Genomic DNA, 72,089 nt, shown 5'->3' with positions numbered 1-72,089 from the left:
ATTGTAATTCAGTCTATGAAGTGTGTGTGTGTGTGTGTGTGTGTGTGTGTGTGTGAAATATGAATGTGTGTGAGCACAGGCACCAAGTTTCTGATTTCCCTGGGGGTGCTCTACCCCCATTCCACCCCAGGCTCTGCCCCCACTACACCCCTTTCCCCCAAGGCCCCGTCCTTACTCCACCTCTTCCTGCCCTGTTCCCCCGCCCCGCTCCTCCCCCTTACCCCCAGTGCCTCCTGCCTGCTGAGGAGATGATTGGCAGGGCCCACTGGTGGGTGCTGAGCACCCACAATTTTTTTTCCATGGATGCTCCAGTCCTGGAGAACCCATGGAGTAGGTACCTATATCTGTGAGTAAAACCCATGCAGTTTCTTGGTCATGGATCTATTTATCTCTGGAAGCAAAACGAGCCCTTGTGGATACCAGAATCTCCTCACCACATAAATGCCTTGGTGTTTGGTGGAGGCATCAGGAGACATAAACTGGCCTGTTAGGTCATGTCGTCATCTCCTGTGGACCGGAACATATTGCAATATTTTCCAGGACTTTGCCCAAACCACCTTACTATGACTCAGACATGGGCCACTTCCTTTGGGAGACTGTTCCATAGTCTAGCAGATCTCACAGTTAGGATTCTGCTTTGTATTCAGGTAATATTTATTCATTTCATCACATCACTCCTGATGACACATTCCATTTTATCACCCTCCTCTTTGTATGATCCATCAGATATTTGTAAGTCAAAATATTAAAAAATAGGTGCTTAAAGTTTGGAGTCTAAATCCATGTTTAGGCACCTAGAAAAAGTGCCTACACTTTTAAAAGCACCAAGCTCTTTTGAAATCGGGCCATGTTTTTAAACTCCTAAACATGGATTTAAGTGGCAATGTCTCATTTTGAAAATCTTCACCATAGAATATGACCATAAAAGGAAACTTCTCAGCAGGCTTCACGGCATGTTTATGATATCTGTGCACTGTACCAGGTTCAATCAAGGCTGGAAGTTCATTTCTCTGGATATCATCTCACTTTGGTTCTCCCTATGTCAGGAATTAATGGATGTACTACAGTTTCTACTTCAGATTCCTTCCACAGACAGAAACACTAGGACAATTTTCTAACAAGGCTGTTCGTTCATCCCCTTCTCTATTTTCAGGCACATCATTTTAAATGTGCAAAAACCCAGACGCTTGCACAGGCAATTATTAGCACCTACAGATGTGTCTGCCGATGTTTCTGGTGCATCGGAGGACACCAGTTGAAAATCAGCTCCAGGTTGGATTACGCATCTGCAGGTTGGATTGCAGACATATCTTCTGTGTGGCACTGCCCTTGATGAGTTTCCAGAGGTATCAGCCGGGGCAGAATGTAGCCTCCTGCCTTTTGAGTGGAACGAGTCATCCATAACAGATAGCCAGTGCAGAGCACATGTGTTGGGTCTGGATGCAGCTCAACGTGCTAGGGCTCGTGGCTAAAACTCTACAAGATCTGTGACTTACTTTTTAAGAAACTGCCTCTGCCCTGTGAGTTCTATCATGGTAGTTGAGGCCCGTGTTGGGGGATCGCTAGTGGAATTCAGCTTTCTGTTCACGTTCAGTGGTCCCCAGTTCTGGCACTGGCTTTGCACACTGGTCAGAACATGGTTGTCTACAGGTCATGTTCTAAGGCTTCTCTTCAACTAGGCTCAGAGTGACCATTTATGTTGTTGATACAGTGATTAAGTGATACAGTCAATAGGTCGCTGAAGAGGGACTCCTGTAATATTCCCAGCTCTGCCACTGACCTGCTGGGTGTCCATGGGAAAGCCACTTCACCTCTGTGCCACAGTAAAATGGGAACAGTGATACTGACCTTTGTAAAGGGCTCTGAGATCTAGAGATGAAAAGAGCTACGCTGCTGTTGTACAAGGGTGGGCCAGGGGAGAATCCTTTTGGATCTTTGTTAGATCTAATGTAATGATGATAATTGTAGTATGAATGGAAAGCACCTAGTAATTCTTTTCTCTTGGGTTCAAATCCTATTCCCGCTACAGTCAGTGGGAGTTTTGCCATTGGTTTCTATGAAATCAAGATCTGGCACCATGTGAATGCATATCTGTCATATTTCTTTTGGTTTCATTATGTTACAAGGAGCTTTTTCTGAGAAGAAAATTAGTGAGTTCTCCTTTGAATTGGTGCCTCTCCAAGGTTCCCTAGCAGCCACAGTAAAACACTACATATCTACTTTAGTTTCCTTCAAAGTGCATATTATACCCTTTAGCACTGAAAAAAAGCTTTTCATATTTTAGCAGCAAAATGGTAAGGGATATGAGGATGAGGGACACTATACATATTACATTGGATCTGAGGCACTAACTGTAAATTTATACAATGTCTTTTCCAGATTGTCCCCTGAGAGATGTACCTTGGGCATAGAAAACTCTCCAAATTTACAATAACTTTTTCAATGATAGAAACTCAGAGCACACTTGCCTGTAGCAGGAAATTGAATCCATGCAGGGGTGAACAAATATTTAAAATATTCTCTTTTAGAAGGGATACCATATTTTGGATCACTTTTTAATTTAAGTATGTTGGACTTTTGGATTGAAGGAAAAGCTTGTGGGGGAGTGGAGAGGAAGAAAGGGAGGAGGAACAACAGCAATCTGCTAGGCACAATAGACTAAATCTATCTCTCTTGACATCAACGGAGTTACAGTAGGGATGGAAGAGGGATTAATTTAGCCCAGTGGGTCAAAGTTTCCAAAGAGCCTCAACCCAGGCTTCAATTTTGAACTTACAGTTTGTGAGTACATGTTTGGTAGACATGGGCTTGATCTGATTCTGGGCCGAGATTTCTTCCAGTGTTTGGGGCTGTTCAGATCTGGGGGTTTGGTTCAGTCCATTTCAGTGTTCAGGGACCAGTTGCAAAATTCCAGTTCTAATCCCAACACCTTTAAAAGTTGTGGGGTTTTCAGACACAGTGGTAGTCCGTCTATCGTATTTATTTAGGCAAAAAGCTTTGTGTGTGCAAAAGGAGGAGGTGGAAATCTACCCAAGCCGTGCATGCAATTCCCATTTAAACTTGCAAAATCAGGCTTTTGAATACATGCTTGTTTGTGTGTATAATAGTGCAAGCCCAGAGCTGGAGGCCATTTTTGAAAACTTGGCTCAGTACATACAGTAGAAGATCCCATTAGTATCTCATCACCATTTACTCTTATGAGAAACAGTGACCACTAGGTGGTGTATATAAAATTACTATTGTCTTCTAATATTTTGGCAACTTACTCATACAGAGTAGCATATCTAAATGACTGCCTTAGGCTACTCTATTCATTTCAGCCCTGATTCACCCAGACGCTAAAGCACAAACTTAACTTTGAGTAGTCTCATGTATCAGTCCATGGGACAACTTGACTGCTTGATGTACAGCCTGGATCTGGATGGCTTGCTGAATCGGAGATCTGGCTAACCATGGACACAACAGATGACAGCAAAGAAGGATTCCCTCTTGTACTGGCGCTGAAAGAACAATTTGTTTTTTACTCTGGCAATAAAAAAATGTCCTGAGCATTCAGTAGTAATAACAATTTTTGCAACTTTCAGCTCAGGGAAATTCCTTCTTGCTGATGTTGCTTTTTAAGGCAAACCACAGGGTACAAGATCTTGACTCCAACCCAGCTTTTTCACTCAAGATACATTACAGCTGTTTCATTGGGTTACATTTCAGAATGGGGTTTGAACTCATCACCCATCAGCGAGTGGTTGGTGAGTAACTTGTGAGTAAGTCTCACCAGATGTCTGTGCAAACAGGCGCATCCTCAGACTAGACTGAAACATCTACGAACTGATCCAAAGAATGCACAAGCTTCTGTGAAACAGTCTGAACAGAAACTCTAGGGATTGGCACAGCGTAGAACACTAGATCCAAGCCCAGCACAAACTTTGGGGAACCTTGCTTCTAGATGCAGATTTGGAACTTTAGCCTGACTTCTCGCTTTGGGCCCAGCTCTGTAGGTGAAAAACTCTTACAGGAAGTACAGCTCATGTCCATGAATGGAAAGGAATTTAATCACAGTGTGTCTCCTTGTTCTATAACATTTATTGGCCACACTTTATACTAAGGTTCCATTTAAAAGCAGTTTGCAAACTGTTAATAGATAACAGATCAATGTTTTAATAAATTCTTAGTTTCCAACAGGTCAGTAGGCTGCTTACCACCATCTATAGCACATAGTTCTCAGGTTGTGACATGCTTATACCATCTATTACTATTTATTAACCAGTTGTAAATGATCCAGTATTATACAATGAGACCCATAGGTGTCTATAGTGCTGGGTAAGAAGCTTAAAGACCAAGTTCTTCGCCTCGCTGAGCCTATCCTCCAAGAGCCAGCTCCTACACACACCCAGCGTCTGATTCAGCTCCCATTAAAGCCTGCTTTTGGAAGTACGGCCTTGCCTACGCTGGGGTTGTAGCTGCACTAGAGTGCATACCTCATGTGGCAATGGAGCTGGAACTCCCACGGAAAACGTTGCATTTCTGAGACCTTTTTTTGTTCTGAATTGGAACACAAAGCTGGACGTGTGAAATGTTTTGCAGGAGGGACATTTTTTTTTTAAAATCCATTTTGGAACAACCAAATAGGAACTTTTTGAAACTCTCCAGACTGAGCAGCCTGGAAACCCAGGAGTCCCTGCTTGATGGGCTGCGGAGGAGCCTGGAGAGACAGGTGCATGAGCTGGCAAGATACCGGGCAGGTCAGCCAGCATTTCTGCCTGATTTGTGTCAGAAGTTTGAAATTAACATGTTCCCGTGGAACATTTCAGTTCCCTCAAAATGGCACTTGGCAACAACTCTTCCATGAGAAACGTTTGACCAGGACTTGGGGCGTCCAAGGGGAAGGGGCGGCACTTCGGGCTCTTCGGCAGCAATTTGGCGGTGGGTCCCTCAGTCCCTCTCGGAGGAAAGGACCTGCCACTGAATTGCCGCCGAAGAAGAAAGCGGCGCCGTGGAGCTGCTGCAGATCGCAATCGTGGCTTGTTTTTCTTTTTCCCGCCGCTTGGGGTGGCAAAAAACCTGGAGCCAGCCCTACGTTTGATGAGCTCTAACAAGCACAAACCACATGTTCCAGAGGCACAGCATGTCTACACTGGGAATTTGTAGGGGTGCAACTACCTGATACCCCCTAACCTGCACTGGATATCTGTGCAAATGAACATATTTGCAGTCTTCCTGCTGACTTCAGTGGGAGCTGAATCAGGCCATAAGTACGGAGCCCAGCCTTCCTGTTCAGGAAAGCACTTGGAGCAACTTATCAAAGGTTGCGGTGGATTCTCCATCACTGGCAACTTTTATCAAGTGTGGATGTTTTTCTCTAAAAGATCTGCTCTAGGAATCATTTGGGGGCAGTTCTTTGGCCCGTGTTCTACAGGAGGGCCGACTAGATGATCACAGTGGCCCCTTCTGGCTTGGACTCTATGAACACATTAGGGATACTTTCCTAGTGCTTAGTACGGTAAGAAGCCTACTTGTGCTACTAACCACTGCGGTCCAGAAGAAGTTATTCAGGGTCCGATCCCTAGTGAGAAAAAAGGTGGGGTACAGAGGAAGAGGGATGGTGGGACTGGATCTAGTGACTTTGATGGGATGAACACCTCACACAGGACTGAAAGGGGTTTAGGCAGCCAGGCAAGCCAATTAACTCCACAGGCCGCAGCTGGAGGAGTAGATGGGGAGCAGGCTACTAATTGTGCATAGGCTCAGCTGTGCAGGAACAGGCAGGGCCAATAGGCAGCCTGGGAGCTGGCTGTTGCAAGGGCAGGGAAAAGCTGCAGGGAAGTGGGCTACAGTCCCTCCCTGAGTGGAGGGAGTTGGAGGCTGGCAAACCCAGAGAGGGGAGAAGCCAGTAAGGTGGAGAAGCCCAGGGAAACTGCAGCAAGAAGCTTTAGGCCTGGGGTGCATGTGATAGGGTGCCTGGTCTGGAACCCCATGTAGAGGACAGGCCTGGCTTCCCCAGCCACTGGGGAGTGGCACAGGGCATTGGAGGTGCCAGCCAGTCAACAGACTCTGGAAGGACATTGAATCTCCTGGAGGGGGAGGACTTTAGTGGCCTGGCCACAAGGCCAAGCCATGAAGAGGAAGCTGCAACTCGGAGTGAGCGGGGCAGGAGAGTGAGACAAGATGGGGGAAGAGACCACTGGAGGGAGAACACAGGCTGGCAAAGCTAATCCCCAGGATTGCCAGCAGGAGGCGCTGTGAGCGGTGAGTGTGAACCCCGGCATGGGGACTTGCAAGGTGAACCTCTGCAGCTTTTCTAAGATTTACCCAGGGGAGTATGGCTGACTGGAGCTCTGGCACACAAGCGAAGGGAGAAGTTTACTTAGGTGTCTTTCTGATCCGATACATTTTTCTTTTGTTTTATAATGATTGTACCAGCACTGTGAGCTCTGGGTAGGTGCTTGTCACTGACTAAATAAATGGATGCAATAAAAATATTAAAATAAAGCCTTGTCCCATGCTAAGAAGGGGGTGGCTTTAAGATCAGTTCAGAGGGAAGGACCCTGCTAGCTCCTTACTACCCTGCTCTTGGAATGACTTTGGCAGGATGGGCTCATAAGCAAAGGGCAGAGTTTCTACATAAAAAAAACCTGACTACAACATCAGAGCTACAACCCAGTGCAGCAGTTGAAGGAGAAGCAGGCACCTGCCTGGCTGCATCCCTTTCTCTTTAAAGAGGAAAGTCTAAACAACCTTCCCGATAGGAGTTTGCATACAGGAGTCCTTCCTTTCCATCCTCCACGCTCCTCCAAGGTTTCTCATTGTCAGTCAGCATAGCTGTGGATCATGCCCTGCACACAGGGTGACCAGACAGCAAATGTGAACAATCGGGACAGGGGGTGGGGAATAATAGGAGCCTATATAAGAAAAAGACCCAACAATCGGGACTGTCCCTATAAAATCAGGAAATCTGGTCACCCTACCTGCACACATGCATTAGGGGCTAGTGCTGCCCCAGCAGGAGTTGTAAATGACTTTTTAAATACTTCTGTGGTATCTTACCTCCTTTGTAAGGAGACAGGGGGATTCAGAATGGTCATATCGCATGTCGTGCTCAAAGTATCATACAAGTGCCCCAGGATGGTGGCTAAGTCTGTATTGTGGGGGTAGAGGGGCAGGGGTGTTCTCCCAGAGGCATTCTATTGGGGCAGGCAGCTTCTGGGAGCTCACGACGAAAGGCGTGGGAGGACAGATCACAGTAGTACCAGCAAGGAAAATCCTTTAGGTGTTGTCCCCATCTAGCAAATCCCCAGGGTGAGCCACAAGCCATCCTCGCAATACTCCTGCAAGGCAGATATCCTCCCTCACTTTATAGACAGACAAAGCAAGTCCTAGAGCTTCTGGCTGAGATGTTTGGCAAATGGCCAAAAGAATTTGGACTCCCAATCCTTATGACAATTAATAGAATTAGTTTGGAAATTGCTGCTTTTCTTCTCACTGCTACTAGCATAAATTGAGAGTCGCTCCACTGTAATGTGAGAGGAGAATCAGGCCTGCCAAGACCTGAAAAGAACTGGGAACTGGATTCCCTAGGTGTTTCGCGAGACCTCGGAATTGGCCCACTAGCTCACATGCAGCTTCTCTCAGGCCGAATCTGAATTTAAACGAGTATAGAAGGGACCGAGCTGCAAAGCTGGGATCTAGATTCGGATTCAGACTTCTCAAAAGTTTGGACCCGTCTTTGAAAGAGGAGTTTAGCTTACTGCTGCTTTCCCCAGGGGCTTCTGGAAGCTGATAGATGGCAAAAGTCCTGGCCTAGGTTTTCAAACAAGATTAGTGATTTGGGGGTGGGGGCAACTTTGGACTTCATTAGAAAGGGCCTGTTGTGGGTGGGTGGTTTTATCTTGTTTTTAAGAGGGTGAGTGCTTGGCACTTCCTAAAAATCAGGCACTTTTTTAGATGTCTCAGTCACCTGAAATCACCATCTGCTTCTGAAAACCTTGTCAGGATCATGACCAGAGCAGGGGCAGTCAGGCCTAGTGGTCAGAGCCATGGAGATGAGCAGGCTTGGAGGCTAGACTGGAGCCAAGCCATAGTCAAGAATCAGGACCCCATGACACCTGGGGATGTCATTGAGAGCCTAGCCAAGGGTCAGACTGGAAGCTGAAAGCCAGAGATGTGGTCAGGAGGTGGATCTGGGGCTTAGAGCCAGGGGCGTCAAGGATGAAGAAAGGCAGGAGCTGGAGCAGGAAGGAGGATCAGGCCCAGCTGCGTCATGGACAGCATTGAACAGCCTGTGAGCTCTGGTTGCTGCTGGGTCAAGTGGTAGTTTAGCTCCACCAATCAGGCAGCTTCTGCCAAAATCAGCTTTGCCCAGTGTGTGGCTAGGAGAGTGTCCCTGCAGCAGCTGGTTCCCTGACACCATGGCCCCTTCCTGAGCACCGTGTCTGTAGGACTGTTTCACAGATGGGTGAAGATCATTGGAGACTACAGATTGTCCTGGACTCTAATGCACAAAATGGTTGCAAACCCACGTTGCAGCTTCATGGGTAAATACGTAGTTTTAGAGCCTCAGCAGGTATAAACAGTCACAGATCCACAATGAAGCTTCACCAGTTTGTGCAAACTTTTCATTTCTTTTTATAACACATTGTGACTTTTTTCTTGTGCTAAAAGTCTGAGACATATAAGAATCTTCTTAAACTCTAGCCCCCACCTGCCAGTTCAAATTAACCTATGCTAGTTGGTTACACTTGGATTCTAAAAACACCACCAAGTAAATGAAATGTGCATGTACTTTGTATGACACTACTGTGATGGCTTGCAATAACAGCATGAGGTTCTACAGAAAAATATACTGACCACTCATTACACTCAAAGTACAGATGCATTTCTTAAATTAAAATTCCTTCTCCATGAGCCATGTGGATGGAGCTTGGTCTTTACTTTAAAAAAAGAAAAAATATATCTGCCAATTGGTTCTTGTACTAAAGGAGAAATTGTCTATTTTGAGTCCAGCACCGTGATTTGGCTTTGTGCTAGGGAACTATGCAATGGAAGGCATATGATCATGTTCTTCAGGCACGGATATGGGGATGCATGCTCCGTAGGATCCATATGTCTCCCCCCCCCTCCGCTTTGTACAACAAGAGGGCCCATCCCACCTTCAGCTGAGGAGGGTGGGAGGAAATTGGCATCCATAAGAGTCATTTGTACCTTTGTTGGTACACAGGGAAGAGGAGTTGAGAGAGTGACCCTTTCACCGCATGCTCAGGTAGGTCATTACCACTGAATAGCTGTTCAGTGGCTTATATGAAATGAATTCTTGGTCACAGATCAGCTTCTACTGGATGGGTGTGTCATAACTTTAGTCCCAGATTTGGACCTTAGCGTCCAAAATATGGGGGTTAGCATGAAAACCTCCAAGCTTAGTTACCAGCTTGGACCTGGTACTTGCTGCCACCACCCAAAAAATTAGAGTGTTTTGGGGCACTCTGGTCCCCCTGAAAAACCTTCCCTGGGGACCCCAAGACCCAAATCCCTTGAGTCTCACAACAAAGGGAAATAATTTTTTTTCCCTTCCCCCCTCCAGGTGCTCCTGGAGAGATACACAGACACAAGCTCTGTGAATCCAAACAGAGTGACTCCCCCTCTCCGTTCCCAGTCCTGGAAACAAAAGCACTTTCCTCTTCACCCAGAGGGAATGCAAAATCAGGCTAGCAAATCCAACACACACAGATCTCCCCCTGATTTCTTCCTCCCACCAATTCCCTGGTGAGTACAGACTTAATTTCCCTGAAATTTTCCAGTAAAGAAAACTTTAACAAGTTTTAAAAAGAAAGCTTTATATAAAAAAGAAAGAAAATACATAAAAATGGTCTTTCTGTATTAAGGTAACAAATACAGGGTCAATTGCTTAAAAGAATATTGAATAAACAGCCTTATTCAAAAAGAATACAAATCAAAGCACTCCAGCACTTATATTCATGCAAATACCAAAGAAAAGAAACCATATAACTTACTATCTGATCTCTTTGTCCTTACACTTAGAAACAGAAGATTAGAAAGCAGAAACTACTTCTCCAAAGCTCAGAGAAAACAGGCAGACAAACAAAGACCTCAGACACAAAATTCCCTCCACCCAAAGTTGAAAAAATCCGGTTTCCTGTTTGGTCCTCTGGTCAGGTGCTTCAAGTGAAAGAGACATTAACCCTTAGCTATCTGTTTATGGCAGGGTGAACTCTGTTTGTCACACTAACCTAAGTAGTCTCACTGTTACCTGGTGGTTCCCTCTGCCTTCCCTCATCTGCAAGTTGTATCCACCCGTCATCTCTGGTGGAACGGAGGTGCTCTTTGTTATATGTGCACCCAATAGAGAGGGCCAAAAATGTTTAAGCAAAACCCTTTTTAATGAAAAATGGCTTTTTAGCAAAATGGAAACTTACAAATTGGAATTTCCTCATGAATGTACATTTGGGGAGAAGAGGTTGTAGCAAAGAAGCAAAAATGTTTCGGGGAAAACCCAAACCTAGCTTTTTTGGGCTTCTCAGACACTGAGAGAAAAGGGTTATCAAGCTTGGCCATTTCCTATAAAAATGAAATTTTGAGGATTTTTAAATTTCTCACAGACAAAAAAGTTTTTCCCACCAGCTCCAGTACACCCAGTGTCTTGCACAATAGCACTGATCTTGGCCTGAAAACTCTGCATGCTACCAGAACACAACGAACAGCTCTCATGAAACCAGCCCGTTTTTGGCAGTCTTAGCAGAGAGCATGACTGGCCCTGGAGACTGAACAGCCCTCTTATCCCTAGGAACGTTCCACTCAGAGCAGGTCTAGCCAGTAGCCCTCTCTGTGAGAACTTGCAGAGCAAGTAGAGAAGTTCCAGGGTTGTAATTGTTCCTCTATCCTGAGCCCTCTGTGCCTCTTAAAAATCAGAGGCAGAGGGATGATCCACGTCAAACTGGAGTCATAAGAAATGGGGGGAGAGCGTGGAAGAAACTTTTTCATTCTTTTGGAACACTCGGAGAGTTCCCATAGGAAAAAAAATGGCATAAGCAGCTTTATTTGCTGTACATATGCTTCATATTGTGTGAAATTCTATCCAGTTCTTTTCAAGCAATATCTCGAGCCCTGCTTTAGAGACGGTTACATAACCTGATTTGGCATAGAGCCGGGACCCTCTTCCGTATTGCCCAATGCAGCTACCACAGACAATCCTACCCCCCCCCCGTCACTACCCCTTCATTTTTTTCACACAGTAAACATGTTGGAAAAGCTGGGGGTGGGGCGGGGAAGGAGGAGATAGTCGTTCTAGGATTCAGATCAAAGGCACTTCTTGGAAATAACATCCACAGAGCTTAACGATTTAATTACAAAGGATGGAAATGACCTGGAAACATCACAGGCTTTATCTGGAGGAGACCAATGGGGTTACAAGCCAGGTCCTCAGCCCCAGTCATTTGTGACACTCCTTTAAAGTGGCCATAGCTGAGGGTTCCCCGCATGCATGTGGAGTCCCTGAATGGCAAACAGCATAACCATTTTGCTGCCCCTGGCAAGAGGGTATATCGGGGACACATCAGGAGTGGGAGGGGAGCATTCCCTGGCCAGACAGCAACCCTGTGGGGAGCAGTTATTGCCCTTCAGATCATGCGCTCAGCTCAGCTCATTCACACTTGGGGGCAGGACTCCAGTATTTATGCTATATGCATTTTTGCCACCTCATGTAAGCAGTCTGTCTGTTTGCCCATCAGCTCAAACATGAGAACTGAAGCGAGATTCCCTCATGTTCTGTGTGTGTCTAAACGAGTCCAGAGAGAGAGGTTTATTGCCCCCCGGGGGTGGTAGTTATTTGTACCGTATCCCCTGTCTGGAATGCAGTATGCACACTACTTTGGCACAATGTCCGGGGAGAAGGAAGCTCCTCCCGGAGCCAGCGTGAAAGCCTCTGGCATGCAGTAATGGAAACGCGGTTCTGCAGGGGGTTGGTTTCCAGAAGATGACGGTGATCTCACTAGGCCGGTTACATTATTTCTCCCACACTATTACCCATGGAAATGTGCATCCCCAGTGGGGTTTGCAGCACATGGCAGGAGCCGAGGGGCAGCTTCCTTAGTGGAGGATGGGGCAGGGGAAAGAGTTTGGAATGTGAATCCCACAAAAACAAATCTGGTAATAATTATATCCTAGCCGTACTGAAAAGCAGCACAGCATTCCAGCCTGAACCCTTCCGACAGCTCCTTATAAAGTCAACGCTCAGACAACTCATCCTCCCCTGGATTCGTTTCTGCTGCAAGCCAGCCAGCCTTTGATCACACTAACTTTTTTTCCCTCCCTTTTGTTAAGCTTGTGGTCTCCTGAATCAGCACTTTGAAGCTCACAGGAGCCCAGTTTTTCCACCTCCCTCTCTCAAGACATGCACGCACACTCATTGTCATATTAGAGTCCAGCCAAAAAAAGGGCTAAAACTGGCTTCAAGCTTCAAAAATGACACCAACACCCAACAGCGGATAAGAGCTGGTACAGAGCAGCAATAGGCAAAAGCTTCACAGCTGTTCTGTCTGGCCACTTGACATGAGGAATTACTTGACATTGGGGAAGTAGATAAAGTTGCAGGCTGCGTGCCATCTGTAGAGCCAATCGCCATAACACAGAGAACTCATTGTCATCTAGGTAGCTGTAATGGCATGTCTAAGGCTGACCGGACCTGGACATTAGGGAGAAGTACAATGCCCAAGGCTGGCTCTGGTGCTTCTTGCGGTGGGGGTGAGATCTATTCTCACTCATAGTGTTGACAATCCCTCCAATACTAACCGAGACAGAACAGGCAGCCTGTAATAATGAGCTAGCCTGGCCTGCCTCTCTAAGGGCCAGTCAGCCCTGTTCAGTTAGCCCCAGCCTGCTACTTCTGCATGTGGGTTTGGCCTTAAGAGGAGGAAAGCCAAGCAGTTGAGGCTCACTAGGGAGGAGAGCAGACAATTGCTCTGGCAAGGGTGGGTGGGCAATAAGGCTGGTTCAGGGCTAGGAACTGCCTCAGTACTCTGCTGGCCAGAGCCCTTTGTAGCAGAATGGGCCTGCACTGGATTGTGGGGTTGACCAAAGCCCAGGTAGCTGTTGGTGGTGGTTGAAACAGGCAACTGCAGCTGGGACCCACTTACAAGGAAGTTCTCTGGAAGTTGGCTAGATCTCTGAAAACATCCACTCAATGTGCAACAGGAGTCAAAAGCAAACAGAATGTTGGGAATCATTAAGAAAAGGATAGATAATCAGACAGAAAATATCATGTTGCCTATCTATAAATCCATGGTACACCCACATCTTGAATACTATGTGCAGATGTGGTCGCCCTATCACAAAAAAGATATATTGGCATTGGAAAAGGTTCAGAAAAGGGCAACAAAAGTGACTAGGGATATGGAACTACTTCCATATGAGGAGAAATTAATATGAGTAGAACAGGAATACTGGTGGCACCTTAGAGACTAACAAATTTATTTGAGCATAAGATTTCATGGGCTACAGCCCACTTCATTGGATGCATAGACTGGAATATACAGCAAGAAGATATTTATACATACAGAGAACATGAAAAGGTAGAAGTAGCCATACCAACTGTAAGAGGCCAATCAATTGAGATGAGCTATCATCAGCAGGAGAAAAAAAACTTTTGAAGTGATAATCGAGATGACCCATAGAAGGTGTGAGGATACTTAATATGGGGAAATAGAGTCAATTAGTGTAATGACCCAACCATTCCCAGTTTCTGTTCAAACCTAAGTTAATTTTATCTAATATGACTGGAATTTTTCAGCTTGGAAAAGAGACCACTAAGGGGGGATATGACAGTCTTTAAAATCATGACTGGTGTGGAGAAAGTAAATAAGGAAGTGTTATTTACTCCTTCTCATAACACAAGAACTACGGGGCCCTAAATGAAATTAATAGGCAGCAAGTTTAAAACAAACAAAAGGAAGTTTTTTTTTCACACAACTCACAGTCAACCTGTGGAACTCCTTGCCAGAGGATGTTGTGAAGGCCAAGGCTATAACAGGGTTCAAAAGAGAACTAGATAAATTCATGGCTGATAGGTCCATAAATGACTATTAGCCGTGATGGGCAGGAATGGTGTCCCTAGCCTCTGTTTGCCAGAAGCTTGGAATGAGTGACAGGGAATGGGTCACTTGATGATTACCCGTCTGTTCATTCTCTATGGAGCACCTGGCACTAGCCACTGTCAGAGGACAGGATACTGGGCTAGATGATCTTCGGTCTGACCCAGTATGGCCATTCCTATGTTCTGATGAAGATGTCTGGATGCTGAGCCCAGCTGCACTGAAGATTCCTTTGCTTTGTACTTTCGTTGTCCTTTATCTAAAGGGCTCTGTTATCCCAGAAGGAACTGAACTCTGTAAAGTGAATTGGCCAGTGAGTCACGTCATATCTGTGGCTGGAGTAGACTGAAGAGCAGGGTGGGGAAGCTGAGGCAGAGTGGCTGCAATGGCACACTATGCCACAAGAGGGTGCTCTGGGATGATGAGTCTTATACACAGCCCTTCTCTGTTCAAGGGTCATTCTGGCTGACTCAAAAACACAACATGGTTGCTTGCATGCACATACTGAGTACAGGAATGTGCTGGGTGAAGACCTTGAATTACATGGAAATCAAGCTGCATTTATCCTATTCTCTCCACTTTCCTTTCCTTGAGTTTTCCGTGTGAGCCTTAATTTAGTGACCATTCAGTAAACACCAGAATAAATGTGTCTGGGACTGCCTTAAACGTTGTCACTGTGCCTAATGGAGAGCTCTGGCCTTTCACAAAAGATTCATGGTTGGAGGAAGAAGTGGATTTGACCAATAAGTGAGACGTTTGTACCAACTTTGGATCCCGTGCTGAAGGGTGGTAATGGTTGGCATTGAGCCACTGCCCACAGTACAATGGAGAGGGGACCTATGTGTTGACAGCTGCTTCCAGAGGTATTGTGACTGGGACAGTAAAATACGTCCGGGAGTACAAAGGGGGAGGGCAGGCCTAAGCATCACCTTACAGGGCCTGATTTGAAGTTACACCCAGGCAGCATCAACGGGCTGTAAAATGTGCAGAAATACCACTTTGTGATGTCCTTGTTCATGGACTATCGTAACTGGAAATTGGTATTCGTGGCAGTGGCCAAGGAGATTTGGGGGAGGCAGGTTACATTTTCATATAACCAGCTTCTTCCACCATGTTCCTGTTGTTTCAGTTTTCAAAAACAAAAGTTTGTCTCTACCAAAATGTCTCAGATTTTCATTTTTTAACAGTCAGGTATCTTTCACAAGTAAACTCTTTTTCTCTCCAAAGTTTCCCATGAAAAACAGCTGGTTGTTTTTGACTGACACTAGTTCATTCCCAATTTAGATAGGTTTTGCTGAAGAGAGCACTCCATCTGGACTGGGAGGCTGTGGACATTTAATGGACATGAAAGGGCTGTTGCTAGTTAAAACTCCTTATTTCTTGAAATGCATTGCCTTGGGGGTAGCTTGTGTCATGAATCAATCTGTAATCTGCCTAGATCACCTGTGGATCTGTTAGAATATTTCATGACTTTCCAAGTCTGGGGTTTGAGCCAGGTGCCAAAACATTTTTTGTTTTAAAAAATTGAAGTTTGGGTTCTTTTTATTTGCTTTCTGGTGTGGAAGCCTTTCAGGTCCAGGTCTCCTACCTTTTCTATGCAACCATGGAGATTACAAACTTCCTCCTTTAACAAAAAAATTGAAATTCTCACATAAACACTTGACTCCAGGAGCTGAGGCTTGAAGAAAAACAACAAAATGTCCTGAGGGTTATCATACTATTGCAAGAATTGGCAACAGTTTGTTACTGTGTGAGAAACGGCAAACCCCGTACATTGTCATCTTGTTCGCTGCTGTTCCAGTACTGTTGTCACAGTCTGTCTGCGTTACAGATGTTTGCACAACTATAGCTGCACTAATGCAAACTCTTAGTTGCACAGTACCAGTGCAAGTCAGTGCAACATCTAGTTTTGCATTGGTGCAAAAATCCTCAGTGCAGATAAGCCCACACGCTTTTTAACATTAAAACTTAAATGGAGTCTAATTTGGTGGCTTATGACACCATCACTAATCCAGCAGATGGTTGGGAAAGTGCCTTAGATTATATGAAAGATGCTGCATAGCTTTAGTCTATTTTAGTACCAAAATGGAGTCCTATGGGCACCAATGTAGATACACAGATGTAACTAAACTGGCGCTGTCATAAACAGATAGCTAAGGGTTAACGTCTCTTTCACCTGGAAAGAAGTATCTGAACCACCTGACCAGAGGACCAATCAGGAAACAGGATTTTTTTCAACTCTGGGTGGAGGGAATTTTGTGTCTGAGTCTTTGTCTGTCTGCCTGTTTTTCTCTCAGCTATGAGAAGTGATTTCTGTTTTCTAATCTTCTGTTTCCAAGTTGTGAGTGCCAAACATGGTTTTGTTGTTTTTGTATTTACATGTCTATAGTGGCTGGAGGGCTTTGATTTGTATTCTTTTTGAATAAGGCTGTTTATTCAATATTCTTTTAAGCAATTGACCCTGTATTTGTCACCTTAATACAGAGAGACTATTTGTATGTATTTTTCTTTCTTTTTTATATAAAGCTTTCTTTTAAGACCTGTTGGAGTTTTTCTTTAGTGGGGAACTTCAGGGAAATTAAGTCTGTACTCACCAGGGAATTGGTGGGAGGAAGAAATCAGGGGGAGATCTGTGTGTGTTGGATTTGCTAGCCTGATCTTGCATTCCCTCTGGGTCAAGAGGAAAGTGCTTTTGTTTCCAGGACTGGAATTACAGAGGGCGGACTCCCTCTATTTAGATTCACAGAGCTTGTGTCTGTGTATCTCTCCAGGAGCACCTGGAGGGGGGAAGGGAAAAACCTCTGTTTTACACGTTATGGTGGTGTAAACCAGGACTTGCACCAGCACAATTGACTGGGCTACTGGCACAAACTCTGGTTGCTGTGGGCACAGCGTTGGAATGAGGAGAGACAAGCATGGAATTAAGTGGCAGGCTGCAACTTTTATTAAATGTTAACATGGGAGGAGTGCTACCCACACATCCCCCATACCCTCCTATACCAGGCATTTAATTGGTTCCAGTGCAGGGGTGACAGGGCTCCTGCCATATAACCCGTAATGGGGTAGCCTCTGCTCAGCCTGCATGCCAGGACACAGCTCTCTCAGTCCTCACATGGGGGGACAGAGTGTAGCAGGGTGATGGCCTTGGCTTCTGATGGATACAAGGTCTGACCTCAGCTCACGAAAGCCACAAGGTCTCACCTAATCCCATGAGTCCAAAGCCCCTCACCAAATCCCAGGTGTCTTACCTCTGAAAACCCCTTCTGGGATGCCACTTGATGCACTGTTGTTTCACTGAGCCACTTCTGCTCCACCAGCCTGGATTCCCTCTCCCTGTTTTGCTGAATTAGGCTCTCCCACCTCTTGCAGTGCAAACACACAGGTAGGGCCACACCCAGCTGCAGACACAGACTGAAGTCAGCTCTGTGTGAGAGGACTCCCCCAGCACTCACGTGCACACCCTTTTTGGGGAATAAACCCAAAATAGTACTGTCTTGTGGTGTATAGAAAGATCTGCACAGCGCAAGCTCAGAAAAAGTTGCCATCTCCCTCAGTGTAAAGAAAGAGATGCACAACTTCTTGTCCCACCCCCCAGTTAGAAATTGCACAAACTGGGTTTATTAATTAAAAAAAAACAAATTTATTAACTCTAAAAGGCAGATTTTAAGTGATTATAAGAGATAGCAAACAAAACAAAGCAGATTACTAAGCAAATAAAACAAAACATTCAAACTAAGCTTGATTCGCTAAAGAAACAGCTTACAAAATGTAATTTCTCACCCCTAAATGTTAAATTAGGCAGGATGCAGAGTTTCTGTAGCTGAGCGTTCCAGTTATTTCCTCTTACCGACTGAACCCCTGTCTCAGTCTGGACTCACTCCTGCCTTTCCCTTCAGGTTAGTTCCTTTGTCCCTTCAGGTTCTTTCAGCAGTCCTCCTTCTTGGGTAGGCAATAGAGGAGAGTCCAGATCAACCCCCTTTCCAGCCCTTAAAAAGGATTTACCTAAGGTGGGAATCCTTTATTTGATCCCCATTTCCCTACAGTGGAAAAGCACCAGCAGTGTCCAAGGTGATTTTTGTAGCAGGTGACAGGACCACTTGACTTGGTAGTGTCAGAGCTACGTCCTGCCTCTCAGGAAGGAGAGAGAGTAGTATCTTCACAGTCTTATTGTTTCTTCCTAATGGCCCACCAAGGCTGTGATGGCCGGTTGTCTGGTGGGTGTCTCCCAAATACACACACAGCTGTAATTGTTACATAGTCAATATTCCTGACTTTCGATACAGAAATGATACAGCCATACAAATTGGATAATCACGTTCAGTAAATCATAACCTTTCTAATGATATCATACATGAGCCATCTTGCGTAAAGTATATCTTAGTGTTGCCATATTCATATCATAACCATATTTCTATGAAGAATATGGGGCGTAACATCACAATCTTTCAGTATATTTCCTTTTAACTATGTTGGAAACTGGCCACAGGTTGCAATGAATTAACCACTTTACCAAAGAGCCTCAGTCAGGTTCTTAGTGCATTCCTACTTAACCCAAGGGGCTCGAAAACACTGCAAGGAAGGTGGCAAAACTCCTTGGTGCTCTGCTGATTGGCCCGTAGGAGAAAAAATTCATTCCTGACCTCTTAATGGGCGATTGGCTACATCTGTAGCATCTGTCAGGCCAGACTCCCAGCAGTAGTTCGGAGGTGGTAAGGTGAGGCTTCTGGAACAGAGCCCAAAGAGGCTGCAAATGTCTCCTGCTCCAGGTTAAACCTTGGGAGATGGAGAATGCTGGGCATCCCTCACCCCCAGCTGGGTAATGGGTGCCGGAAACTCCCAGCGGTGGGGGGAGGAGCTATCCGGTGTCCCTCAGGAAGTGTCTCCTTCCTTTTCTGCTGGGACTCTCCCCTTTCACCATGGGCCACATCAGGTTCCCCCATCTGTTGAGGCGGGAAGTGGCATTTTGTAGTGGTGCAGTACTTAGGGGACAGGCCCTTACATAGCTGCACATTTGTGACTCAAGTTAATCCCTTATCGCCAGAATTCAGCGCGCACAACGTCCCGTTGCCAGCAATAAAGTTGGCACATGCAGAGTTGGAGCCGAGGAGTACACTGGCACTCTAATTCATAAGAAAAACCTGCCCCAGGATAAATCTGGCATAGAATGTTTTAGACTTGGTATACAATTTAATGAGATCAGTGTCAAAAGGGCATAGATGGAAACTTGGGGCAGGGATAGGGAAAGAAGCAAGTGATTAGTTACTGTAGTTTCATGCTGTCACTGGTACGAGTATCGTGATTTGTGGGCAGGGTTTTTTTTGGTTTGTTTGTGTTTTTAAAGCTTCAGATATGAAACCTTGGGAAGAGTTGTTGGGAACGTACTGTGGGTACTTGGGCTGTTATAAGAGACCTAATTTTCAGAGATACTGAGCATCAGCAATGCCTATTGAATTCAGTTGGAGTTGCTGAGAACTTAGCACCTCTGAAAATCAGGGCCAGATTTTAGGCCCTGATCCTGCAGTATTAAAATCAATGGGAACTTTGCCACTGAATTCAGTGAGCAGAGGATCAAGCCCTTAGTGCAAATCTTTAAAGTTAAATAGTACTCATGCCTATATATGTACAACACAAGACCAGAGCAGTTAAAGAGAAACAATTCTATTTAAAAAAATCATCAGCAGCTATCATGGAGCTTACAAGGAAAATGAGCTCATTGTTCCTTATGTCCCAGGCCATATCTGAACTCATTCCTTTTGTTGAAGGCAATGCATTGCCTACCCCTTCTTAAAGTCGGTGTGTGTGTGCACGTGCCCAAATTCTGATCATCTCACTCACAACTACCATTCCTTATCTCCTTTTTTCTTACAGGAATTAAAGGATTTTTGGTCACACTTCATACATTTTTTATCAATGTAATTTTAAAGAGTTACTACATGATTAATAAATGGCTACTCAGTTATTACAGGTGATTCTAGACTCCAGTAGGTGCAAGTATGTTGCTGGTTGCTTATAACCATCAACAACACATGCAAATATCTGTAACATGCTTAAACATCTAGTAATCATGAGTTAACCCTTTATAAACTATTCTTATAAACATAACCTCGATATGAATGGTGACTGCATTTTTTAAAAAAAAATCTTTTGATTAGGATGAAGCATTCCATAGTGTCCCTGCCACTTTCTTAGGCGTAATCAGGATTTAAACTTTCCCCCACCTCCCACCCCCCGCTACTGCGTGGATCCCATTGCCCACACCTGCCCCATAACTGGCATGGAGGGCTACACAGCAGTACTGGCAATATTTCCAATGGCTGATGGAACTGGATATTAATATAAGTAACCTTGTCCCTTTTTATATTGCATTATATCTGACTGTGTTTAAAATTAGCCTGGTTCGCTTGTTAAGTGAAGTTGTATCTTGCTTTATTATTGATTTATTTCAATATCTAGTTCATCATATGTAGAGCACCTCTCATCCTAGGAACAGTATTCTTACACTGGAGAATCATAGTTTACATTGAACAACCTCAATGACCGGCCGTAAAGAAACAGGACATTTACTTGAAATAAATAATTCCACAAGAGCTTAATCCTGCTTCCATTGATGTCAAGGGGAGTTTTTCCATTGGCTTCTGTGGGAGTGGAAATGGCCTCTAACGACTCTCAGCATCCTTTACTGGTTATGTTGAGTATTGTTGTCTCTGTGTCAAACCTAAGTTCACCCTCAAAGCTCAAGCAGTCATGTTCTAGGTGTATCAAGTGCAGCTAGACTAGACCTAGAATCCATCCTCCTCAATCAGGGCCGATGCCACCATTTAGGCGACAGAGCACTGGCATTTGAGGGGAGCTATTTTCTTTGGCAGCGACCGCGGCGGCCGGATCCGGCATTTAGGCGGAGGGTGCTGGGGCAGGGGAACGTGGGGAGGGCCGCCTGCAGAAAGTAAGGGGTAAGGGGGTGGCACACAGGGGAACTCCCCACCCCAACTCACCCCTGCCCTGCCTCCTCCCCAAGCACGCCGTGGCCACTTCCCTTCTCCCGCCTCCCAGGCTTGCCACGCCTAAGCTGATGGGCGCAGCAAGCCTGGGAGGCGGGAGAAGGGAAGCAGCCATGGCATGCTCGGGGAGGAGGCGGGGCACGAGTTATCTGCTTCACTTCTCTCACCTCCCAGGCTTGGGGCGCAAGGTGGAAGTTTCACCTAGAGCGTGAAAGATCCTTGCACCGACCCTGTCCCCAATATGGAGATAGGATGGAAAGCTGCAGCGCTACCACTGCCGTTCCTGCCTGTGGACTGGTCTGATGGCAGCAGCATCCCCCTGCAAGCCAGCTATAGGGCATGTGGGACAATGGGATCCACACAGTATAGATCCCACGTTACCTGCCCGGATCTGCTCCAGATCCACCCTACTGCTGACCTTCATTCTAGCCAATGTGGGGCTAACAGGGGGCACCCTTTGCACAGCAACTGAGGTTGCACAGACACCCCTGCATGGCTGCTTCACCCAAGGCCTCCTCAGGCAGTGCCAGTGTTGGACTCGAATGGTGCAAATGTGTATGCACTGGCTCCCAGTACCGAAAGTCAGTTTTCGCCCAGAATTGGTAACGCATTAGCTATGATAATAGACAAGGTTAAAGCATAAGGGATAGTGTCACATAATAAGAAGGCTTAGCCACAGATTCATGCACTGAATCAGCTGGCTCAGTAACATCATTGTGGCAAAACGCCCTGCTACTTGCTCTATTTGCTAATATCATCCAAAATAAATACCTCTTCTGTCTCTTACTTCTCTCAGACTTTCACCAATATCTTCCTTCTTCTATGGAATAAATTGTACCTGCCATAGTGAGATTTCATCATGTGGGTGCGCAGGCCAAATATGACTACTTCAGCCGGGCCAAATATGACTACTCTGTGGCTGGTGATCTTCCCTCTGGATTTATAGTCCTGGCCCATGGTCACTTGTGGTGGAGGATACAACAACAAGAATGATTTAATAAGCAAGTAATTGAAGCAGCTGAATTTCTGCATCTAGAAAACGATGCTGCTAATGCCTCTGAAAATGCATGGGAGCCCCATCTATCTGTTAGGTCATTTATGTAACATACTGAAAATGACTCTCAATTCATTTTTGTTAGGGTACGTCTACACTAGGGGATTATTCCGATTTTACATAAACCGGTTTTGTAAAACAGATTGTATAAAGTCGAGTGCATGCGGCCACGCTAGGCACATTAATTTGGCAATGTGCGTCCATGGTCCGAGGCTAGCGTTGATTTCTGGAGTGTTGCACTGTGGGTAGCTATTCTGTAGCTATCCCATAGTTCCCGCAGTCTCCCCCACCCCTTGGAATTCTGGGTTGAGATCCCAGTGCCTGATGGGGCAAAAATCATTGTCGCGGGTGGTTCTGGGTACAGCCTCACCCCTCCCTCCCTGAAAGCAGCAGATAACCATTTCGCGCCTTTTTTCCTGGGTGAACTGTGCAGACGCCATACCATGGTAAGCATTGACCCTGCTCAGATCAATACCGCAATCGTGGACGTTGTAAACACCTCGCGCATTCTCATGCAGTCTATAGTGAACTGGGACCTGCAAAGCCAGACGAGGAGGAGGAGGCGGCTACGGCAGCGCTGCGATGAGAGTGGTGAGGACATGGACACAGAATTCTCTCAAACCACGGGTCTCTGCACTTTGGAAATCCTGCTGGTAATGGGGCAGGTTCTAGCTATTGAATGCCAATTTTGGGCTCGGGAAAAGCACAGACTAGTGGGACCGCATAGTTTTGCAGGTGTGGGATGATTCGCAGTGGCTGCGAAACTTTCACATGCGTAAGAGCACTTTCTTTGAACTTTGTGACTTGCTTTCCCCTGCCCTAAAACGCCATAATGCCAAGATGAGAGCAGCCCTCACAGTTGAGAAGCGAGTGGCAATAGCCCTCTGGAAGCTTGCAATGCCAGACAGCTACCGGTCAGTCGGGAATCAGTTTGGAGTGGGAAAATCTACTGTGGGGGCTGCTGTGATGCAAGTAGCCAAAGCAATCATTAAGCTGCTGCTACGAAAAGTTGTGACTCTGGGAAACGTGCAGGTCATAGTGGATGGCTTTCCAGCAATGGGATTCCCTAACTGTGGGGGGGCGATAGATGGAACCCATATCCCTATCTTGGCACCAGAGCACCAGGGCACCCACTACATAAACCGCAAGGGGTACTTTTCAATGGTGCTGCAAGCACTGGTGGATCACAAGGGACGTTTCACCAACATCCACGTGGGATGGCCAGGAAAGGTTCATGACGCTCGTGTCTTCAGGAACACTACTCTGTTAAAACGGCTGCAGCAAGGGAATTACTTCCCAGACCAGAAAATAACAGTTGGGGATGTTGAAATGCCTGTAGTTATCCTGGGGGACCCAGCCTACCCCTTGATGCCATGGCTCATGAAGCCATACATAGGCAGCCTGGACAGTGGTCAGGAGCTGTTCAACTACAGGCTGAGCAAGTGCAGAATGGTAATAGAATGTGCATTTGGCCGTTTAAAGGCGCACTGGCGCACATTACTGACTCACTCAGACCTCAGCCAAACCAATGTCCCCTTTGTTATTGCTGCTTGCTGTGTGCTCCACAGTCTCTGTGAGAGTAAGGGGGAGACCTTTATGGCGGGGTGGGAGGCTGAGGCAAATCACCTGGCCGCTGATTACGTGCAGCCAGACACCAGGGTAATTAAAAGAGCACACCAGGAAGCAGTGCGCATCAGAGAAGCTTTGAAAACGAGTTTCATCACGGGCCAGGGTACGGTGTATCTGTTGTGTTTGTTTCCCCTTGATGACCCCCCCCTTGATTGACTCATTCCCTGTAAGCAACCCACCCTCCCGCTTCAATTACAGCTTGCTTAAGGAAATAAAGTCACTATCGTTTAAAAATCATGTATTCTTTATTAAAAAGTCATTATAAAAAGAGAGAGAGAAATGACAAGGTATCCCGAGTGTGGTTTGGGAGGAGGATAGGAGGGAAGGAAAAGGCTACTAAAAACATTTCAATGTAATGACAGCCTTTTGGTTGGGCTATCCAAGGGGTGGAGTGGGCAAGTGCACGAAGCCTTCCCCCACACGTTCTTACACATCTGGGTGAGGAAGATTTGGAACATGGTGAGTGGTGACGGTGGTTACACAGGGGCTGCAGTGGCACTCTGTGACCCTGCTGCTGTTCCTGAAGCTCCACCAGACGTCGAAGGATATCATTTTGATCACACAGCAGCCCCAGCATTGCATCCTGCCACCGCATATCTTCCTGCCTACACCTCTGATCTTCCTGGTGCCACCTCTCATCTCGAGCGTCCCTCCTGTCCTCACGTTCACTGGCATCTTTCCTGTGACTTGATACTACATCCTTCCACTCATTCAGATGAGCTCTTTCATTGCGGGTCACTTCCATGATTTCCGAGAACATTTCGTCTCGCGTCTTCTTTTTCCTCCGCCTTATCTGAGATAGCCTTCGGGATGGAGTAGGGAGACTTGAAAAATGTGCAGCTGCATGAGGGAGGGAAAAAAGGGAGAGAAGTATTTAAAAAGATATATTTTACAGAACAATGGTTATACTCTTTCACAGTGAACAACACTATTCACCTTACACAGCACATGTGATTTCACTACAAGGTCGCATTTTGCATCTTAATATTGAGTGCCTGCGGCTCTGGTGTTACAGATCTCACAGACACAGGCCCGGTCATCAGAATTCAGCTTGAATGCGGCCATGGTAAGCCATAGTCTTTCGGCTTCTGCAGCCTTCATATACACAGTGCCCTCCTTTCCCAAAAACCAAGCAAATCCCATTCAGTGCTGCTTCTTTCCTGTTAACATGCAGCAGCAGAAGCCACCCCCCCTCCAATTCTGTGGGATGATCACTTTACCCCTCCCCCCACCACGTGGCTGGTATCAGGGAAGATCCCTGATAGCCAAACACGAAAAAGCTCAGCGCTATTTCCCTCCCCCCGCTTGGCTACGTCCAAGGAAGAATTTCTTTTAAGCAACAGGCAAACAGCCCAGTAGGAATGGCCATCTCTGTCCCCTTCCTTAAATTCCTGAATTTCAATGAGGTTACCATGAACGATATCACTCTCCTGAGGATAACACAGCGAGATAAAGAACAGATGTTGCTTGAATGCCAGCAATCACCGGGACCATACGCAGCTATTCTTTGTCATGCAATGATACCCAATTACTTGCTGCATGCATGGCATGGTAAAGTGTCCTACCATGGTGGACGGAACAAGGCTGCCTTGCCCAGAAACCTTCTGCAAAGGCTTTTGGAGTACCTCCAGGAGCACTTCATGGAGATGTCCCTGGAGGATTTTCGCTCCATCCCCAGACATGTTAACAAACTTTTCCAGTAACTTTACTGGCCGCGAATGCATCCCACGCCCTCATGGCAAATCAATCATTAAAAAATGCTTGCTTTTAAACCATGTTTTATATTTACAAAGGTACACTCACCAGAGGTCGCTTCCATGGCTTCACTGTCTGGGCTAGTGGCTTGGGAGGGCTGGGAGGGTATTCCGTCTGGGTCACAAAAAGCTCCTGGCTGTTGGGGCTAACGGAGTGCTATGTGCGCTGTGCAAGGCCGTCCTCCTCTTCCTCCTCCCCCTCCTCCTCATCTCCCCCCTCCACAGAATCCTCAGCCGTGGTTGAGATTACAACCCCCACATCGGAATCCACGGACAGGGGTGGGGTAGTGGTGGTGCAGCCCCCTAGAATTGCATGCAGCTCAGCATAGAAGCGGCATGTTTTCGGCCCTGACCCAGACCTTCCATTTGCTTCTGTGGTTTTCTGGTAGGCTTGTGTGAGCTCCTTAACTTTCACTCTGCACTGCACTGAGTCCCTGGTGTGGCCTTTTTCCATCATAGCCTTGGAAATTTTTTCAAATATTTTTTCACTTCATCTTTTGGAACAGAGTTCTGTTAGCACTGAATCCTCTCCCCATATAGCGATCAGATCCAGTGCCTCCCGTGCAGTCCACGCTGGAGCTCTTTTTCTATTTTCAGGAGACTGTATTGCTACCTGTGCTGATGAGCTCTGCGTGGTCACCAGTGCTGATCAGAGCTCCACGCTGGCCAAACAGGAAATGAAATTCAAAAGTTTGCGGGGCTTTTCCTGTCTGCCTGGCCACTGCATCTGCGTTCAGATTGCTGTCCAGAGCGGTCACAGTGGTGCACTGTGGGATACTGCCTGGAGGCCAATACCGTCGATTTGCGGCCACACTAACCCTAATCCGATATGGTAATACTGATTTTAGTGCTACTCCTCTCATCGGGGAGGAGTACAGAAACCGATTTAAAGAGCCCTTTATATCGATATAAAGGGCCTCGTAGTGTGGACGGGTGCAGTGTTAAATCGGTTTAACGCTGCTAAAATCGGTTAAAACGTGTAGTGTAGACCAGGCCTAAGTGCTGCTCTGCAGAGAACGTTGCCTTGATAATTTAGATAGTTGAAGGATACTTTCAGAAGACACCTCTGCTACAGCTGGCCAAATTTTCAGGCAGCCACCTTGTCATGATATAATTCCCCACTCTGAACCTTAGCGTCCAAAAGATGGGGTACCAGCATGAATTCCTCTCAGCTCAATTACCAGCTTAGTACTTGTAGCGCTGCCAACAACCAGGAATTCCAGTGCCTGGTACACTCTGGTCCCCCCAAAACCTTGCCCGGGGACCCCCAAGACCGAGACCCTCTGAATCTTAACACAAGGAAAGTAAACTCTTTCCCCCCGTTGCCTCTCCCAGGTTTCCCCTCCCTGGGTTACCCTGGAAGATTACTGTGATTCAAACTCCTTGAATCACAAAACAGAGAGGAAAATTCACCTTCCCCCCTCCTTCTCTCTCCCCCTCCCAGACTCTCCCTGAGAGAGAAAGTAATCCTAACACAGAGAGAAAATTAACCTTCCTCTCCCCCTTCCCTCCTTTCTCACCACCAATTCCCTGGTGGAGCCAGATCCAGTCCCCTGGGGTCTCACCAGAATAAAAAAAAATCAGGTTCTTAAACAAGAAAAGCTTTTAGTTAAAGAAAGAAAAACAAAAATTATCTTTGTAAATTTAAGATGGAATATGTTACATGGTCTTTCAGCTATAGACACTGGGAATACCCTCCCAGCCTAAGTATACAAGTACAAATTAAAATCCTTTCAGCAAAATACAAATTTGAACTCCTTCCAGCCAAATACACATTTGCAAATAAAGAAAACAAACATAAGCCTAACTCGCCTTATCTACCTAGTACTCACTATTCTGGGCATATAAGAGACTGTATCAAAGAGATTGGAGAGAAACCTGGTTGCATGTCTTGTCCCTCTGAGCCCCTAGAGTGAACAATCACCAAAATCTAACAGCACACACAAAAACTTCCCTCCCTCAAGATTTGAAAGTATCCTGTCCCCTGATTGGTCCTCTGGTCAGGTGACAGCCAGGCTCATTGATCTTGTTAACCCTTTACAGGCAAAAGAGTTATGAAGTACTTCTGTTCTATTAACTCTTACTTATCTGTTTATGACACACCTTAAATGCAACCACACAATTGAATGCATCCGTGATACCCATACAAAATCGACCTGTTTGTGTGCAGAATGGGTACTTGTAGGCCCCAGTCAGATGTGCTTGCAAATTAAGGAGTCATGGGGAAAACCTGGCTGTTTAAATAATTTAGAAAGAACAATACAGCAGAAATTAACCACTTAATTCTAAGAGACCTGGTAGCTCTGTAATAAACCCATTAGCTCAATTACAGACACTTCTCTAGTGCACCCTTTTATGATGCAACCAGGCACCTTTAAAGGATGTCCAAGGATAGACACCACAGTGGCGCAGGCTCTGGCTTGTTAGAAACTTAAGTAAAAGGGAGCTCTCAAGGTGAGACTGTATCTGCAATTCACTCTTATTGCTTCTAGGGAGCTACGTCAGTAAGAGGCAGGCTTTGATAACCTACCTTCTAGAGCCACTCTGCATGAATTCCCTTCACAAGTGCAGGCTTATAAGCACTGTGTACAAAGCCTAATACAAAACAGGGAAACATGGGGAAAAAAAGAGTAGATTTTATACAAATCCCATTGCACAAGAAGCATGTGTTGGGAACATGGCAGGAAACCTCCTTACAAGGGGCAGTCAAAAGAGATTACTAATGCTGGCCAACATTTTTGCGCAAGTTACTGTGTTGAAAATGCCCCTTTCTTACTGTTTCTAACAACAACCCTGCAAAGATCAACCGTGAGCCAGAGGCAATATGGAGCAGTGCAGCCACTGAGAGAGTCCCTGAGCAGCCTACTGCAAAGCAGTAGGTGGGGAGCACCACCCTTTGGACTGGTGGCTTCCTCTTGTGTGGGTAACATCTGCCCCAGATTATGCACGAAAATAGCAATCTCTGTGCTCCCATGAGCATAGGGACTGTGAGTGTGCAACCAGAGAACATAGCTCTTTGCAATGTCTTCTGCTCTCTCCGAACTCTAAAGTATTTACATAGTCCCCATTACCATAGTATTGGAGCTTCTCAATCCTATTTTATCTCCCCAAAGCCTGTGTGAGGAGGGAAGTACTACTGGCCCATTTTACAGATGGGGAATTGAGGCATAGAGTGACTTACTCACAATCCCACAGGAAGTCTGTGGCAGAGCAGAGAATTAACCCAGGTCTCCCAAATTCCAGGCTTGCCCCCTTAACCAGTGGACAACTCTTCCTTTTCCATTCCTGTTATGTAGACTGGAACAAGGGCCAGTCATAATCTGGCCCTAAAGCTTCTCAAATGAAATAGCTCTCTCTTAACAAAATAATTGTATAGAGTGACTTGGCCCTCATTCAGCAGGAGAAAGATCTTGGCCATGTATTACTGAGGGCGCCAACAAAATAAGCTTTATTAGGTAGACTTTGGCAAAGGAGCTGTATGAGGAAGTGATTTTTAATGGCATTTACGCCACTGTTCTCTCATTATTCCTAAGCCTTTGCCCATCAAAATAAGGGTTTTTTTAGAGGAAAGTGAGGAGAGCTTTTAGGTCACTCTGAGGAAAAAGTTCTGGCTGTGAAAACTTTTCTTAATGCTGACTAGAGGAGCCTGACTTCATTCCCATCCTCCTTCTCTCTTAACTTTTTGAGTGAATTCACAATGCGTGAGCCTGATGTCCTGTGGGGAGACAACTCACCCTGCTCTGCCAGTGCACCTGAACCCTGCCCCACAGCACCTGCTTCTTCTTCTGCTGAGTGCTCATTCTGTGACACGTGCAAACGAGACTGGGGCTCCCAGTAGGAGGCTTCACTGGGCTAGCTGTTGTACACAAACAGAGTGAAGCAAAATTCAACCCAACCTTAACTACGGAGATGCTACTGTGCTTCTGTATTTATAGTCCCAGGTCTGAAGAGCTTGGTCTTGATTCAGATGGTTTTGCAGCTCTACATGGGTATGCGCTATCCTGAATTTTGACTTGAACTTCAGTTTGGAACGAATTCAGAACCTGAACGCTAAACTCAGTGGAAACTACCTAAGTTTGCCCCCTGGGTTCCTATAAACCCATTAATTTTGCACGATTTCTCCATTCAAAACTACAGATCAGGCCAAGTTTGCTAGAAAATGGTTGGCCAGGCTTGGTCGAAACTAGATCTGGGTTCACTAAAAAGCTTCATGAAACTAGTTTCGTGAACTTCATCTGACTTTCCCCACTTGTAACCAAACTCAAACCCAGGCCAATTTTGTCTGATCTCATGTTTCATTGTGAACATTTTTTCACAGCTCTAGGCATTAGGGCTATCAGAGGTGGATGAAGCACAGAACTCCCATAAAAATGGGGAACTCCCATAATAGGACTTCTGTGTGTCTCATCCACTGTGTATGACGCTGAAATCCTATTTCGCTGTAGCCAATATTGGAGTCACTTTGAAGTGAATTAGTAACAACGTGGAAGAAAAGAGAGGGGTGGTTACAGTTCAGACATTAAAGTAATTCCAATCAGGTCAGATTTACTACAATCCTTGCACCATTTTGTACTCTATCTAGCCATTTCAAATTGGCTAAGAGAGGGATATATCAGACTGTTATAAAATGACTGTGAAAAGGCAGAGACCTTGGCTAGAAACCTACACTGTAATGCACAGAGTAAGGACTGCCAAAAATACTGAGTTAGACAACTCTCTGATGGTATTTCCTCACACAAGCCCAGCAAGATGGTGCTTTATGTCAAGCAGCGTGAGTCAATCCTCCGAGGAGATTGTGTGAATGGAAATCAGATTGAAGGAGAACCTAGTGTGCTGGGCTGCTGCAGGTTCTGTCCCTTGAAGTGAAAAGCAGGGGGGAGACTGAGAGTAGTCACAAATGATGTGCTTGTGGAGTGTCAATCACAATGGAATTTCATACTGGCCCTGTATGGCAGCTGCTGTGTGAATGCTTTTTTACTTAACGTTGTATCAGCACTTCAGTGGGTTTATTCTTCAGTTGATTATTTGTCCTCTGGGCAGAAGCTGAGTATTCTAAGAGTTAACCTGGCAATAGCTTTCTTCGTCTAAGTTCAGCTAGTGTGCAGCTGAAAAGCTCTTTAAACTCTCATCCCTGCTGCCTTTTTACAGCTTATCCACCACAGCACAGTTTTCATGGAGTGGGAGGCTGCGAGCATGAAATCCAGACTCTACAGCGAGGGAAAGGACTGGGTCCTAAGCACCTTCACGAAGGCAGACTTTCCCATTACTAAATGCCAACGCTAGGTGCAGGGAGCAGAACCTGTTCCCTTCAGCTGATGTTGCTCATTGATTGACATTTAGGGGGATCACTATTAGCTGGGTGCTGGGCTTACTATGTATTTCCAAGATCCAGAAGATTGAGTTGCACCAGTTTAACTTGCATGCCAACATGTGGGTCCTCCTTTCAGACTACGAGTTGTGGTTTAACTGAAACCTGTTCCCATTCAATTTGCACTGAAATAAGAATGTCCACATGGATGTTTGAACCAGTTTAACAATATCTGTTTAAATGTACACCTTAAGTTATTGATGCAACTTTCTCATGTAGATAAGGCCTAAGGACACCCTGAGGTCCTATGGCTTTTGCCTGTGGGGATGTATCTTTTCTAGGAAGGAAGGTGCATTTTTTACAAGATTGTTATCTCAATGTAAAATCTTAATGTAGATAGGGTGACCAGATGTCCCGATTTTATAGCAACAGTCCTGATTTTTGGGTCTTTTCCTTATATAGGCTCCTATTACCCCCTACCCCCTGTCCCGATTTTTCACACTTCTTGTCTGGTCACCCTAAGTGTAGGCAAGGCAAGTGGTGCTTTTACCTTGAGGAAGCATGGCCAGAGGAAAAGGGGTGTGGCCAGGATGCCCCTGTGCTATGCAATCTTTTCAGACACTTGTGCTCATTACAGCCTGGTGCAAGGGGACCGGTGTGCATAAGCTGGGACAAGGCAGTTCAGGGCAGCACAAAGGGATGCTTTAAGCCCCTTTCAAACCACACCACCTAAATACCATTCGGTGCAGTTTAGCTGCCACTCTGCACATCCCCGAAGTGTGTTGGGTAGTCTATAGTCTAGAGATTTGTTGGCCTCTTTGAAAAAGAAGAGTGGTTTGGTATTTAAAGTAAAAACCTACCAAAACTGCACCATAAGTGGCAAAGGCCTGGAAATTCAAAGTTAAATGAGATGTCAGTGCTTTAAAATAGGCCTCTAATTTGAGTTTCCTAGGTTAGTTTAACCAGCTGAATGCTATGCAAATATATTACTAGTATTTTTATTGCAGTAGCATTATAGAGCTCCAGGCATGGCCCAGCACCCCATTATACTAGGCAGTCTGCAAATGCAGAGCAAAGAGGCAGTCCCAAACCAAAAGCGCTTCGGGAGTTGTATGAAATAAAATAACAGATGGTTCTAAGGCCCTCTGCGCTGATCAGAAAGTTTAACTGATCTCTGCTGACAGTGATACCAAAGCCAGTTTTTTCAAAAGCAACTCATGATTTTGGGTGCTCCAAGACACTCTAAAGGGTCCCTTTTAAAGTCCTCCTAGATGGGCACTCAAGAGTTGGGTTGCCCAAACTCACCAGTCACTCTTGAAAATCTTGGCTTACGCATACACAGTCATCTTTTATGTGGGGAGTTATCAAAGTACTGTCAAAGGAGTAGCTCATTTGGGTAAGAGACCAGGATGATTACATGTTAAAATGATTGCAGTTCCCAGATATCTGCTTGTGCATTATAAGTCAGCGTCCAAAATCAATTAGGAAGGATCACATCATGCCACAGAAGTGTAGTATAATCTCATTCTTCCTGAACAATGGTACTAGTTATTAGTTTCTTAAAGATGTGTCAGGAATAGCAACGGGTGACTAGTTCATGACAGATTATTTATATATCGGATTTCCTCTTCTTTTTTTCTGTTTGGAAATTGTCTGAAGTACATTTGTAAGTCAGAATGATTTGCCAAGTAATTCTTGGTGCATAGCTCATGTGCAGAAAGTTCACTGCAGGTATTTGATAGCAGAACTGTTTTGACATTGGTAAGAATACCTGGCTCTTACAGAGCACTTTCCGTCAGTACCTCTCATAGGGTTTTTCAAAGGAAGTCAGTATCAAATCCCCATTTTACAGATGGGGAAACTGATACATGGCAAGGAGCAGGCCAAACTGAGTATAGAAGCCAGCTCTTCTGACCCACCGTGCATGCTCTAGCCACTTAGGCTACACTAGTGCACATCAAGCTTTGTACATCATAAAGTAAGTAACCAGGAAACAGGTGGCTTCCCTGTGACAGTCTATGATTATTAGATATCATAGTATCTGGAGCTACTGGCAGAACAGCCTTCAAAGGTGCACCAAGCTTCCCTGAGGATCCGTGCGGGGCAGGGTGCAAATAATACCTTTGCATTTGGGCGGGGCGGGGTGCAAGTTTCACATGTTCACAGCTCAGAATCCAATGTCTTTGACATTAGTGGGTGTCTTTCCACTAATTTCAATAGGCTTTGGATCTGGCCCTGAGCCCATAACCTTCTCTTGGTGATATTGCAGTCCGTTGCTATGGGAATGATTTGTGAGGTCACCAACTCAGGATCATAGGCCAAATGCACTGAAGTCCAAATTAATGTTAGGCGGGAGAAACACAAGCAGGAGTGTATTTGGCCCTTTGAATTGATTTCGCTGCAGAAGCAAGCTAGGGGGGAGGATGAGTTGGGTGGGAGCCCACATGTGCTTAAGCCCCAGTATCTGATATTTAGCAGACATGGCAAGGAATGCTAGGGGAGAGACAAGGCACAGCCCAAACCCTGCTCTGTTTGCGTGATACGTTATGGGACTCGCTTCACAATAAAAGTCCCACTTTCTGGCAGAAAAGCGCATGCTTGGAGAAGAGACAAGGAAATAGGGTGACCAGATGTCTCTATGTTATAGGGACAGTCCCTATTTTGGGGTCTTTTTCTTGTATAGGTTCCTATTACCTCCTACCCCCATCCCGATTTTTCACACTTCCTGACTGGTCACCCTATGGGGAAACAATCTCCCCTAAACAGCACTTGTACTGATGTCCTTGGTTTAGTAACTAACTCCTTGGATCTTTGGTCCTGCAACAGCTGTAGAACCATGATCCTCAGGCGAGGGTGGGGCAGAAGGAAAGGATAGTAGTAAGGGCCAAGCAGGGCTAGAATGAAAGGAGTCACAGAGAGTGTAGTGTATCAGGCTTCCATTAGGAGTAAGGGCCAGATCCTATGCTGGTGTAAATCCATGTAGCTCTGTTGGCTTCAAAGGAGCAATGCTAATTACACCAGCTGAGGATCTGGCCCTAAGTCCATCCGCAGGTGGCGTTACTGGGCCAGAGTCTGGTCCTACGTTCAGCCTCTTTGCACTGTTCTGGCGTGAGAAGCTCAGCAGTTAGTACAGAACCAGTGTTGCTCATTCCATGATACCACTTCCCTGGCCCATCAATCCAGAGGGGATTTTGGAGCATGGTCAGAACATGCTGTCAGCCAGCAATCCCCAGGTCTTGTAGTGGCCATTTAAAGGAAACATAGTTTAGAACAGTCTTGAGGCTGCTCTCAGTGACACCGGGCACAGGGTAGGTAGAAATCCAGCCCAAGGATGTGGGTGCCATACAGGCAGCCTCTGTTTGTCTCCTCTGTCCTTGGCCAGCCCCCGATGTTTACTGAGCACAACTGAGGATTCAGCTCACTGTATTTGCTATACAACTAGGCAATGGAAATACCACGCAAGCAGCGGTTGCTGTCCCATGTCCAACTTTTAAGCAGGTTATTAGCAGTGCCAACCTATGTATACATCTGCTACAGAGATCCTTTCTTCCGCTGCAGCTGTATCTGTGCTTAGGGGTTGAGTTTAGTACTTTATGCCAGTGGCAGCATATTAGCCAACTAGTAGCAGTTGCTACTGTGCTGAAAAGCTTCACTTTTTATCAGGACAAAGAGCAAATTAGCGGGGTCCCCTGGGAATTCCAAAATCCCAGAAAGCCATCAGGCTAGTGGGCTAGAAAGACAAGGGCACAAGACAAGATATTGGACAGATAAAAAGATGCCCCTGGCAGATCAGCTCTTCAAGGCTGCATCACTTGCCTGCACTCTCTGCAAGGCAATGTGATTGGTTTTGTGCAGCATGTGGAGTGTCTGTGCCTGGAAGTAACCCGATCTTGAAGAGCAATTGATAAAACATGTGCCACTTCCTGCTTTGTGTGCTGTGGCCTGCAGAGCATCACCGACCTCTAATATAAAATCATTGCCCCACTGTCGCACGGTCTGCACTTCATAAACTTTGCAACCACCTCCACTCCTGGGCATCTTCTCTTCTCAACAGAGTTTTCCCGTTTTTTTTGTTTGTTCAAACAAGCTATGTATATAGGATATAGCTTGTTCAAAACAGCAGTTTGGTTCTTCTGATCCTACTGAGAACAGATGAAGGGTGCAGGTCAAAGGAAGCCATGGCAATGTTACTGAAAAATGTGTCAATATCTACAGCTGTCCATGGCCTGTCATATCACACATGGCCACACATATGCAATGCATATGGTCATGTTGCGGTATTTCCTTACTGCTGGAGCTGGTTGAAAACTGTGGAGGAATTGTGAACATTTCAAAAACACTTTTGTTCCAAATGTTTATTGTAAAGAGCAAAGTTGAAAAGTCACATGATTTTTTTGTACCAGACACGCTCGATTGCGAGAAACAATTCAAACTAAAATCCTTACTTGGGGCAGATTGTAAATGAACAATCTAGCCCATTGTAAGAGTTGCAGAATCAAGATCACTGATATTTCACCGTGTGCATGCGTGTGTGTGTTCTCCCCTATATAATCTTAGCATAAACTAACACTGGAGGTGCTTTTGGAAATCTTGAAACTCTGTTTACCCAAGCCAGAAATGAGTTGCAACATTAGATTGTGTTCCCCAAGTCCCTGTATACACTGTCAAATTTATTTGGGCATAAGCTTTTATGGGCTAGAACCCACTTCATCAGATGTATCAAGTAAAAGATACTAGAGCAGGTATAAATACATGAAAGGATGTGGTTTGCTTTACCAAGTGTTAGGTGAGTCTAACGAGATAAATCAATTAACAGCAGGATACCAAGGGAGGAGAAATAACTTCTGAAGTGGTAAGAGAGTGGCCCAGCTTGACCTAGAACTTGGTGAAGCAACCCACATCCTTTCATGTATTTATACCTGCTCCTGTATCTTTTACTTCATACATCTGAAGTGGGTTCTAGCCCACAAAAGCTTATGCCCAAATAAATTTGCTAGTCTCTAAGGTGCTACAAGGACTCCTTTGTTTTTTGATGATACAGACTAACATGTCTACCACTGCAACCTACATACACATATATCTTCAATCCCACCTTCACTCCCTAGATGAACCACAATGACTGCTACATCCAAAATATAGGTCTTATCATTCAGCAAGGTCTATAGTGCCAGTGATGTGTCAATTGCCCAATGAGAGTTTATTTGGGTTTCCACTGGGGCACTGTATATTGAGCAACAGCAGCTGAAAAAAGGATCCTTGGAAAGTATTTAATAGTGATAATTGTATATTCATGTCTGTACAAGTATTTGAAAATGAAAAAATGTCATGTAACTGAAGTATTACTGTTACCATTATTATTTTGGCTTTTTATAAGGCATTTATCGTACTCATCTCCCAGTTGCCTTTTGGTGCTAGTCAAATAATAACTTTTTATTCTTTCCCTTGAAAGACCTCTCTTTGGACCACGAAGTCACTATTATTATTATTATTGTTATTTCAATATTAGAACATCTGGTATCTTTTGGATGTAGTAATCCTAGTGATTAGTGCAGGCAATGAAGACTGTATTAAAACCATGACATGTAATTTGGGATTTTGAGCATACAGACAGGTAATATCCTGGCTTTCCTGAGGAGAGCGAATTTAGCCCATGTTTCTGCTTGCAAATCTCAGTGTTGCTAACTCACTATGTTATTGCAAGTCTTGCAATATTTCATGTTTTGTCTTAAACCCTCAGCTCCTGGAGTCATGTGATTACATAAGAATCTCAGTTTTCATATACAAAAAGTTTTCTAGTCCTGGAGAAAATCTTGAAAATATGAACCATAATGACTAAAAAAAAAATCCAAAAGCGCAAAAAGGGTTTTGTTTTTTTTTAACACCACCTCATGACTTTTTTGTGTATGTGTGGCCTGGCACATGAGTTTTGAAAGCTTAGAGTTGGCAATAATGGTTCTTTCATAAACAGGCTAGATTTTCTATGGATATATTCACTAGTCATAATTATTAGATAGGCTCTTCATGCAAATAAATGTTTAGGTTGCTCATGACCTGCTGACTTTGACTATTTATTACGGGCTTGATTATTTTTTCAGAAATGCTGAGCACCCAAAAGTCCAGCAAAAGTCAGTGAGAAGTGCTAAACTCCTCTTGAAGCCAAGTCCTATGTTTTGGTGATGTGTGATTTGATATCTTCCTGGCATGGTTTTGTTTCTTCTCCTCAATCTGATGATTGAAACATCTTAAACAAAAGAACAAAGACTAGCACATGCTGAACATGCTTGTTCATGCATGGAATAGGGACCTTCAGATGAAAGCCATTTCCCAGCTCTTCAAAGGAGCGTTCACAAATAGTGAATAAAAAGGGGCATGATGAACATGGTCAAAATGAAAAGTCGCTTGGAATCCAAACCAGTATTCACTCCTTTTTTTGGGGGGTGGGGGTGGAGGGGCATTATTTGAGAAGAGAATTTCCTGAGTGAACAGGGTTCTAATGTTTCCCAAAGCACCTCCCTTGTTAAGAGCCAAGGAATTACCTCAGATAGTATCGAGTTGTTGTGTGCATTATGGGGTGCTCCGTTCAGTGGGCAAGTCAACAATGTGCTGGAGTTGGGTTTTATTTTAAGAACAGCTTTCTAGTAATTGAGGTTGTCATGGTATATTTCCCCAATCTGAACCTTACAGTCCAAAAAATGGGGTACCAGCATGAATTCCTCTAAGCTTAATTACCAGCCTAGATCTGATAAGCTGCCACCAACCAGGAATTCCAGTGCCTGGTACACTCTGGTCCCCCCAAAACCTTGCCCGGGGACCCCCAAGACCCAGACCCTCTGGATCTTAACACAAGGAAAATAAACCCTTTCCCTCACCGTTGCCTTTCCCAGGCTTCCCCTCCCTGGGTTACCCTGGAAGATCACTGTGATTCAAACTCCTTGAATCACAACACAGAGAAATCAGGTTTGTTTCCCCCTCTTCTCTCCCCCTCCAGGTGTTCCCTCCCTGGGCTATCATGGAGAGATAGACAGATTCACGCTCCGTGAATCTAACAAAGGGATTCTACCTTTCCCCCCTCCCTTCTTTCACCAATTTCCTGGTAAGTACAGACTCAATTCCCTTGAGCCTCAACAAGGAGAAAAAATCAAACAGGTCTTAAAAAGCAAAACTTTTAATAAAAAGAAAGAAAAAAAGTAAAAGTTGTCTCTGTAATTTAGATGGTAAAAGTTACAGGATCTTTCAGCTTATAGACACTAGAGATAAGCCTCTCCCCAGCAAAATGCAATTTAAAATACTTCCAGCAAACTACACATTTGCAAATACAGAAAACAATCAGAAGACTATAACCGCCTGTTCTTCTTCGAGTGATTGCTCATATCCATTCCAGGTAGGTGTGCGCGCCGCGCGTGCACGTTTGCCGGAAACTTTTTTACCCTAGAAACTCCAGTGGGCCGGCAGGTCGCCCCCTAGAGTGGCACCACTATGGCACTTGATATATACCCCTGCTGGCCCGCCCGCTCCTCAGTTCCTTCTTACCGCTGTGTCGGTTGCTGGAACTGTGGAGTGCGGCTTGCTGTCCTCCACGTACCTAGCTCTCCTGTACACTGTTCGTAGTCGTAGTTGTAAATAGTTTTATAGACAGTTTGAAGTAGTATATTAGTTAGTTGTTTATTATATATAGTTGTTTAACTTGTTCGCGGGTGGGCCGTTGCCCTTCCTGGCGCCCGGCACCGGGCTCATGCCTGGTTTGCCGGGCTTCAAGCAGTGCTCGGCATGCAAGAAGCCGATGCCGGCTAGCGATCCCCATGACGCGTGCCTCAAGTGCCTGGGGGAATCGCACATCAGTGAGAAGTGTCGTATATGCAAGGCCTTTAAGCCTCGCACAAAGAAGGAGAGGGATCAAAGACTCCGCACTCTCCTAATGGAAGCGGCACTGACTCCGGCACCAGCGGCGCAACCGGCCACTTCTACTCCAGCACTGGACCGCGCCGGCACCAGCAAGACTCCCCGGCACCGTCCAACCCCGGCACTGGGAGCAGATCCAAGACCCTTGACGTCTGCAACACCATCGAGGCAGGTTCGAGTGGAACGCCCGGCACCTACCTTGGCCGCGGCACCGCCTGCAGGGCTGCTGTCGACTCCGGGTCCGGAAGGTCTGTCAAGTCCAGCCCCTCCTAGCTCCCCGTTGAGATCAGGGGTCGAGCTGTTAGTCCCATCTACGCTGGAGACCTTTGCCTCGGCACGGGACTTGATAGCGCTCACGGAGCCATCGCAGCCTCAGACCATGGCACCCCTGGGACGGGTAACCTTCAGAGGCAAACCGATGCTGAGAGCGCTGTCTCCGGAGTCCAGGCACCGATCGCCCCGGAGACGTGAACGCTCGTGCTCGGGGCGCTGCTCGCAGTCCCGGCACCGTTCTCCCCGGCGGTACCGGTCGCACTCGCAGCGCCGATCAGCATCTGCACGGTCCCGGTCTGGCTCCTCTTACCACCGGCACCGAGACTCTAGGAGCCGTTCACCTCGGTGTTCAGCTCCTCGGTTGACCTCCTGGCACCGAGCCGGTGGTAGGTCCCGTTCCCAGTCGACCTCCCGGCACCGCGTCGGTGGCAGGTCCCGGTCCCCACTGTCATCCCGGCACCGCGCTGAACGAAGATCACGGTCCCGCTCTCGGCACCGACCTCGAGGCAGATCCCGATCCGGATCCCGGCACCGACTACCACGCCGTTCCCGGTCCCGATCCTGGCATCGGTACGGGTCGTGGCACCGATCCTCGGCACCGAGGAGAGCGTCGGCGTTGGCATATAGAGAGGTCTATCAAACTGGCTCAGCGCCTCCGTGGCCTTCAAGGGAACCATCCGTGTCTTCTCAGGCAGAGAGCGCCTATGTGTTGGGCCAGGACAGACACTCGGCCCTGTTTCAGGATCCTCCGCCTCAGGAACGAGGGCCTCAACTGTGGGGGTTTTGGACCCCATGGGCGTACCGCCAAGCCCAGGGTCTACAACATATCACTCCCCGCCCTGCGGCGGAACGCAGGCCATCAGAGGCAACGGTGTCTAGACCCCCTCTCTCCCCGGAAGCAGAAGACAGGTCCAGCCACCAGGACCCAGAGTTCCCTCCAGTGACGGAGGTGTAGCCCCAGACAGAACCCCCCGTGGACGCTCTGTTGCCGGGGGTTTCCTCGTTGTCTTCCTCGGATGAGGCAGTGGCGGGTACCTCGTCCTCCAGTCCTCCCCCTCTAGATCTTAGGGCACACCAGGACCTCCTCCGACGCGTGGCACAAAACCTGGACATTCAAACAGAGGAGGTCTCTGAAATCGAGGACCCTGTGGTGAGCATCCTCTCCGCCGATGCGCCCACCAGAGTGGCCCTGCCTTTTATCAAGACTATTCAGGCCAACGCCGCTACTATCTGGCAGTCACCGGCCTCCATCCCTCCGACCGCTCGAGGAGTGGAAAGGAAGTACATGGCCCCCTCGAAGGGCTATGAATACCTGCACGTTCACCCAACACCCTGCTCCCTTGTGGTCCAGTCGGTGAATGACAGGGAGCGCCACGGTCAAGAGGCCCCGGCACCCAAGTCTAAGGAGGCGAGACGGATGGACTTCCTGGGCCGCAAGGTCTATTCAGCGGGGGCGCTACAGCTCAGGGTCTCGAACCAGCAGGCCCTCCTTAGCCGCTACTCCTTTAACTCTTGGGTAGCGGCGGGAAAATTTGCAGAGCTGTTACCACAGGACGCCCGTCAGGAGTTTACCACCATCCTGGATGAGGGCAAAAAGGTAGCGAGGACCTCACTACAAGCCTCCTTAGATGCTGCAGACTCGGCCGCTCGGACCCTTGCCTCGGGGCTTACGATGCACCACATTTCCTGGCTTCAGGTCTCTGGCCTTCCGCCAGAGCTCCAGCATACTATCCAGGACCTCCCCTTCGAAGGCCAGGGCCTGTTTTCCGCTAAAACAGACCCCAGACTAAAGGACCTTAAAGACAATAGGGTCATAATACGGTCTTTGGGGATGCATACGCCTGCGACACAGCGCAGGCCATTCCGGCAGCAGAATCAACAACAGCAGCGTCGGCCGTATCCTCAGTTCCGTCCGCGGCAGGACCTCACTAGGCGCCGCGGCAGGAACAACCGACGCAGACAGTCGGGTGGCCAAACGGGGCAAAACCAAGGCTCCGCCAAGGCCCCTCCTGGACCCAAGCCTTCATTTTGAAGGTGCGCCCGAGGGCGCAGTACCAGTTTCCCCTCCGGATCTTTCCCCACAGTTTTCCATCCGTCTTTCATTTTTCCTCCTGGCGTGGACCCAAATAACATCGGACTGTTGGGTCTTGCGTACTGTGCAGGCTGGTTATCGCCTGCAGTTTTCATCGCCCCCCCCCCCCCACCATCCTTGTCCCTCTTCAGGGACCCCTCTCACGAGCAATTCCTCCGTCAGGAGGTGCAGACGCTCCTCGTCAAGGGAGCCATAGAGGAGGTTCCAGAGAGCGAGAAGGGCAAGGGGTTTTATTCCCGCTACTTTCTAATCCCCAAGTCCAAGGGGGGCCTCAGGCCTATCCTCGACCTGCGGGAACTCAACAAGTATATGGTAAAGTTGAAATTCCGTATGGTATCCCTTGGAACCATCATTCCATCCCTGGATCCTGGAGACTGGTACGCTGCCCTTGACATGCAGGACGCTTACTTCCATATCGCCATATTCCCCCAGCACAGGCGTTTCCTCTGCATTGTGGTCAACCGCCAACATTATCAATTTGCGGTCCTCCTGTTTGGCCTCTCTACGGCCCCCAGGGTGTTCACGAAATGCATGGCAGTTGTCGTTGCACACCTTCGGCGCAGCCGCATTCACGTGTTCCCCTACCTCGACGACTGGCTGATCCGGGGCACATCGGAGCTGCAGGTCTGCGACCACGTCCGCAGGATCAGCAGCCCCTTTGCTGCCCTAGGCCTCGTGATCAACGTGGACAAGTCTACTCTGCTCCCCACGCAGAGGATAGAGTTCATCGGGGCCGTTCTGGACTCTACTCTAGCCACAGCCTTGCTACCCTTGCCCAGGTTCCAGTCGCTGTCGGCCATCATTCTGCGCTTGCAGACGGCCCCGCTGACCTCTCTAAGAACATGTCTGGCCCTCCTGGGACATATGGCGGCCTGTACGTTCGTGACAGCGTATGCCCGACTCCGCATGAGGCCTCTTCAATCTTGGCTCATCGCGCAGTACCGGCCGGCCAGACATTCGTTGGACACAGTTGTCACCGTTCCCCAAAGGGTACTGGACTCTCTTCGGTGGTGGCTGGACCAGTCCGTAGTCTGTGCGGGGCTTCCGTTTCATCCGCCCCAGCCCTTGGCATCCCTGACTACGGACGCTTCAGATCTGGGCTGGAGGGCACACTGCGGCGCCCGAAGAACTCAGGGCCTGTGGACCCCTCAGGAGCTGGACCTCCACATCAACATACAGGAGTTGAGATCGGTCCGTCTTGCTTGTCAAGCGTTCGTCCATCACCTTCAAGGTCGTTGTGTTGCGGTGTTCACCGACAACACGACGACCATGTTCTACATCAACAAGCAGGGCGGCACCAGGTCCTCTCCCCTATGTCTCGAGGCGATGCGTCTCTGGGAGTTTTGTATAGCCCATGCCGTTCACCTTTCTGCCTCCTATCTCCCGGGAGTACGAAACACTCTAGCGGATCGACTGAGCAGGTCCTTCCGCTCACACGAGTGGTCCCTCCATCCAGACGTCACCCTCTCACTCTTCCAGAGGTGGGGTCGTCCCCGGATGGACCTCTTCGCGTCCAGGGAGAACAGGAAATGTCGAACATTCTGCTCCTTTCAGGGTCGGGAGCCCGGGTCTATAGCGGATGCCTTCCTGATCCCATGGGCGACCCATCTGTTTTACGCGTTCTCTCCCGTTCCGCCGATACACAGGGTCCTCCTCAAGGTGCGCAGAGACAGAGCTCGTGTGATTCTCATAGCTCCAGCGTGGGCCAGACAACATTGGTACCCCATGTTGCTGGACCTCTCAGTAGCCAACCCAGTTGCCTTGCCCCTACATCCGGACCTGATCACCCAGGACCACGGCAGGCTCTGTCACCCAGACATTCCGTCTCTGCACCTTACGGCATGGCTCCTGCGTGGTTGACAGGCTCCGAGTTACGCTGCTCTACCCCGGTTCGGGAGGTTCTCCTGGGCAGTAGAAAGCCTTCCACCAGGGCTACTTACTCGGCTAAGTGGAAGCGTTTCTCCTGTTGGTGTTCGAAGAAAGGTCTTCTCCCTATGGAGATTCCCATCACCACTATTCTAGACTACATCTGGTCCCTCAAGGCCCAGGGTCTGGCGTTGTCGTCCCTTCGGGTCCACCTAGCAGCTATCTCCGCGTTTCATCCTGGAGGGGATGGATGTTCCGTCTTCTCCCATCCTATGGTGGCGAGATTCCTGAAGGGACTGGAACGTCTCTATCCACAGATCCGCCCTCCTGCCCCTTCATGGGATCTCAGCCTGGTCCTAACTCGGCTCATGGGTCCTCCATTTGAGCCGTTAGCTACTTGCTCCCTGCTCTATCTCTCATGGAAGACCGCCTTCCTAGTGGCCATCATCTCAGCTAGACGGGTGTCAGAACTACGGGCCCTCACAGTAGATCCCCCGTATACGGTCTTCCATAAAGACAAGGTGCAGCTGAGACCACACCCTGCCTTTCTTCCCAAGGTGGTCTCAGCTTTCCACATTAACCAGGAGATCTTCCTCCCCGTCTTTTTCCCAAAGCCCCATTCGTCCCGTAGGGAGCAACAGCTCCACTCGCTAGATGTCCGTCGGGCGCTAGCATTTTATGTGGACAGGACCAAACCATTCCGCAAGTCCCCCCAGTTATTCGTGGCGGTAGTGGACCGGGTCAAGGGGCTACCGATTTCCTCGCAGAGGATATCTTCCTGGGTTACCTCCTGTATCAGGACCTGTTATGACCTGGCCCACGTTCCGACGGGCCATGTGACTGCTCACTCCACCAGAGCACAGGCGTCATCGCTGGCTTTCCTTGCCCGCGTGCCGATCCAAGAGATTTGTAGGACGGCAACCTGGTCATCGGTCCACACATTCGCTTCCCATTACGCCCTGGTTCAGCAGTCCAGAGATGATGCGGCCTTTGGCTCTGCAGTGCTCCAGGCCATGACTTCTCACTCCGACCCCACCGCCTAGGTAAGGCTTGGGATTCACCTACCTGGAATGGATATGAGCAATCACTCGAAGAAGAAAAGACGGTTACTCACCTTGTAACTGGTGTTCTTCGAGATGTGTTTCTCATATCCATTCCACACCCACCCTCCTTCCCCACTGTCGGAGTAGCCGGCAAGAAGGAACTGAGGAGCGGGCGGGCCGGCAGGGGTATATATCAAGTGCCATAGTGGCGCTACTCGAGGGGGCGACCTGCCGGCCCACTGGAGTTGCTAGGGTAAAAAAGTTTCCGGCAAACGTGCACGCGCGGCGCGCACACCTACCTGGAATAGATATGAGCAACACATCTTGAAGAACACCAGTTACAAGGTGAGTAACCGTCTTTTCTACTTAATACTCACTATTCTGAATATACAAGAGACTGTAGCAGGGAGAATGGCAAGAAACCTGGTTGCACGTCTAGTCCCTTTCAGGACCCAGAGAGAACAAAGCAAAACCCAAAAAACCACAAACAAAGGCTTTCTTCCACCCTCCCTTCTTGTTTCCTGATTGGTCCTCTGGTCAGGTGTTTTTGGTTCCCAGTTTGTTAACCCTTTACAGGTAAAAGAGACATTAACCCTTAACTATCTGTTTATGACAGAGGTACATGCTAATTCCTCAGTGCCTCAGCCCAGGGTTGTTTTCTTTATCATATCTGCTACTGCTTAGCTTTGAGTTCAGCTTTGTTCTCTTAGAATGTAAATTTGAACAAGGAGTGATCCACTGGAACATATTTTCTACTTTGTCTTGGATCTGCAGCATTGCAGTATAACAGCTTATTGCAAAAGGCTTCTCACAAGCTGAGTGGAAGCATCTGGGCAAAATAGAATGGGCCAGAACCTCAGCTAGCATAAATTGATATAGATCCATTGATTGCAGTTAATACCCACTGAGGATCTGGCCCAGTTGGTTTACACTAACTGAGGATCTGGCCCAATATGTTTTTGTGCAATTGTGGAAATCCTGTTAATCTGTTAGATGTACAGTGTTATTGTAGCTGTGTTGGTCCCAGGATATTAGCGAGACAAGGTGGGTGAAGTAATATCTTTTACTGGACCAACTTCTGCTGGTGACAGAGACACGCTTTTGAGCTACACAGAGCTCTTCTTGAGGTATTACCTCACCCACCTTGTCTCTCTAATATCTCTTAGACTAGCTGTTCTGCAGAAAAACAAGAAGAGAATGAGTGTGGCTAACTCAATCCTATTTATCAGTCACAAAATTCCACACCTGACTCAAAGTTTTCTCTCTCGCTTTGACTCAAAGCAACTTTTGTTGTAAGTTTCTGGTGTGCAAAGAGCACAGCTGACCGTCATGCTGACCAATATGATCTCATTGTTTCCTTGTATTCCCTCATCTGCATCAATTGGTCTCCAGTTATATACTCAGATTGTTAGATGTTTGGGCCAGAGTCAGTCTCTCTTCATTCTGTTTGTACAACGCCTACCACACTTGGGTCTGCGACAGAGGCTCCCAGAATCTCCGGTAATACAAAGAATAATTCTTTGTTATTACTATTATTTATCTGACACCCTCGTGCTTATTTTGGCTCTCCATGTGCACAAAGAAATGAACTGATACCCCTCCAAAACTTTAGTCAAAGTTAAGCAAGACATAACCATGAATCATTCAGTCTTGTTCAGGAGAAAAAGGCAGGATTTCCTGGTAATTAATTCAGACCTTGGTGGAGCTGTTTGAGCTTTAATTCATGATTTGTTTTATTACTTTTAGTAGCAGTAATATCATTGTAAGCTATGACTAGACAAGCTTCCCTCAGTCGAATAGTAAGTAATTAGTTCATAAAACTTAATTACCCTCAGACAGAAATTAATAAAATGAACCATCAATATTAGTAACATTTCAAATGCACATTAGACCAAAGGTTTTACTGGCATTAAATATTTGTATTAGAGTAGCACCTAAAGGCGCCCACAGAGATCAGAGCCTGTACATACACATAGTGAGAGACAGCCAGGGCCTATGCCAATGAATTTATCCCATAAAGACACAAGATAAGCAAAGGAAATCGCTCACTCTTACAGATGAGGAATGGAGGCACAGAGTGATTCATTGAGACTTGTCCAGGATCGCAGACATCATTTGTGGTGGAGCTGGAAACAGAACCCAGATCTCCTGAGTCTGAGTTTATTTCCTTAACCTTATGACTATATATAACACTGCTTAAAGCATAAATCCATATTTAGGCACTGTGGCGGAGTGAGACTCACCAACGCGGCGCCTCCTACTGGTTGTCCAGGGAATTAGCTCTTTTTCAGCTTCTGGAGCGCCCTCTGCCGGCTGATGCCTCACCTGCCGTGGGCCCCCATGTCCCTCTTGGACCCCCAGTGCCCTTGTATACTAGGGTTCTGCCCCCAGCAGTAACCTCTCCATCTCTGGGTCTGCCCCCCCCCAGGGCAGCCCCCAACCCCTTATACCCACCTTGCCTTAGTGGCTACTGTCAGTCTCCATTTAGCCCGCACTCATTGGGGCAGACTGCAGTCTGTAAACCACTCATCACTGGCCAGGGGGGTTGGACCAGCTGCCTCTGCCTATCCCTGGGCTGCCCCTCTGCAGCCTTAGTACCCTTTTGTGGGCCCTTACCTTGGCCTGCAGCCTGGGGCTTTGCTAGGATGGAGCTCCCCAGCTCCCATTGCCCTTCCCAGCACTGCTTCACCCTAGGCACCCTCAGCTTCCCAGTCAGCCAGGTCTTCTCTCTCTAGGAAGCTAGAGAGAGTGTGTCTCTTTGCTTCTGGCCCTCAGCCCTCTTATAGGGCCAGCTATTGGGGGCCTGATTGGGGGCGTGGCTGCTTCCCCCAATCAGCCTGGCTTTTCTCCGCCACAGCCCTCTCTAGGGCTGCTTTAACCCCCTCAGGGCAGGCGTGGGGTGGCCACCCCGCTACAGGCACCTAAATAAATCATCTGTCTGGGTAACTATCGAGGTGACTTTGATGGTGATTGTGGATCTCTTAGCAATATTAAACTTCTGAACGTAACATCTTAAGACTGTGAAAAGTATACTTTATAAACAGAAAATATGGCTTGTCTTTGCTTTTCTTATGTTACTTTCTTAGCTGCCTACCAGCCTGGTCACTGATGAATGCATAGGTACGAAGCCCAACTCTGGGCACAGATGCTGGCTCTGTGCTCCCTTTCTCCCTCATTACCGGCCTGATCCATTTTCCATTGCAGCTGTCCATTGACTTCAGTAGGCTTTGGCTCAGGACCTCAGGACAGCATGTTTCCTATATTCTAACTAGTCTTTGATAACTCAGGGCAAGTCTACGCTACAAAATTAAGTTGATCTAAGTTACATTGACGTACAGCCACCGAAGTAATTGAATCAGTTTTATACGTCCACAGTACGCTCCTTGTGTCTGTGGTGTACATCCTCACCAGGAACACTTGCACCGATTTAACTGCCAATGTGGGGCATTGTGGGATGGTTTCTGAAAGGCAGAAACAGTCAATGTAAGCAACACAGTGTCTACACTGACGCTGCATCGACCTAACTACATTGACTTAAGCACTAGGCCTCTCACAGAAGTGGAGTTATTAAGTCGATATAGTGAGCAAGTTACATCAGTGGAAGCTACATTTTAGTGCAGATGGTTACAGAGTTAGGTCAACAAAAGCTGCCTTATGTTGACCTAATCTGTAGTGTAGATCAGGCCTCAGCAGCAACAAATCAAAATACAAAAATAGATCTTAGTCAAAACATGATCTTAGGTCTGATCTACACTAAAAAGTTAGGTCGATGCAAAACAGCGTAGGTTGACCTAACTATGGAAGTGTCTACACATATATTTTTCTCCAGCCCACATAATGCCCCACTCTGCCAACTTAATAACTCCAACTCCACGAGCAGCATGGAGTCAAGGTCGATGTAGTTAGGTCAATGCAGTGTCAACATAGACACTGCATTGCTTGCGTCGACTGTTACTGGCTTTCAAGAGCTGTCCTGCAATGCCCCACCTGACAATACAATCAATACAAGCTGTCCTGGTGAAGAAGGGCACCGCCAACATAAGGAGCAAAGTGTAGACACACACAAACCATGGAATTACTGTGGTGGCTGTATGCCAATATAAGTTAGGTCAACTTAATTTTGTAGTGTAGACATGGCCATATTCACATTTTAAGAAAACACATGAAGTTTAAAGTTTAATGCGCAAGAGTTTAAGGAAAAAAATGTGTTTGTTTATTATCTTGCAGTCATCACTTCTAACCCAGTTAAAACACTTTGTTTTTGCTTCATATATTAGTTTGCAACCTGAAGCAAATGTTTACACTTGAGCTACATGATGCTGTGCCCATCTAGAGAATTTAATGGAAGTGAATGACATGTTTTTCACCATAACAATGCAAATAGTGCTACTAAAGTGAAATGGTATCTCCTGAGAAATCTTCCCTTCGTCCCTCCACAGTGGCCCTTTCTGCCTGATCCACTTTCCATTGAAGCTAATTGCTAACTTCACTGGGGTTTGGATCAGTTCCTCAGTCAGTGTGTATCCTGCATTTGAGCGTTTGGTAACTGAAAAGATGCCAGTGTGGAGATCATGCAGTTTGCAGTATAATAATATTGGTGGATGTTTCCGTGGGAGAGTTGGATTTTTGAAGTTATTCTCAGACAAGAGCCGGAATTATTTGACAGCCTTTTAACAGCAGTAGGCGAGGAGGTTAAGCTGTAAAAGGTCAACTGCACAAGGAGAGAGGGATTTTGCTGAGCATTCCTTCTCACCTTGCTTAGCAGATGTTTTATATGAGACTGATTCATTTGCTCTCTATAGAGCAAACTAGGTAACATTCAGTAGCAGGCACTTTCAGCTCTAATTCTTTTTCTCTGCTGTTGCACATACATGCTTTTGTGAGGAGACCACTCTGTTCTACCAAAATAACACTTTACACACCAGGCTGCAGGCTGGGAACTTGCTCCTTTATTCAACTGCATCACAACAGAGAGAGTGGGGCAACTCCAACTTACCAAACAGAAAGTAATGGAGGGGTGGCGCATGACTCCATCCATTTGTCTCTTGTTCAATCCAAGTACAAACTCCATTTTTATCTCCTAAGAACAAGGACAGAAGTTTAAGAAACCAAAACCTCTGATGTGCATTCAGGAGATCATAATGGAGAAGACAAGCAGAGTGTGTGCATGTGGTCCTCCTCCATGAACTGGTTGTGAAGGCAGGAGCTGAGCATCATGACCCATAAATGGTCTAGTTAGAGGTTGAAGAAGTAAAAGGTAACGACACAAATGCAAGTAACTCCAGGACAAGAGTCCCAATACAAACAAGGCCCAAATTCATCCTCAGGTTTGATTTTATTTAGAGTCCCCATACCTCACCGTGTGGATGCTCTGTTAGTGTCTTTACCTGTCTTCATGGGACTTGCCAGACTGGATCAGGCTAGTGGACCAGCCAATCCAGTCTCCTGTCCCTGACAGTGGCCAGCAGTAGGTGCTTTAGATGAAGATATAAGAAACCACAAAGTGGACAATAACCTGCCCAGAGGGGAAGCTGCTTCCCAGCACCACCAGAAGCTCATGCTCTGAAGCAAGTAGATTTATATCCACCGTCTTTTATTATCCTATGCAATGCAACTGTGGCTGTTATCCATATCAAGGTCTAATCCTTTTTGAATCCTAGTGAGCTCTTGGCCTTGGTAATGTCTTGTGACCATGACTTCCACTCCTTAATGGCATTACGTAAAGAGAAAATGTCCCCTTTTATCAGTTTAAGTTGTTGTCTTTCAGTTTCAATTATGTCCCTGTGACAGGGTGCTGGGCAGGGACTCCTGATCCAGCCCTCTGTCACGCCAGCTCCAATGAAGGGCATTAGACTGGTGCTGCCTAGAGAAACCTGTGCCTGATTGGAAAAGGGGAAACAGCTGCCTGCCTAATTAGCCTGGGGCCGCATAAGAGCCTCAGGGGACGGACACCAAGGAGGGGCATACAGAAAGGGGAAGACAGAGAGTGGAAGGAGAGTGGTAGCTCTTCCTTCCTGGCTGCAGGACTGAGAAGCCCTTAAGGCTGAAACTCCCTCAACCATATGTGGTGAGAAGGTGGCGGGATTGTGCACTGTAAATAAACTGCACTGGTGATTGCTGAGCCTGAAGGTCTGAGTGGTTTTTGGAGCAGAGCAGAGGCAGGAGCAAAGGGGGCCTGCTATGCCCTATGACAGTCCCTTGTTCCTATAGTGTGAGAAGGAGGAAACAGGAGCTCCCTATCCACCTTGTCAATACCACTCTTTATTTTCTCTGTCCCTACTGTGCTCCCTTAGCTTGGCTAAGTGATAGAGTCTCAAGCATCCCAGCCCCTCCTTCTCATGCAAATCCCTTCGTGCCTCTGATCCTTTTCATTGTCTATTTCTGAACCCATCTTAATTCCACTCTGTCTTTAGGCTGAGATGTTCAAAGTAACCTGTAGATGCCCACTTCCCATTAATTCACTTTTGAAAATCTCAGCCACAAACTTTAAAGCAGGCTGCAGCTGGCTTATTAGTGCCCAGTTTATGCTCAGCTATCCATGGAGGATCATGTAACAGAGTTTATTCTTGTAGCCATGACCATATTTGGATTTCCTATGACCCCTTTCCAGATTATACATACAGTCGGCATGCAGCTGCACTGTTTCTGGAGGCCTCAGACCAGTGCTTTTTCACTTTGTTATCTCCAGCCACAAGCCAGCCCCTGACAGTCTCGCTTTGCTGGGAAAAAACCCAACCATTTCCAGTTACACCAACCCAGCAGCTTTTTTCTACAGGCTGGTATTGGGCTGCAAATCCGAACTATCCCATTGTCCCTCATATTTCAGCCTGTGTCTGATGGATTAATTATGGCCAGGTGTGCCATGAGTCAGACAAATCTGCTCCATGCCTACAGGGGAAAACCCTGCTTTTAGCATTACCTCTATCTTCCACCTTTTATAGCTGGGGATCAAATGCTCTTTTGACATGATATGTTCAGCATATATCTCCCAGTATTCTGTTCCTAATAGCCTGCTAAGAGACATGCCTGAACTAAGCATGCTTATGTCTATGTCTAGGGAGACGTCCAATGCAATGTATTACACACACTCAAAGAATTGGCAGGGGCAGTCGAAATAAGATGGGGCTGATGTCACCCTCTCCAAAAGTTGTGTGATCATCATTTTATTTTTCTAGAGGTTAAAGCCTTGGAAATAAGGGTAGGACTGCAGAGACCAGGTAGTAAAGTGCCCCCACCCCTTCCCAATTATCATTGGAGTGAAGGTCCATCACATGACATTTGCAAGCCATAAAAATTTTATTAAGATGATGTTAAGAAAAAGTGAACAGTACAGAGTTTAGGCATAGAAGTTTCTGGTTAAAAAGGAATAACATACAGATTATCGAGGGTGCAAAATTTGGTTTAAGATCGGGTGGCATAAGGAATACATAATCTGCAATATCCCTGATTGGAGGTAAAAGGTTGATGGGTCAGTACAGACATTGAGATATGAGGGTATGAAGTTCATAAAGTGGCTATGTTCGGGTGTGGAGTATAATGAGTGGATATGATGATGAGGATGGATTGACCCTCATTTGGTGAGATTTACATCTTCACCTTTTCTGTGTTTTCCAGGTCAGGATGCTAAAACGCAAGCCTTTGCTTTGTGCTTGACGGTTACAAAATGAGTAGCATTAAATCATCTTCAATCTCCCTTTTCCCATGGATGCAAGACAGGGCACAGATGCCTCAGGGCCTGCAAGAGAGAAGTGTCTGGCTGGATCTCAACCCAGAGATGACAGAAGTGATGGTGAGTAAAAGGGGAAAACGCTGTGAGGAGCTACCTAACCTCCTGACATGACATCCACAGGAAACATGTGCCCTTCAGTTGCAGCCTTGGGACTTTGCTAGATTCAGTTCTTCATTAACCAGGTGCCAATGGTAAGAAACCTTATCTTCCTGCTACACGTTATCTAGGGGCCATGTCTCTCTCAGACAAGGACTTAACAGCCCTGATCCAAACATTTCTCACTTTGAGACAGGGCTACTATGACTCCCTCTACCCACAGCTGGAAGTTAAGACCATTCAAAGTCCTACACAGGGTGGCTAATGAAGTGGATTAGTCCCTGGGAGCACTTGTGGCTGTGCTCTCCATTGGCACTGGGTCAAATTGAAAGGCCTGACACTACTCCCTCCCATACCACTTCTCCCTCTGGAACACACAATGAGCATGCTCAGCACAGAAATATTCAGTGCACAGGGTGAAACTTTAGAGAGACAGACTCAAAGGTTTCTCTGTAGGCTGTAGAGAACCCTGATGAAACGGGATCAGGATGAATCTAATCTGATCAGCTTCCCAGCCCAGTGCAAGCCCCACATGTTTTTTCAGAAGGTACTCAGAATAACTAGTACTGTCGAGAACACATTGCCAGGTAACTGGGGAGTGAGCAATGAAGCCCCAGGGCAGCAAAAGCATTGTCTCTGTAGGGGTCATTGACAATAAATCACTTGATTTTTGTACTGTTGTATTTGGTGCACAGTTATGGTGTCTGGTGCTCTACCGATTCAATAGGAGCATATAGCGAGGTAATTGAATTGGTATAAATGAACGGGGAAGGGTGCTGTGGAATGGAGGCCTCCAAAACAAAGCGAGAAGGTGTTTTTGGCCGTCCTGGAAAATTGTGGGTGAAAGCACCAAGAGTGGCAGTAGCTGGGGCCAATGGGGAGATTGTAGATAGAAGCAAACCTATTGTGAAGAGAATGCTAGGGCTGTTGGACTGGATCCCGGTGAGAAGGAGGTGTATGTAGAGAGGAGAGTGCTGAAAGACGACTGGGATTGGAAGAGAATTTTGATTAGCGAGGAGGGAAGGATGGAGCATGGCTGTTTGAAGCAGAAATCTTGGGAAATTTGTCAGGCAGCTAGTGAGTAAAATATGCATATCTCAGTGCTGGATGCCTGACAGATCGCTACCAACCCCTCCTGCAGAGGGGTTGATTCCAAAACTGACCATGAACCTGAATGGGCCTTCTCTGCTTGCTAGACTTTTGCGTATTGAAACCACTGAGAGAGTGAGTTTATTTCAACATCCCTTGTAACCTGCAAGGACAGCAGATGGCAATTTACTTGCAGAATATCACACCAGGTCAGTTAATGTCATGATATCGTTCCCAGATATTTTCCCATGCACTAGGAATGTGTTTAACAGGTAAAAGCAAGAGCTGGCAGGAGTCACAAAACAAACAAAAAAACCCCTTTGCTCTGCTCATAGGATTCCAAGTCAGATTCCAAGCTCCTTTGATTCAAAGCTCCCAGGGGCTTTGTAAACACATGAATGCTAACTTAGTTGCCTCCCCTTCCAAGGTGTGAAATGTTAATGCCGGCTTTCTCTGTGAGAGGTGTGGGATAGCTTTAGCTGAAGGGAGAGGGCTCTGAAAGTGTTTTAGTGAATTATTTGCAGTCTCAGGAGTGTCAAGGCCATGGAATGTCCGCAAAACCCTCAGCATATAAACCTCTGAGTGCCGAATGTTCCTTTAAAGGGATCTTTTAGTGCCATGCCTGGAGCCTCTCATCAGAAGATACAGAGGCCCCTTGAAATAAAGGCCAGAACAGAGCCCTGTCGGTGGAGAAAAATAGGCCTTTAATTTAGGGCCAGATTGTGGCCTAAGGCCCAATCAGCCCTAAGCATGGGCTGGTGCCTAAGCTGCACTGACCTAGGAGACACCGATGGCCTCTCTGAGGCACAATTCCATCCCTGCTGTCTACTTGCTACAGGCCATTACTAACAATAAATGCTAAGGGAACCCACTGGTCAGTGTATGTTACATGTCCCACTTTGTGCCCTACTCACAGAGGATGAAAGTCTGTTAGCTCAAGCTGTAGAGACTCATTGCTTTTAATTGTGGAGGTCTCTGGTTCAGTCTCTGCATCGGTCAAGATGGCGGCCATCACACTGTCACTCCCTATTGCACAGCTCAGCTACTCTGGCTCGTGAGTGTAGGAGTGAAGCCAAGGGTCTACGCTTCCCCCGCCCACCTGCACAAGTGGGGAGGAAGAAGGTATGTAGCCCCACATTCCTGGCTGTCAGCACTGGGTTGTCTATATACGGCATAAAGGGGGGTTTACACCCTGAAGGGCTCAAAGACCAAGCAGAATCTAGCCGTTAATTCTGATCTATGCTGTGATATCACTCCTGAGCAATACAAACACAATCAGATGCAACACAATGTGATCCTCTCAAGCAGCGTGTGGAGTTGTGCATGGTACAAAGACTGATTTTTTTGGATTGTTTGGCTCAAAAGAATCACTCTCATACCTCAATCCAGAGAAAATGTGCTGGGCTTCCTGGAGCAGTATTTCAGCACCCTCCAGGGAAAGCTGGGTAGGAAAGTCTGTCGACAAGTGTGAACGCTGATTTTTTTTCTTTTTCCTGTGAAGGAATGGGCCCTTCAACAAGGCCCTAAGTAGGATGGGAAGAACTGGGGAGAGGGCTTTTTTTCAAGGTCTGTCAACTGGGCTCATTGTGTGGCCTGTGGACTTCTGCTGCTGTTGCCATGTCAGATGCCATCAGCTCACCCCAACTGTCTAAGCAATGCATTACAATGATAGCTGTGCTTTGGGGCTGTAAGATAGGACCTGATCCAATGCTCACTGAAGGCAATTGAAAGATGTCCACTTGTGTGGATCAAGCCATCTTCTGGTTCTAATAAATCTTACTATAGGGCCAGATTCTGGATGCAATGGGTGCAGAAGCTGAGGAGAGTATAGCGTGCAAGTTACAAGCATTTTAGGGAGTGCAGGCCCTGCTCCTTGCTATTGTCCCAGCAGGCACTAGAAACCTGAAAGGGACTAGCAAGTGTGGAGTATATTCCAGCCCCTCCCCTGCACCACCATACAGTCACTGAGGGGACTACACACTGCACCCTCTCTGAGGAGGATGCGGCTGCCACTCTGCATGCAGGAGCCCCATGGGAGCATTGGTTGCATCAGCTAGAATTTCTCCTCGTGAGTCTGGCTCTGTGTACCTACTCCACATCCCTTCCACCACATCTCTGGCTGCCAAAGTGAGAAATTAGCCTGGGAAGCACGGTCCAGTGCCAGCTTGGGACTTGACTTCACTTCTCTGCTCTGTCCCAGATTTCTTGTGTTACCTTGAGCATTTAGACACAGTCCCTCCAAGTATTTAGGTGTTTAACTCTCATTGAAGTCAAAGATAGTTAGGTGCCTAAATACCTTGTGAGGAGCTGGGCCGTAGTGTCTGTAGCTCAGTTACCCAATCTGATAATGTGGATAATAGAACTCCCATACCTCCTAGGAATGCTGGGAGGACAAACACTTTAGAGTGTGAAGCGCTCAGATACTGCTATATTGGTGGCCACATGAGATAGATATTGTCATGTACACAATACCAAAGGTGTACATGACGCTGCAGAAAGATCCCTGCTCCAAGATCCAAATTAGACACATCCTCAGCCATGTTGTCAATAAACAAGGGGTGAGAGGGAGGGAATATGGCAAGTCTGTCACTGGGATTTGTAAGCCTGTCTTGGCAGGGCCTGCTTCTTCAACCATGCTGTCCAGGAACAAGCACACACTGAGTTTGACAACCAGAATTTGGCCCACTCTTTGGAACAAAGACCAGGAAGGGGACTAGCCATTTTTGCTGAATTTCACTTGTTGCCCACAACATTCAAATCGCAAGGGGAGCAAGAAGAGCAAAATACCTGAGGCTTACTGTGGTTAGGGTTAGGGTTAGGCTTACTGTGGTTCCTCTGTATTTCTGTAGCTTTCATTTGACCCCATTCTGACCCCACGTAAAAGAATGTTGATCCAAAAAATAATGGCATATTTGTGTCATCTTTGCCTAGATCGGTTTTCATAGTTAGGTAAAGCCTATGGGACTGACACTGAAAAAGAAGTCATGAATTTAAATGGTCTGGCTGGTTTGGAGAGAACTAGAATAGAGGGTCGTTCCCTTTACACGAATACACTCGTTACTGTAATATATCTATGAGGAGGAGACGACAGAGACTAATGTTTACCATAGGAATGTTGGTCTGGGTAAACAAGATTTTATCAAGGAACATATGCAACAAACAAAAGGAGAAGTTCTAAATGTCAGCAGTGAAACTTTGTTTGACCCATGGAACTCAGGGTTGCTGTATGGTTAGCAGTGTAATAACTGTTTATTCTGCGATAGCTGATGGCAGGGCCGGCGCTACCATTTAGGCAGCCTAGGCAATCGCCTAGGGTGCCAGAATAATTGGTGGGTGCCATTTTGCCGGAGGGAGCGGCAGGCGGCTCCGATGGAACTGCCGCAGTGGTGCCTGCGGAGGGTCCGCTGGTCCGCAGCTCCGGTGGAGCTGCCACAGTCGTGCCTGCGGATGGTCGGCTGCTCGTTTGGCTCCAGTGGACCGCCCGCAGGCATGACTGCAGCAGCTCCACCGGAGCCGCGGAGCACCAGACCCTCAGCAGGCACCACTGCGGCAGCTCCACCGGAGCCGCGGGACCAGCACGCGGGGCGGCGAAATTGCTGTGCGCCTAGGGTGCTCAAACTCCTAGCGCCGGTCCTGGCTGATGGTGAAGTCATCTGCAGGACTCCTAGAATAACAAGGCAAGGCAGAGCCATCCAAAGGGTTCTGAAGCATTTCAGGGGAGCCAGGTTGGCTAAAACAACTGATAACCTGAACTCAAACTGACCCCAAACCATAGCTTTTCTTAGTGGCTCTGAAGATGTAGGTAACTCTTTTTTTTTCCCCATTATTTTTCATGTTTAAGTTCCTATTGACATGTCCTCCAAGACCTTCAGTGCATATCAAAATCAGATACACTATAAAATCCATCATACTCTGAATTTTCAGATTTCATCTGAGACTGGAAATGCCAAAACACCATGGCAAATCCTGGTTGGGATGAAGGCAGAAATACCATACCACAGGAATAATATCTCTGTCCTGGCCAAAACCAGAAAGTCCCAGAAATCTCACACTCTGCTTGTCCTCAAGAGATTTGCTACCCAAATTTGTTCATTGTGGAAGTGTAGAAAGTCCCCCTGAATTTTTGCTAGGCGTCCAAACGTCTGAGTGCTAACTGAACCCAAACTCTGATCTGTATGAGATGCACTCAACAGTGTTTCCTGCGACTCTGTAAAATAATATTCTGTGATGTTTAGACATCATTGGCCCAAGGCTAAGTTAAGAGTAGGCTAAACCTTTGGTGATGTAAATTGGTATAGCTCTACTGAAGTCAATGGAACTACTCCCAAAGAACTTTCCTTCTGTAAATTGGCATAAATCCACCAATATGTATATATTTATGCCCATCTGGCCTCATATTCCCTTTCTTTTGTGGTTTTATATCTCCTTAGCAAAACCAATGTACAGTATGTCTACTTCTAGGAAAAGTTCTAATTCACAAAGAATGATTTGTGGTAGAGATACCATGTTTTTCTCTAAGATATTAGTGGAAGGATACAAAGACAAGCAAAAATAAAGGTCAAAGATAAATACTCAGCCATATTAACTACTCCTGTTATCCCTCAAGCTGCACAAAAGAAAAACCCAGGGTTCTGCAGAAAGTGGTGTGACAGTTCATCAGTTAACAACCTGTTCCTTTGTGTCTGTATTAAACAAACGCAGTCAACATGGTGTCAGGGACATTGTTGTGTTGGAGGTACTGTGTTTCAGAGGACACGTCAAACCAAATTTCAGTTAATTATGGCCCTTAAAGATTCCAAGGAACCGTTCACCATGGTAGGGCTAGGTAGAGTCAGACCTCTGAGTGCCATTTACAAAGCTAAGGAATGGAAATGAATTTGTAGGAGGAAAATTGTGTTTTCTCAATCGCGCTTCTTATGTGATTAGTTAAAACATTGATGCTAGAAGAGAGCTGAATGACCAGCCCTCTCTTAGCAACACCAATATTTTGTTTCCCCTGTACATAGCAATCACTTCATGTTTATTCTTCTGTAATTACATCTTGCAGACAATGATGTCATTTGTAATGAAATAAGAGCAGAAGATAGACAAGAGAAAATTAGTCTTAAGCATTGCAATTCTTGAAGGAAATCATGTATAGCTCTCCCATTGCAATGCAATTACTACCTGATCCAAAGAGACTGCCACTGATTTCACTGGGCTTTGGATCAGGTCTTTATTTCTTCTGAGATACATTTGGATTCCAGCAGTGCATGCTACTATGATTACTCAGTTTTTATTTAAGATTGAATGGATCATGCTGGGGTGAGGGACAGATGGTGGGGTAGATGGGGAAGGTCTGGAGGCTTATTTAAGAACACCTCTGTTTTTTTGGCATCAGAATCACAGGCAAGGAACAAACTTGGAACATATGGGATGATAGACTCACGAAGTTCCAAAGTCAAGTGGTTTTGGGTGGAGATTCTTGTAAAACAGCAGTTGAGAATTCCTTTTAAAATCTTGCATATTTTTCTATTTCTGTCAAGAAGAATGTTCAAGTTCAGGCTTGTTGTACGTATTTAGAGAGACAGAAATAGGTGTAATCCCAAATTCTGGGAATCCTAACACAACTTAACTGCATCGTGAAACCTCCTCTCTTTTGGGGCTGTTTTCCCCCCAGCATAAAATAATGACACATTGGCAAACACAGTACATCTCCCCAGCAAACAACACAACCTCTCCAGCTTTCAGTCCCTCCTCACAATGCCTGAGAGAAAACCTGGGCCTTGCAGCTTTCCCTGAAGTTGGACCGATCTGGGCTCTGGCAAGCAAGCCTAGGGCAGTGAATTCCCGGCCGAGGACCCTTCATGGAGAATGCCCTGATATCAGCTTTCTTCCTGTTGTACTGAGCATGCTCTGTCATGAGTGACTCCATTGAACTCTGCTGTGGCAGAATGGCATGGGAGGCACAGGAGTGGTTGGGGTGGTGGTGGTGTGTCTGTGGTGATCAGGTCCCGGCACCATTAGGTGGAAGTGGAAAGGTCACAATTGCCACAGGTGTGTGCCCAAATATACTCCCCCAGCAAAGGATGTGAGTCTGCTTTATTGAAGGCACCCCAAAGTTCTTCCATCCATCCTGCATTGCAACCAGAGAACTCTACCCCCTGACAGGTCTAGCCTTATTCTGCCAGTTCTCCCAGCCCATGTACTTTATGAGCCTCTTATGCCCGGGCACTTCCCACGCTTACATGCCCCAATTTCCCTCCATTCTCCTTATGATTCTCTCATTTCCACAGGCTATCAGTGACCCCAAAGGAACCTCTCCGGCCAGTCCTCTCACCCCCATAAGCAACCAGAGCGATATCCAAAAGAGGAACAACTTCCAGTGGGTTAAGTGTGGCTGTTATCAAAGGGTTAGCAAAGGCTGTGCCATTAATGCAAAGCCCTACATTGAAGGGCATGGCTGCTGCACCCACTCTTCTAGGGATGCCCCATGGGTTCAGGTCAGCTCCCAGTATGGGAGGGGTGATGTTCAGTGATCACCCAGTGTGTAAAACATCTGCAAGAGCTCTGCTTTATTCTGTCTGTGTCATGGTATAAACCCCCACTCTGAACCTTACAGTCCAAAAGATGGGGTACCAGCATGAATTCCTCTAAGCTCAATTACCAGCTTAGTATTTGTAGCGCTGCCACCAACCAGGAATTCCAGTGCCTGGTACACTCTGGTCCCCTCCCAAAACCTTGCCCAGGGACCCCCAAGACCCAGACCCTCTGGATCTTAACACAAGGAAAGTAAACCCTTTCCCTCACCGTTGCCTCTCCCAAGCTTCCCCTCCCTGGGTTACCCTGGAAGATCACTGTGATTCAAACTCCTTGAATCTTAAAACAGAGAGGAAAATTCACCTTCCCCCTCCTTCTCTCTCCCCCTCCCAGACTCTCCCTGAGAGAGAAAGTAATTCTAACACAGAGAGAAAATTAACCTTCCTCTCCCCCTTCCCTCCTTTCTCCTCACCAATTCCCTGGTGGATCCAGACCCAGTCCCCTGGGGTCTCACCAGAATAAAAAAAACAATCAGGTTCTTAAACAAGAAAAGCTTTTAATTAAAGAAAGAAAAAACAGTAAAAATTATCTTTGTAAATTTCAGATGGAATATGTTACAGGGTCTTTCAGCTATAAACACTGGGAATACCCTCCCAGCCTAAGTATACAAGTACAAATTAAAATCCTTTCAGCAAAATACAAATTTGAACTCCTTCCAGCCAAATACACATTTGCAAATAAAGAAAACAAACATAAGCCTAACTCACCTTATCTACCTAGTACTTACTCTTCTGAACATATAAGAGACTGTATCAGAGAGATTGGAGAGAAACCTGGTTGCACGTCTGGTCACTCTCAGAACCCAGAGAGAACAACAACCAAAAACTAACAGCACATCCAAAGCTTCCCTCCCTCATGATTTGAAAGTATCCTGTCCCCTGATTGGTCCTCTGGTCAGGTGACAGCCAGGCTCACTGGACATGTTAACCCTTTACAGGCAAAAGAGACATGAAGTACTCCTGTTCTGTTAACCCTTAACTATATGTTTATGACAGTCTGGTTCCAGCTGGCTGTGCAGAACAAGCGCTGGTGGCTGGTGGGAAGGTCTGAATTGGCACTTGACAGTCAGGAATTGTTCTGATTCAGCAAGCCGAAGCCGCCCGTGGAGTTGCAGGCTCATGTTTTAAAGGCCCTGATCCAAAGCATTAACATCAGTGGGCTTGGGATCAGGTCACGAATGAATTCAAGCAACGTTTCTCAGTCACAGATTGATTGGACCTTTCCTGTGTAGTAAACAGGGCCGACTTTATGCCGATTCCTCTGATTCCCGAGAATCAGGCCCTGCACCGAAGAGGCCCCGTGCCTGCGCCAAAGGGGGCCCTACTCTGGGAGTCTTCGGCGGCATTTTGGTGGCCGGGGGGGTCCGCTCCGGGGATCTTCAGCAGCGGGGCGTCCTTCGGTGCCACAGAAGACCCAGAGCGGACCCCCCGCTGCCGAAGTGCCGCCGAAGCCCCAGACCACGGCCGAGTATTCCAGTCGGGCCTCAAAGGTCATAAAGCTGATATTAAAAGTCAACCTGTGGAACTCTTTGCCAGAGCATGTTGTGAAGGCCAAGACTATAACAGGGTTAAAAAAAAGAACTAGGTAAGTTCATGGAGGATAGCTCCATCAGTGGCTATTAGCCAGGATGGGCAGGGATGGTGTCCTAGCCTCTGTTTGCCAGAAGCTGGGAATAGGCGACAGCGGATGGATCAATTGATGATTACATATTCTGTTCTTTCTCTCTGGGGCACCTGACATAGGCCACTGTCGGAAGACGAGATACTGGGCGAGATAGACCTTTGGTCTGACCCAGCATGGCCGTCTTATGTTCTAACAAATACATCTGTTTAAGTCTTTTACTTATTTTTAAAATTAAAATAAAGTGCAGTGATCATTTAAAAAAAATTAAAGCCGCATTCTCTCCCAGAGTTGAGGTCTCCCAAGTGCCTTACAATATCAGGAAGACCTTGAGAAATTATTTCCTGGAGGCGTCACTTTTGCTGATGTATCCTTAGTGCTATGATGCCTACAAAACATGACCACCTGACACCAGCGAGGCAGGAGGCCAGCCCTGACTATGCTCCTTGGGCAAAGAGATGCTTGTTTCACTGTTGCCACCATCTTCTCCACCTCTCCCCTTTTACCTTCACTGTTAGGTTATGTCCTCCACTCTTTTGTAACCTAGGCCATAATCCTGCCATTTGTGCCCACTGATGTTAGTGGGGCTGCACAAAGGTGCCGATGTCTAACCACACGAACTGTCTTTTTGATATGCGCTGTACAAGCAAACCCTTACCACCATGAGGTCCCAATCCCTGATTTGGGACCCTTAGGTTCTGCCTTAACACAAACAATGACATTGTGCCAGGAAAGTAGATAATCCACCAAAGCTCCCTTCCCTGAATGATTGAATTCCCTAGGTCCAGTTTTGTCCCTGGCTGAACCTCAGCATCTGAGTCTGGAGAGCCAGGAGAACAGAAGAGCCAGAAGTAGGATTGAACCACAAGGGCTATGGCTGAGGAGAAAGTTAAAAGTCCAGGCTGGATTGGCACCTGAGAAATCAACTGCCCCTTGAACTAAAAGATAAACAGGGCCAGGTCTGAGAGCTTTCAGATATATCCTTCAACCACAGCATTAAGTTCATGGCCAGACATGTGCCATCTGCTTGCACAGCAAATACATGATCAAACAAACTGGAGGGATATTTTGAAGCAGAGGAAAACTATAATGCCTACACTGTTTTTTAATTGTGTACTGACATCATTAGCAACACTGTGGTCAAGGCAGTCTCCTCACCTGTATACCAAGAGCCTATGGTCAGAGAATCCAACGAGCAGGATGTGAAATGTCTCAGATATAAAAGAAGATGGGAGAAGTTTCGCTTTTTTAAAATTGTTTTTCGACAAAGGTGAAAAAGTTGTTCACTTTCACTGGTTCAGTTTTCCTTCTTATTTGGCTTCATACCAACATCAGTGCGTGGGTAATGGACGGGAGCAGGGAGGAGAAGTTCAAAGGGTAAATTCCACTGGCTGTAACACATTTTCATTGGTTGACTAACCCTCATGATCAGCAGGAAAATTTGCAGTGGGTGTCTCTATACAAAACACTGCTAAACAAGTAACATTTGTTTTTGTTTTCCCCTTTGTTTCACTGCCAGAAAACAAGACAAGATACTTTCCCACCCATTAAAACCATTGCTATAGCTAATGGTTATTTTATAAAAGGAAACCATGGAACTTCACAGAAGCAGAGTAAAAGCCCAAGTCCTAGTTATTTGAGATGGTGAGGAATTTTTCAGTGAAACCCCTTTTTGGTTGGAGAATGCCAATTTGTCAAAACAGAACCTTTTCACAGGAAAGGATCTGCTGGAATTTTTTTTTTTTAAGTTGTCAAGTTTTGTTTCAACATTTACTATTTTTCTGGTTCAAAAATACAGTTTTGAAATTTAAACTACTACTACTACTACTACTAATAATAAAAAGAAAATAAATTAAAATGTTGTGATCTGAACCAAAAAATTTCTGGAATTGTGGTTTTCAAAGATCCTCCCCACCCCCCAAACTGAGGATGAGAGTTCTGTTTCAACTTTTTTGTGGGATGGGAAAAACAGTTTTCTGTGTATATTGCTCTATGCCTAATTCTATGCAAATATACATATTGCATTTTTCTTCTGTCATAATGTAACCAGAATGGCCAGCTTCTAATGTGTTCCTTTTAACTTACCACCTTGCATTAGTGTAGTACAACACTTGGAATTATTTCATGCAAAGTTTAGGGCATGATGCAAAAATTAACACTCATCGGCTTGATGAAATATCGGCATAAAACATCTGAATGAATTCATTTTCAGCATTCGTTCTCAATAACACACTCAGCAGAATTTTCCAGCAGGAAACAACACAGACTTTTATTACACTAAATTTTACAGGACAAATTCTCAGCTGATGTAGATTGCTGTAGCTCCATTGAAGTTCAAGGAACAATGTTGGCTTACACCAGCTAAGGATCTGATCCTTACACTTATCATACCATATGGTGAAAGTATTCATGCAAAAATCCAAACCCTCTAGTTCTGTTTATGCACTAGCAAATCCCTCCCCCAGTGCATAACCGTTTAACAAAATTCATACAAGTATTCTCTAACTCCTGGACATTGGGGTCAGGATCAGGTGGCCAGTTTTGTCAATGGAAGCAATTGGGCCCTGAGCCCCGCCTACTTCTAAAATCTGCAATATGCGTGTGGCAAACTGCATACACACAACTAGGTCAATTAAACAACTGAAGGAGGAAAGTGAAGGATGAGTGCTTTACTGCTGCACTTTGAAGGGCTCTGACTTAGAATTTGGGCCAGCCACCCAAGGTCAGTAGGTGTAGGAGGGTGTGTGCATATTAACCTTTAAATAGATTCCCTGCAGGATGTGGTAGTGCAGACAACCCTGTTCTATAGTGTAGAAACATGGCTGTTCAAGAGCTGAACAGAGGAAACTAAACAGTTTTCAGTGTCAAAAGTTATGGTGTGTTCTTAACCTCCATTGATTTTTGTTGCAAATGAAGAGATGCTGAGACGATCCCGGCCAGTTGCAGTCTTGCACCAGTTGTGAACAAGAGAACTGCAGTGGTGGGGTCACATCCAGCATGCGGAAGAAGGTCTGCTTTCACAGAAGTTTCACAGGACTGAGGTCAAAGGAAGTAGAGCATGAGGCTGATCATGAATGAGGTTGGAAGATGCAATTTTGAGGTATTTAAGCTGCCCAAATCGTTCTATACTGACCCTGCTGAAAGAAGAAGACTAGCAAGGGATTGTTCAAGATGGAAGCTCATTCTAAGCACCACCATCACTATATCATAGACATGTGAACCTGCTGCAGCTGCAGGATTGCTGGGGAGACAGTTGGTGGAGCATCACCATATCCCTGGATCTGCATGCCACATGCCCCATCCTATGTTTGGCCTATTTCTTTCTTACATGTGGACTTGAATGTGCATGTATGAAGGGGCCATAGCATGGAGCTGGCACCCCCTCCTCCATGGAAATGGGAGGATGATTTGGTCCAAACCCAAGGATCTGCCTTTAATCTACTCTGACACTCCCTGGTACATAGCACAAAGACTCATAGACTTTAAGGTCAGAAGGGGCCATTATGATAATCTAGTCTGACCTCCTGCACAATGCAGGCCACAGAATCTCACCCACCCACTCCTGTATCAAACCTGTTTCTGAGCCATTGAAGTCCTCAGATCATGGTTTAAAGACTTCCAGGTGCAGAGAATCTTCCCGCAAATGACCCATGCTCCACACTGCAGAAGAAGACGAAAAAACCTCAGGGGCTCTGCCAATCTGCCCTGGAGGAAAATTCCTTCCCAACCCCAAATATGGCAATCAGCTAAACCCTGAGCATGTGGGCAAGTCTCACCAGCCAGACACTCAGGAAAGAATTCTTTGTAGTAACTCAGATCCCACCCCATCTAACATCCCATCACAAGCCATTGGGCATATTTACCGCTAGTAGTCAAAGACAAATTAATTGCCAAAATTAGGCTATCCCATTATACCATCCCCTGACCAGAGTCTGGAAGGGTAAGTGTGGTTTAGATCCTTCTGCAGCTAAAGAATATACCATTTAAATCCCTAGAGCAGTGGTGGGCAAACACTGAGGGTCTCCACCCACAGGTGAAAGGTTGGCAGGGACACGGGGACGGTATTAAGGTTCATGTTGGAATCTTAACTAAATTTCCAGCTTTTAAAAGCCCCCCCCCTTTATAATACATTAATAGTACAGTATTCAAGGGCAATTTATATTTAGTCCAAAATCTTTGCAGACTAATGGTTCAAACCTCTTCCCATTCAAGTCAATAGCAAAAGTACCATTGACATCAACAGTTCCAGCATCAGCCCGTACACTGTTAGCCCTGGTAGTAGAAGCTGTTACTCTGATAGGACTAAGTCCTCTAAGGTTACGCCTACACTACGGGATTACTCCGATTTTACATAAACTGGTTTTATAAAACAGATTGTATAAAATCGAGTGCACGTGGCCACACTAAGCACATTAATTCGGCGGTGTGCGTCCATAGTCCAAGGCTAGCGTTGATTTCCGGAGCGTTGCACTGTGGGTAGCTATTCTGTAGCTATCCCATAGTTCCCACAGTCTCCCCCGGCCCTTGGAATTCTGGGTTGAGATCCCAGTGCCTGATGGGGCAAAAATCATTGTCACGGGTGGTTCTGGGTAAATGTCATCACTCATTCCTTCCTCCAGGAAAATAACGGCAGACAATCATTTCGCACCCTTTTTCACTGGATCGCCCTGGCAGACACCATAGCATGGCAACCATGGAGCCAGTTCAGCTTTTTTTTTTACTGTCACCGTATGTGTACTGGATGCCGCTAACAGAGGCGTTACTGCAGCGCTACACAGCAGCATTTGTTTGCTTTTGCATGATAGCAGAGATGGTTATCAGTCATTCTGTACCATCTGCTGCCATTGTAAATTGGCAGTAAGATGACGGTTATCTGTCGTTCTGTACTGTCTGCTGCTATCATGGGTGCCCCTGGCTGAGGTCGGCCGGAGGCACAAAAGCAAAACTGGGAATGACTCCCTGAGTCAATCCCTCCTTTATGGTTTCTAAAAATAGAGTCAGTCCTGCCTAGAGTATGGGGCAAGTGTGCTAGAAAACCAGTGTATCAGAGAGCACAGCAGCTCCGTGTCAGATCCCACAGAAGTGATGAGCTACGTGCCATTCACGGGGGGTGCCCCAGCAACAACCCCACCTGTTGCTTCCCTCCTCCCCCAACCTTCCTGGGCTACCATGGCAGTGTCCCCCCCATTTGTGTCATGAAGTTATAAAGAATGCAGGAATAAGAAACACTGACTTGTTAGTGAGATAAAATGAGAAGGAGGCAGCCTCCAGGTGCTATGACAGTCCAGGCAGAACATTAAGCGGTGCGAGGGAGAGGAGCCCAGCATCCCGCTGCTATGACAGTCCAGGCAGTACAGAATCTTTTCTTTACACAGGAAAGGGAGGGGGCTGATGGAGCTCAGCCCCCAGTTGCTATGATGAGGACGGTTACCAGCCGTTCTGTACCATCTACTGGGAATGACCAGGAATCATTCCTATTTTTACCCAGGCGCCCCCGGCCGGCCTCACCTGAAGCCAGCCAGAAGCACTCACAGGCTGATAGTGACAATGGATATCAGTCATATTGTACCATCTGCCACCAAGGAGGGGAGAGGAGCAGATACTGCTCTTCACTGCTGCAGCATCGCGTCTGCCACCAGCATTCAGTAGACATAGGGTGACATTGAAAAAAGTCAAGAAACGATTTCTTTCCCTTTTCTTTCATGTGGTGGGGGAGGGAGTAAATTGACGAGCTATTCCCTGAACCACGCTGGACAATATGTTTGAACCTACAGGCACTGGGAACTCAGCCAAGAATGTAAATAGTTTTCGGAGACTGCTGTGGACTGTGGGATAGCGGGAGTCCTCAGTACCCCCTCCCTCCCTCCATGAGCATACATTTGATTCTTTGGCTTTCCGTTACGCTTGTCACGCAGCACTGTGTAGCCTGGAGATTTTTTTCAAACGCTTTGGCATTTCGTCTTCTGTAACGGAGCTCTGATAGAACAGATTTGTCTCCCCCATACAGCGATCAGATCCAGTATCTCCTGTACGGTCCATGTTGGAGCTATTTTTGGATTTGGGACTGCATTGTCACCCGTGCTGATCAGAGTTCCACGTTGGGCAAACAGGAAATGTAATTCAAAAGTTCGTGGGGCTTTTCCTGTTTACCTGGCCACTGCATCCAAGTTCAGATTGCTGTCCAGAGTGGTCACAGTGGTGCACTGTGGGATACCGCCCGGAGGCCAATACCGTCAATTTGCGGCCACACTAACCCTAATCCGATATGGTAATACCGATTTTAGCGCTACTCCTCTCATTGGGGAGGAGTACAGAAACCGATTTAAAGAGCCCTTTATATCGATATAAAGGGCCTTGTAGTGTGGACGGGTGCGGCGTTAAATCGGTTTAACGCTGCTAAAATCGGTTTAAACACGTAGTGTAGACCAGGCCTAAGATCCAGGCAATACATTCTTGCATGCAGTATTTTGCACCAAGAGCTTCAGACAGTGCGGGGGGGGGGGGGGAGAATCCATTGTGGGACACATGAGGGTTAATCTGATGCTGCAGATGGTTAAAATATAACCAGGAGAAGTGCAGGAAATTTAAGTTTGCTATTTCTGTAAATTCCATGGGAGTCCATGGGCTGATACATGTGTTTCAAGTTAGACTCCAATGTGCAGCCATTCTAGGTTTACCGAACGAGATGTCCTTTTCTATATTTTGAATTATTTGCAGTAAGTACAAACATATGCCTTGCTTTTTGTTACATTTCATTCTATTGTTTGAATGAGTAATAAAGTGTATTTCCCCCTCCTTTCCCACTACCACCCTAATGATTTGGTTTGGGTTTTTTCCTTCCTACAATGCTGTGGTTTTCTGGGAGGCTAAGTCCCACCCCTTCTCCGTCTCCTACCACAGCCCATCATATTTATTTTTGCAAAGAGTCCTACTTGTCACAGAATGATCCGTGCTGGCAGAGGGAGAGAGAAATATTTCCACGCACAAGTGGCAAGGAAGCAATCGTGCAAAGATGTTCCATTTCTTTGAATCCACCTCCCACTGGAATTCAGAGACAAGTTGGTCAGTGGCACCTGTCGCCAAGCAACCAAATACCATCTCCCTGTGTCAGAGTGGCTAATTCTCACCATTTTAGCACAGTTCTGTTTAGCTTAATGCCCAAGGTTCTGGAGAGGGCTGATTAGGTGAAAATCACAGTGTTTTTTACAAAATACATAAATGAATACATTAAATATATGTCTAGTCCTCATGGTGGTGGAGAAAAAGCTTAAAAATGTGACCCAAAGGCTCAGAAACTAAGAAGGAAATTTTTAAAATCTCATGATTTTTAATCCAAAAATCATGACTTACGTGTGGTGCTGACTCTTGATTTTTGAATGCTTGGGATTGCTGATGCTGGGTACACAGAGACAAGTAATAAAATAACTCGGGGCGATGGGCATCAGGGGTAATAATAATCTGATCATACAGCTGTGTCAGCTTTGGCTGGAGACTAGCGAGCACATGATTTCTCTTTCGAATGTAAAAGACCAAAGTGATTTGGGACCTGCTGAATGGAAACATGGCGTCAGTTTAGTTACTACATTTTGGCTAAATGTGAACAGAACAGCTGAGAGTATCATTTGTTTTTTGCCTAAAGTGTTAAGAGAGGGGATGGCAAATGCAAAGGATCAGGGACTGCAGCTGGGGTGAGGTGATATCGGCTGTGAGTTATGGTAGCGCAGCAACAGATCAGTGCCCTAGCCATAGCTGCATTTGAGTGGAACGACTCAGTGGCAAAGCAAGGAGAAGGCCATGCCCAGGAAGTTTTTAAAAACAAACAAACAAAAACCCCTCCAATGCGGCCCCATCCTGGGATGGACTGGAGTGAGGTGCCATTTTCCCCAGGCATTTCTGCTGGGGATCTGCTGAATCCAAAGAAAACACACTAGAAATTTTGTATTAAAAATAAAACAAAACCCCCTCCAAACAGTGGCTCCCCATGGGGTTTCTCCATCCCAGATGCTTCCACAGCCCTGAGACCACACTTTCCAGAATTCTATCCTGCTGAGAGTAGAGGGGAGCGTGGACTTCAAGGCTCCAGCCTCGGGCCCTAAACAGAGGCCCCAGTTCAGCAAAACACTTGCATATGATTTAGTTGGGGATTGGTCCTGCTTTGAGCAGGAGGTTGGACTAGATGACCTCCTGAGGTCCCTTCCAACCCTGATATTCTATGTTCTTAAGTCGCATTACAGTCAATTAGTCATATAGTGCTTTATTGAATGGGGGACAGAAGTGAACAGAGTTCTCTTCCCCAACTGCACACTTGGTTGCTTTGTTCTATGGATCCATCTTGCCAGTTTCAAATTCTTTTCCTGATAAATAGAAGATAGGAAAGTAAAAAATACACCAGAGGCTCATGAAATGTTGCATGATTTTGGAGGTGCAGAATAGAATCATAAAAAAGTAGGACTGGAAGGGATCTCAGTGGGTCATCTAGTCCAGTCCCCTGCAGTGAGGCAGGACTATGTATTGTCTAGACCAAGGGTTCTCAACCTTTTTCCTTCTGACCCTCTTCCTTCCCCCACAACATTCAATACAAATTCTATGGCCCACTGATGCCACAACTGTTTTTCAGTAGATTAAATGCCAGGGCCCATGTTAGGGGGTAGCAAGCAGACCAATTGCCTGGGGCCTCGTGCCACAGGTGGCCCCGCAAAGCTATGTTGTTTGGGTTACAGCCCCAAGCAGCTGGGCTTGGGATTTGGCGTTCTGCCCTGGGGCCCAGTGAGTCTAACACTGGCTCTAATTTATTTTGGTGGTTCCCTGGCTGAGAAGTCTGATCTAGCCCATCCCTGACAGCTGTGTCTTCTTAACCTGTTCTTAAAAACCTCCAGTGATGAAGATTCTACAACCTCCCTATGTAATTTGTTCCAGTGCATAACTACCCTAACAGTTAAGAAGTTATTCCTAATGTCCAACCTAAACTGCTCTTGCTGCAATTTAAGCCCATTTCTACTGGGGGAAAGCTGACTGCTGCAGAGGAGCATGTGGATCGGACAGACATTTCTCTTAGGGGAGAGTCTAATGATAGAGAATCTCCAGGTTATAGTCAGGAGCAGAGAATGGAAGAGGATAATGTAAGGGCCAGATCAGATGATAAACAGTGACATAAAAAAGAATCTGGCACATCAGAAAATGGCAGACAAATAAACAGGGACAATTTTTTAAAGTGCTTGTACACAAATGCTAGAAGTCTAAATAATAAGATGAGTGAACTAGCGTGCCTTGTGATAAAGGAGGATATTGATATAATAGGCATCACAGAAACCTGGTGGACTGAAAGCAATCAATGGGACACAATCATTCCGGGGTACAAAATATATCGGAAGGACAGAACAGGTCGTGCGGGGGGGGGGGGGGGGAGTGGCACTATATGTGAAAGAAAATGTAGAATCAAATGAAGTAAAAATCTTAAGTGAATCCACATGTTCCATAGAATCTCTATGGATAGTAATTCAATGCTCTAATAAGAATATAACATTAGGAATCTATTATCGACCACCTGACCAGGACAGTGATAATGATGATGAAATGCTGAAGGAAATTAGAGAGGCTATCAAAATTAAGAACCCAATAATAGTGGCGGATTTCAATTATCCCCATATTGATGGGAACATTTCACTTCAGGATGAAATGCAGAGATAAAATTTCTCGATACTTTATATGACTGCTTCATGGAGCAGCTGGTACGGGAACCCACAGAGGAGAAGCAACTCTTGATTTAATCCTGAGTGGAGCGCAGGAGCTGGTCCAAGAGGTAACTATAACAGGACCGCTTGGAAATAGTGACCATAATACAACAGCATTCAACATCCCTGTGGTGGGAAGAACATCTCAACAGCCCAACACTGTGGCATTTAATTTCAAAAGGGGGAACTATGCAAAAAGGAGGGGGTTAGTTAAACAGAAGTTAAAAAGTACAGTGACTAAAGTGAAATCCCTGCAAGCTGCATGGGCGCTTTTTAAAGACACCATAATAGAGGCCCAACTTCAATGTATACCCCAAATTAAGAAACATAGTAAAAGAACTAAAAAAGAGCTACTGTGGCTTAACAACCATGTAAAAGAAGCAGTGAGAGATAAAAAGACTTCCTTTTAAAAGTGGAAGTCAAATCCTGGTGAGGCAAATAGAAAGGAGCATAAACGCTGCCAAATTAAGTGCAAGAGTGTAATAAGAAAAGCCAAAGAGGAGTTTGAAGAACAGCTAGCCAAAAACTCCAAAGGTAATAACAAAATGTTTTTTAAGTACATGAGAAGCAGGAAGCCTGCTAAACAACCAGTGGGGCCCCTTGAAGATCGAGATACAAAAGGAGCGCTTAAAGACGATAAAGTCATTGCAGAGAAACTAAATGGATTATTTGCTTCAGTCTTCACAGCTGAGGATGTTAGGGAGACTCCCAAACCTGAGCCGGCTTTTGTAGGTGACAAATCTGAGGAACTGTCACAGATTGAAGTGTCACTAGAGGAGGTTTTGGAATTAATTGATAAACTCAACATTAACAAGTCACTGGGACCAGATGGCATTCACCCAAGAGTTCTGAAAGAACTCAAATGTGAAGTTGCAGAATTATTAACTATGGTTTGTAACCTGTCCTTTAAATCGGCTTCGGTACCCAATGACTGGAAGTTAGCTAATGTAACGCCAATATTTAAAAAGGGCTCTAGAGGTGATCCCGGCAATTACAGACCGGTATGTCTAACTTCAGTACTGGGCATATTAGTCGAAACAATAGTTAAGAATAAAATTGTCAGGCACACAGAAAAACATAAACTGTTGAGCAATAGTCAACATGGATTCTGTAAAGGAAAATCGTGTCTTACTAATCTATTAGAGTTCTTTGAAGGGGTCAACAAATGTGGACAAGGGGGATCCAGTGGACATTGTGTATTTAGATTTCCAGGAAGCCTTTGACAAGGTCCCTCAC

The sequence above is a fragment of the Gopherus evgoodei genome, chromosome 11 (genome assembly GCF_007399415.2).
Source record: "Gopherus evgoodei ecotype Sinaloan lineage chromosome 11, rGopEvg1_v1.p, whole genome shotgun sequence".
NCBI lineage: Eukaryota > Metazoa > Chordata > Testudines > Testudinidae > Gopherus > Gopherus evgoodei.
This window is presented reverse-complemented; position numbering follows the sequence as displayed.